Here is a 72,089-nt window from a genome sequence, read left to right as displayed (position 1 = left end):
GAAAATGAATGATTGTTCCTGAAGAGTCTGTCGTGTAGAAATAACATCAGATTGAGGAGTGAGCCTTAAAGTGATGACGTTAATTGCAAAAAAGTTTTTAAATATTTGTAACGTCTTTTTTTTGCCCCCTGTGTGCAGCGGTGAGCTACGTCCCCGAGAAGATCGTGGTGCGCCCTGGGGAGAACGTCACGGTGTACTGCGTGTTGAACGACCACAGCATCAACGCCAGCACGGCCGTGTGGAAGCTCGACCTCCAGCAGCCGCTTCATCCGAGCCAGTACCACTCAGTCAACCCATGGGTATGATGCGACCCCCCCCCCCCCCCCCCTTGCAGGGCTTTGTGCAATTCTGGGAACATTTCCAAAAAGGAAGTCGAATAACTCCCAAGATCATTCAAAGTACAATACATAGAAATACACTTTTCTTTTTTTTTTTAACCTACTCTAGGTCAGCCAGATCACAGTGCGGCCTTCAGACACTCGGATGTACGTGTTGCTGAGTTGTACGCCAGAGTGGAGAAACCCTTACAGCCAGATCTATGTCGAAGGTGAGCTTTATCACAACAATAAAATGGAGATTAAATACTTCGCAGTTGATCGCTACTAGTATTAGTTGTCCCAGTGGCTATGTCTGGATCTGTAAACCGTTTGTGTTAAAGTTGTTGTTTCCTCCCTTCAGTGGACAAAGACAGGAAAGACATTGGCGGCATGTAACCACACAACAATGCGAACCAGAGCAGCACAGACGCTACCTCAGGTCAGGGTTGTTTTCATTCGTCCCTCATCTTTCATGTGTCCCCGTCTGTGTGTTTCAGGGGCTTTCATCAATATAACGTGCAAAACCAACGGTGACCTCGACGCGATGGACTGCAGCTGGGAGAACACGGAGAGGACTAAACTCGAACTGAAGTTCAAGTAAAGCAGCGTTTCTCACGCTTTCGCATGTATCCCTTTGTATGTTTGGAAATATTTGTTAGACAATGTGCTGAGAGCCTGGGTGTCACCGACCACAGTGTACCAGAGAACACATGTGCTGGACACACCCAGGAAATGCTTGGATCCAATCCTGTCTGCACATTCGCAATACCAGGAAGTTTCTTTGAACGGCCAAAACAGTGTGATCATTTATTTTGGGTGTGTGTGGTCTCTCTGACTGGAATAGGAATTCCCTAATTTTAAAAAAACATAAAGCAAGCCATTCGAGGACAGTGAGAGCTGATAGATTAATGTACACCGATCAGGCATAACATTATGACCACCTTCCTAATATTGTGTAGGTCTCCCTTGTGCCTCCAAATCAGTTCTGACTCATCGGAGAATGGACATGGGCCTTCTGAGGGTGTCCTTTGGGTTGAGGGGAGGGGCCCCTGTGTCTCATCCCACAGATGCTTGATCAGTTTGGGATCTAGTGCTCTACCGCTCATCCAAATCCAGTTGTTTTAGCTTTGACCTTAGCACTGTGAGACCCTGTATGTCGTCAGCTGATTAGGGAAGAAGCAAGAGAGGGAGTGAGGGTCCTTTGTTCACAGCTTTTTCCATCCCACCGTATTAAGTTTCTTTGTGCTTTCCCCTCACGGCAGGTGGGCCGACCTGCCATGCGACCTGATGCAGGAGAGGGAGAGAGCGGGTGAGGACGTGGGGAAGATGGGGCCCGCCTGCACGCAGGTCAGGCCCAACCAGAAAACCTGCAACATCTACCCTCTGAACATGAACTGCTACAAACTGTGGCTGGAGCTCCCATCCAGACTGGGCCGCATCAGCTCCAAACCCGTCTACTTGTCGCCTGTAGATCACGGTAGGTGTCCAAAACTTATATTTACCCATCCTTATATCAGTCTATGAAGCTGAAATGAAAGCCATGTTTGTTTGGGAAAGCGAAAAGGATATTTACAGGGGCCCTTACAGTATTTAGCTGAATATTAAGCGTAGCAACTAGAATGTAGTGAGGCTAAATTAAACTCTGTCGTCCTCTTCATCTTCCTCGCAGTAAAACCCCACCCGCCCACTAATGTGAAGGCAGTGACCCAGAGCAGTGGGGTCCTGAAAGTCACTTGGAAGCCTCCGCCTCTGCCAGTCCAAGGAGTCCAGTGTCAGTTTCAGTACTACTTGCCGTCCTCCGTGAGAGCCCAGCCGGAGTGGAAGGTGAGTTTGACTGTGAGGCTCTGTAACCAAACTCTGGATTCAGACGAGCACTGCCACCTCTTCTCAGCGAGTGTACGCCGATCAGCCACAACATTATGACCACTGACAGGAGAAATAAATAACATTAACCATGATCTTGTGATAATACAATGATCTGCTGGGAAACTTTTGGACCTGGCATTCATTCATGTGGATGTCACTTAGACATGTAGCACCCACCTAGACCAGACCTTAATCCTCCCTTACTACCAAGAACAACAAACAATTCAGAAATAAGGCTCAAGTTTCTTTAAATGATAGAGGGAGCTCTGACATGACCCAGCTGTACATGAGCTTTATGAGACTCTGTTCCAGTCCCCTGAATAATACCACTGCAAATTGAAAACATGTTGTTATCAAATGCATCCGCTTCTCCAGGTTCACTCAAAATGACAAGCGGAGAAGTAATTTTCTCTATTTCCTCTGGCAAAGATTTTTTCCATTAGTGGCATCTGTTTTTTTTTTCCTAAATGAACTCTAAAAATGTAATTTCCGCAGGTCCAGAGCTCGGTGCGCGTACCCTGGGCGGAGGTTGCGGTGCCAGACATGTGCCGGGTGTACGCGGTTCAGGTGCGCTGCATGCACACCAACGGCACCGGCTTCTGGAGCGAATGGAGCGACTCCATCTACTCCACGCCGCAAAACAGCAGAGGTAAGATACTAGTCATTTACAGCACCGCTTACCCCTTTTAATAAAGTAACGACAACCTCGGCGCAGCTTGATTCCTGATGGAACCTTTCAGGTCGCATCTGACCCTGAGTGAGTTTTGCTCTAATGGAAAATGGCGCACACACAAATACCATCGTCTCCATCAGAAACACAAAAAAAAATAAGCTTGTCATGTGATCTAATGCTTGATGATTGGTCTCCTCCTCAGTGCCTGAGCGTGGCCCTGATTTCTGGAGAGTACGTCGAGATGATCCACACAGAAACCAGTCCAATATCACTCTGCTGCTTGAGGTAAATAAAACATTCCACCCCCAGTCCGAAACAAATGAATTATTTTCTCAACTTTGGTTAATATTTTCTCAAATCTACAATGGCCAGCTGTTAGAAAGTAAGGCTAAAGGCTTGCTCTGCGAGAAGCGAGAAATTTGTTCTTTCTCCTAGGGCTGCCAGAACAAGAACAAAGTTCATTCTGGCCAGGTAATGTATACTTCACGAGAAACTCAAGTGCCAAACTCCTCATAGGAAGTCCTCATAGGGCCCTCCCATGTGGCATTGTGGGAGATGCAGGAAACGCACGACGAGAGTAACTTTTCTTATTATTTTCAGATGTCGGCCAGTCGTTTTGATAATTCGGCATGCACCCACACAGAGTTTGCAGATCTCTGCCCAGGAGAGATTAGCAGATATCAGCGAGTATTAGCTTCTGGGAGCTCGCAGAGTGGCCGCTAGCATCTCCGCTTTTACGCATTAACCACGGCCACTTCCAATTTCTGACCAATCACAAAATAGTTTCCGAGAAAACAGGAGAAAAAAGTCCTCGAGAACAAGCTCCCAAATGAGGGCTGCGTGAACAAATTTCTCGCTTCTTGCAGAGTATGTAACAGCCTTAGGAGTAGCACATTGTTGGTTTCATAATTAGTTCATTGATAATGAAGTCGTTTTATTATTTAAGGCTTATTGTTAAAAATGCCATCAATACTTTGTCCTCCAGCATCTTCCAGTGTCAGGGAGCTCCTACTGCGTGGATGGATTCATAGTGGAACACCAAACCTCCGGCGGCTCTGTGACGAGGCAGCCGATCGAGCTGGCGTCCTCCTACAGCTTTGAGTGGAACCAGGAGCGTCAGACGGTGACCGTGGAGGCCTACAACAGCCTGGGGAGCTCGGCCAGCAACATGAACATGACGCTGGAGAGACAACCTAAACGTGAGTCAGCGGAGAATCTAACAGGAAGAAGGAATAAGAATACGAATTCTCTTTATTGCCACATATGTTTGAAGTGAGCATTAATTAATAAGGTGTGTTACTGTAACACATGAGGCTTAAACATTTCAGTCACTGAATTAATTGTTATCACTGTGGCTCAGGTCCATTTCAGCGGATGATTATTGTCCCTCATTATTATATTAGTAGGTATTGCAAAATTAATCCAAAAACAGACGATCGGTTTAGGTGTCAGATTTAAGACACTGAAACTTTGCTGCTCTGCTATCTTTGACATCAGGAGGAATTTCAAGACATTCACTAGGAACAACTAGGAAATTAGGAGTTAAAAACAAAACGTAACAGTGATTAATATACAACTGCACACCTTAAGCAACCAGAAGAGAGGTTATATATGTAAAAGCTTAACCGTTTATGAGACGAGGAACCATATTTGGTAACTTCTGGACGCCTTTTAATTTGCGTCTCGGTGCCGCTCAGTGAGGTTTAGAAGCATGTGGTTTTCACCCAGCCAATCAGAGAAGATCAAGGCAATGTTCTCAGGTCAAATGAGGTCTGCAAGGTCCACCTCTGCATGAACGCTGAGCATGACTGCTGCTTTATTAGCTACCACGAAGAAGAGAAGTTATCTAATGTGATAATGTTGACAAGTGTCTGATTCAGCACTTATGTTCTAATGGTCTAAATACATGTTTACATGTGTTTACCACTTAAGGACAAGGAACCATATATGGTAATTCCACTGACCTTGATTTTCTACATGAAAATTAAATGTTTTGAAAAATGTTGCATAAAAAAAAGTCTTCTTATTCTCTACAATAACACTCTATGGTTGAAATTGAGAATTTCCAAGTATTTCAATGAGCGCTTTGTAATGGGTTAAACTGAGATCTAAGTGGTTTTTATTGCACTTTGGGAAAATAAAAGTCCACGTCTCTGTGAGGTCAAGCTCAGTGGAGAACAGTCCACGAGACCCTCGTCTCTGTGCTGCTCACGTCTGAAGTGTGCACATTTACTGGAAAGAACGCAGCAAGGTGGTAAGTGTTGTTCACTTGAATGGGAATTTCCAAAAAAAATAAAAAATGTTCATCTTCAGGACATTGGTGAGCCAACTCACTAGATATAAAGCCTTTTTATCCTTGAAAACATCCTGCTTTTACTCTTTAAACATGTTTTTTTGCCTCTAAGAGCAGTTTGTCCTGCTGTACTACACGTGTGCAACCAATAAGTAGCCATCCATTAAAGCATGCACTCAAAATTTGCATCTCTGTAGAGGCCATAAAAGCCCTGATTTAGGCCGGGCAACCGTTACCTTTAGTGTAGTAAACACTAATGGGAACGCGCAAAACAGCGGTAAGGTTCATTATTTAATAACACTACTGCGTGTGGGTAACATTTCTATGTCTCGATGCCATTACTCATGACTCAGAGACTAATAGCCGGCGGAATAACAACCATCTCCATCATTCATATCATGTGTTTTTATCAGTTTTCCAAGCATGCTCTTTGTTAGGCGTTTTCCCATTAGTGTTAAAGAGCAGGTATTTTCAGTCTGAGTGGCAGCTAAACAACAACTGTTCACAGCGAGGGGAATCATTTAACAGCCCATTCACAGATCTCCCGCTGAGAGTTCAAAACTGGGCAAACAGAAGAGTGGATACTGGACTTAAATGCATCAGGCGAAAACAGTGTCTCAAAACAAATGCGTCAGTGTTTGTACTTGTGTGACTGTCTTTCTAATACGTTTACTATAGAAGATGATGATGGGCACATTTCTTATTTACAAGTTGTTTTTGGTGCTAACAAGTGGCCTAGAATAAACAGGTTTAATGCAGGTTTGAGTCATTGCTTTATGTGGGTTTCTAACGGCTTTCAAATTCATGTAATAACAGATAAGATAGGACTTAGGGAACAAAATACAAAAAAAAATAGAATACGTTGAGCTAACCAATTACTATTACTACTATTACTAATGACTACAGTTGGTGAAAAAACATCTAATGTTAATGGAAGGTTGAGGTAGTAGGAGGCTGAATATACATAATGATAATAAACGGTGTGTTATTGTGTGGACAACTCGAAGGAAAGAACCCAGATGCGAGACTCAAGGAGTTCAGGCTCAAGGACAGGACTTTAATGAAAACAAAGCTCGAGCGGAGTTCCAAATAGACACAAAAAGATCAGGAGGAGCTGGTTCGGTGAAAAAAGTCTGGAGCGTGGGCTGCACAAGGAGCAGACAAAGAGAAGCAGGTTATTCGGATTGGGCACGAAGGAAATGGGCTAATAGGCTAGTGTCAGTAGCACGGGGGTAAACTGAAGAACTGGCGATGAGTGGGAGAGTGGAAAGTCATCAAGTAGGGTTCAGGCTTGATGAGATGGCAGCCCAGCCCCGGCATAACGGCCAGCAGCTGCTCAACTCTGCACACCTGAGGCAAAAAAAAGAAACCAAACACGCACAAAAGCAAACCAATAGAGGACAACAAGTCGCTTCTTAACGCAGTGTGCAACACTCCCAGGCCAGTGGATGCAACACTCACCACCGAAAGCCAACCTTATACGGAAAATGTAGCTTGAACAGACTTTCATTCAAGCGCAGATACAAACATATCTGACATTATGTGCAGAACTCTCATTACTGCCTCGTTCACTCTGCACTATATTTTCAAATCTGTTGCCTTTTAATGTGATGAAACTAATCCAATAACAGGTTTGATTAATGAGGCCCACCTGGGACGCCGCCAAAGGCCACTTCAGTTTAATCTGGGTTGTGACAAAAAGGTCAAATCAGATGAAATCCTGTCCAGTCCTTTTTTGGGGGGGGTGGGGATGGGGGGTCAATGAGAACCTGCAGCCGTTATAGAGGAAGAGAAACCACATGAGCCTCTTCTAAAGGGTGATTTGTTTACATATACATATGTGGCACAGCACCAGCCTGAATTTCTCCCCAGCTGGCAGTTGAGAGGTGGCTGCACTGCAAACAGCGGCTTTTCAGATATCAAGATATTGGCTTGAATGGAGATGTTCCAGGTGTTCTGTTCCAGACACAATCACTTGAACCGGGTAGAAATATTTGAATGGTCATCAAAGTCACCCTTTGCATGCCTAATTGAACCACACGAGCAAAAGCGACCTGGCGGGATTGTATTCATTCAGTTCTCCTCTGCTCTGCAGGCCGCTGCATCCGTTCTTTCCGTGCGATGGTCATCAACAGCACCTGCGCGTCCCTGTCATGGAGCCTGTCGGACAACAGCTCCGTGCCTCTGTTCATGGTGGTCCAGTGGTCGTCACAGAGGCAGCAGGACTCAGAGGACTTTGACCTGAGTGGGGAAATGTGGGAAAGACTTCCCTATACCGATTCCCCCGTCTATCTGAGAGGTGATACATCCTCTTGATGTTGCGTTACTTCTGAGTTTAACTGTTAACTTCATGTTTCTAGAAAAGTGAACTAACCTGGAACCTTTTGATTTATCATGTCAGGTGATTTCTTTGGCTCCGAGGAGTACGGCTTCCACCTGTACCCCATATTCGTTGAGGGAGAAGGGGAGCCAGCCTACACTTTAGGTATGCTCACTGGTTGTATCAGTGTACACCGATCAGCCACATCATTAAGACTACTGACAGGAGAAGTAAATAAATTCATCCAAAATCCAAATTTATCCAAAACTGATCAACTATCTGTGGGATGATCCACAGAGGTCCCTCCCCACAACCCATAGGACCCAACGGCCCTCACTCACAGCATTCTGTTCCCAGACACCACAGGACACCCTAAGAAGGCCCATGTCCATTCTCTGATCTAAACCTAACTGTTTTGGAGACACAAGGGAGACCTACACAATTTTAGGAGTCATAATGTTATGCCTGATCGGTGTATGTAACATTAAAGTGTTTGTGGATGACACAGAGCCAACGTTTTTACTATGTTAATCGTGGCCTGACGTGTATTTTCCAATCATTACAGCCACCAGAGGAGATCCTGCAGTCTACATGATGCCGATGATCTTCTCCTTCCTCACCATCATCCTGTTCATCACCCTGGTCCTCACTCAAAACCAGTAAGAGCTCAGTGAATGAATTATGTTGAAGCTGCAGCTGAATAATAACCACGTAAAAGACACTCGTTTTTCAAGCTGACACCTGCCAGAAATGATAAATGATAGTAGCCTCTGTGGTGGGTAGGGGTGTGACATTTAAGATGTTGTGGGGATATTACACGAGGTAGAGGAGGGGAACAGAGGTGCTTAGGCAGTATTTGGAAAACTAATATGTCTTGTTATTTCCAGGATGAAAAGGTTTGTGTGGAAGGATGTTCCCAACCCAAACAATTGTTCGTGGGCTAAAGGACTAGACTTAAAAAAGGTAATAAAAAAAAGTCTGTGAATGAGTTTGCTTGGAGTCAAAACTGTTTTTTAATATGTTGCTCAAAATGTGGATCTACATACATTGAGCACTGTTTTTCGAACACGCTGATGGATTAAACATCTTAAACCTTGCAAGTTGCAAGTCCATCAGTAGTCCAGCAGTCTGTTACTGTACCCTATCTGAAAAAAAATAATAACTTCAACCATTATTCCTTTCTCCAGATGGACACCTTCGACCAGCTGTTCAGACCCCCGGAAGGTCTGCAAGCCTGGCCACTGCTGCTGCCCTCTGAGAACATCTCCAAAGTCATCATAGTGGACAAAGCTCTGACCACAGCCCTGATCCAAAACCCACTTGTCCCCCTGAACGCTGACCTTGACACTCCCTTAGCTATGTCCCTACGTCCAGGGAGAGCTGAGCAGGTTATGGACAGTGAGACATTCCTGGGTGTTGTTCCTTCTATTGCCATTAATCAGGATGCTTCAACCAATTCAAGCGCCGCAATAGATGAACTGCAGCCGGTGGATCCCTTGCTGGACCTTCGTCCAGGTAGCACTGACAACTCTGCACAGTCGTCCGTCACGTACGCCACCGTACTGCGCTTTGATCCGAAGCAGGACCAGCAAAACTTTCATCTCCACTTTAAGGACGGCAGCGGCAGCGGCAACAGCTCCAGCGATGAGGGCAATTTCTCTGCCAACAACTCTGACATTTCCGTGTCTCTCCACGGCGGCCTGTGGGAGCTGGACAGCTGCTGCAGCAGCAGGGAGATGGATGACCCGAGACACTCCGGTTCCTACAACTCCGTGGAGGAGCTTTCTGAAACGTCGGAGCAAGAGGACGAAGCGGAGGCGAGACAGGAGAAGGTGTTGCATTATCTGCGAATGGAATATCCTGCAGGGGATGAGGAGAGCGAGGAAGAGGAGCAGAGCGAAGAGGAGACAAAATCTGAGCTTCTTAAAAAGGCTGCTTTTAACAGAGAGGACTGTTCTGCGGAGTCAAACCCTTTGCTCGGCTATGAGGACTCGAGTGAGCCCGGCGAGCTGCACTCATCGCCGGCATGCACCTTCACCTCGCTGTACCTGCCTCAGTTAAGTACTGCTCCATACACGAGGCAGCTCATGGTTCAAAACCAAGACGGCAAACCCCAGCCGTGATTAAAATGCGCACCATTTCGTGAGCTGTGTCATGATTCAGCATTTACCAAAGCCGATTTGCATCTGTTCCTTCAGACATAGTGAGGTGTGGAGCTGGAAAACGCAAGAATACCTCAACTAACATAAGTGGTTGCAAATTGATGTTCATCAGCGCTGCTATTGTGTTTTGTGGAACGAGACATCAGGAGGGCACAAGCCTAATGAATAGGCATTTATTTATTTCTTTACTGGGCACTGAAGCCCAGATCCTACTGTGCCACACTGCCATTTTGCAGTATATGTCACTGATGCAGGAGCTTTTCCTGAGAAGAATGAGCGTGGAGAAATCAGCAGACTGTATTGCCTTTCAGAAAGGGAGAAATACAGGTGGCGTGCTTTTTGTGGCTTCTAACATCCTGCAGCACAAAGTAAAACATACGCAGCATATTCCACAAGTGGTCATACCTCAGATGCTTCAGGTCGCAAAAACATGTCCACATTCACTCATTTGCTACCATCATGATGTGGAAAACAAGTCATTTCTGCTACGTTTAAGTAGAAGCTGAAGGAGGCTTAAAGAAAATAAAGAAATGCACTTAAAGCAAGAGAGAGAGAGAGAGAAAGAGAGAAGATGCATAATTGTGCAATTTGGGCTTTCTCAAAGCATCTTTGACAGTGAAGGCAACACTTGGATGTGACTTCAAAGCTATTGGTGCGTTTAAATGAAAACCAGCTGATGGCAAGAACATCTGTAGACGGTGAGTAACAGCAGGTGATCTTTGTCCCCAGGCAGCTTGCACATTCACATCTGCATGAACTAACTCACCCGCCAACCTCAAGTCTTTTTTATTTTTTGTGCTGTAATGTATTTGAGACTTCGTTACAGTATGTGAGAAATGTGATATTTTTGTCCGTTCTTGGTCATTTAAAATCGACAACATCTGTATTCTGAAAATAAAAAGAATGTATATTTGAATCCAGGCGATGCCTGAAATTAAAACTAATGAAAATCTAGAAACCTGACTGATTTAGATTATTCTATATGGAGGTCTTTTGTCTATTTTTCATGGCAAAAATAAAGTATTTATTGTGTGGGCTTGTGTTTTTTTTCTTTCCACGGGGTGCTACAGCGTTAGTAAAGTGTCATATGGATTAAGAAGAAACAAGTAAACACCTTCTGCTCCTTTTACGTGTTAGCTATCAGGTTTATATAGTCTTTTTTGGTGAAGAGTTCAACAGCCATCCCCAGCAGGATGCAGCCTGACACAGGCACGCACACAAAAACACTTTAGGAACATTCATTCATTCATTAATTTTTTCTTCTGTAACCGCTTGTTCCTGTGGAGGGTCTTGGGGTCTGCTGGAGTCCATCCCAGCTATCATCGGGCGAGAGGCGGGGTACACCCTGAGCAGGTTGCCTATCTATTACAGGGGTAACACAGAGAGACAGACAACCATTCACACTCACACCTACGGCCAATTTAGAATCACCAGTTATCCTAACAAGCATGTTTTTGGATGGTGGGAGGAGGCCAGAGTACCCGGAGAGAACCCACGCAGACCCAGGGAGAACATGCAAACACCACACATAAAGGCCCCTGGATTCAAATCCGGGACCTTCTCAGTTTAGGAACAACTATAAAAAAAACATGAAGAACAGCACAAGGTGTTGACCTGGCCACCAAATTCACTAGATCCCAAACTGATCAAGTATCTGTGGGATGATCCACAGAGGCCCATCCTCTCAACCCATAGGACCTAAAGGCCCCCACTGACAACATTGCATTTCCAGACACCACAGGACACCCTCAGAAGGCCCATGTCCATTCTCTGATGAGTTTTGGAGGCACAAGGGAGACCTACACAATATTAGGAAGGTGGTCATAATGTTACGCCTGATCGGTGTATGTTAAATCTTTCTAAACAGTAATGTTCTGTCCCATTGTGGCTGCAGCAAGTAAATACACCAAAATATCATGAGGCTCTATTTCATATGTTGCTTAAGTCAAATATAAAATTAGCAGATAAAAACACTGAGCTCTATCATATGCTGTTAAGAACATTTGATCTCTGTGGTAGATTAGAGATCGCACAGCAGTGGTTTATCCAACACCCAGTTATTGTGTTTTGTGTAAGTAAACTCAGTTCCACTAGAGGTCCCTAACTGACATTTACACTAAACTGAACATGTCACCTCACAGCAAGTGTGAAACATGACAAAAGAATAAAGCAATATACGTGTAATATCCTATAAATTCTGCAGAATCCTATAAAAATTCCAACTCTCCTTAGCAATTAGTGATAAAGAAAATAAATTAAGTTCTCACAAAAATGTGGATCCTGTGGCTGTGACCATAGTAAATACAGAATATTAACCTTTGCTTCTCAGAGCAGTGACACTGAAGTGAACTGCAACTAACCTATAGACAAGTTCATTTAAAGTGGAATCCATTATCTTTAAGATCAGCCTAAATATGATCGTTAAAAATTGAACCATGGCCGTGTTGTATGTTGAGTGTATGTGGATTTTTTCACCACAAGGAGGCAGAAAAGCATCATTAATGGAGCTCAGTCTGCTGTTTTTTTCCTTCAGTGATGCCAGGGAAACTGTATCCTTAAAGGCCCTCTGTGCTTCCTCTCTTTTGCTTTCCATAGAAGGGCATGATGGAGAGGAGGTTTGGCAAAGAGGAGGTTTGAAAGCACTGAGGCTTGACGCCATGTCAGGTTCAGATATGGTAATACACAGATGGAAAACACCGCAGAGGGGAGGGGAGGGCAGGGGAGGCCAGGGGAAGTCATTTGCTGAGATGCTGTAAGGTGACTTCAAATAGCCCAGGAGTCACGAGCGCGAGTGTTTTAAATTAAGCTGTTGAGACAATCGCATCCCGCTCCTGATCAAAATGATCCGAAATCAAATGCAAGCTTCCAGAGTGATGCCATGTCTAGTCAAGTGACCCAGATTCCCCAGAAACCACCGGCAGCAGCAGACGTCAGTACCTGCTTCCTGATCTGCAAACCTGCAGCTTAACAAGGGGGCGGTGAGATAAAGCAGCCTGCACATGTGAAAGTTCTTTTCCGCTCTCCTGATCTCTCAGCTGTGACACATTAACCTCACTATGATCTAAAACAATCGACAACACATTCCAACAAGTGACTGACCCTGAGAAGATACACGACTGAACCATTTTAATAGACTGAATCAGACGTTTGCTCTGTACATTATAACTTGAGGTGAGGTGATTAGGACTTTGACAGTGCGGTGGCGTAAACAAATTAAGCGTCTGTAGAACGTGGTAATCTTGTTCTTAAGATTGAGATTTGGTTCATTAGTGGAGAAAGACTCTTGGGGGAAAAAAATAATAATTATGCATATTAACTTCTGACAAGCTTTTGAATATTTCTGGCATATGTTATTCTGTTTAAAGCCATGACATTTTTCATGTGCAGAAGATTGAACACTGTTCAGCCACAACATTATGACTACTGACAGTAGAAGTACATAACATCTTGTGACAATTCAATGTTCTGCTGGGAAACTTTTGGACCTGGCATTCATTCATGTGGATGTTACTTAGACATGTAGCACCCACCTAGACCCAGACCAGACACCCCCACCCCATAGCAATGACACTCCTTGATGGCAGCAGACATCCCCAACTCAGAAAAAAACAACATGAAAAACAGCACAAGGTGTTGACCTGGCCTCCAAATTCACTAGATCAATTGACCAAGTATCTGTGGGATGATCCACAGAGGCCCCTCTCCTCAACTCCTACGATTGATCGGTATACATTAATCCGTCAGCCCTCACTGTCCTCAAATGACTTACTTTTTTTTTTTAAGATTAGGGAATTCCTATTCCAGTCAGTGAGACCACATCTTGATCAGAGTATATAATCCCAGTTGTCATAGGGCGAGAGGCGGGGTACACCCTGGACAGGTCGCCAGCCTAGGTGTATATAATTTAGGCTTAAAATATTTCAAGTGAAGAATGCACAACTATCCATGTGAGGCTGCAAAACAACAATTCAAATGCGACTTATTTTCTTGTCCCACACAAACGTTTCCACATCTGTGTCCTTCTCCTCCAAATATCTGTCTGGTGGTACAAATTTCTTCGAAAAACAAACCCACGTGTCTTGACTGATTTGTCTCCAAGCTGGAGCTTTCATTTGGAAGTGACAGATCGACCTTTGAGTTTTGGCGTTAGGCACAAGGTGGAAAACAAAAAAAAAAAAGAATGAGGGAACAACTGGAATGATTAAAAACCAAAGAATAATCTGTGAGATGAGAAGGAGAAAAGAAAATGTGCTACAGGCAATATTTGAAAGGGACCACAATTGTTTTTGAATATTTTATGATTTATTTAATGGGTCTGCTGCAAGTCTTCAGACCAGACAAATTATTGTTATGCGGTAATGCGAAGCAGACTTTTAAAACAAATCTGTGCAGCCGTAATAGTGACAAATTATTTTAATGTTCAGCATAATGCGTCTCTAAACATAAGCAGGTTTGAACAAGCTGCGTGATGATGGTGTACTGCTCAAAGACAGGCTGCCAGTGATCCCAGCATTCTTTTGAAGTTCAGAAATCACCGTGGACACAAACTAAGGCTGTTAAGAGAAAGTTTGCTTGAATCAAGAGCTCGCTTCTGAGCGGATTACAGGAGCAGGCAGGAGAAAAAAAAGGAGTAAGGAGTCAAGTAAGGTCAAAAAGAAGCTGGAAATACAGACAGGTCATGGAACAGTGGCGCACAAAGGCAGACAACACAAGAAGAATCTGGTAAAGACTGAATGAACCGGTGGTATAAATACTGAGAGGACTGATTGGGGAAGTGGATACAGGTGTGGGTGAGGTGATTAACTGGCAAGAGAACAAGGCAGGTATGAACGGCTAGGTCAGGAATACCAAGAGAGTTAGTGAATGGAAAACAGTCTGTGTGCAACAAATGAAAAAAATCATAGCGACAGAAACATAAGTCCAGTATCCGATTTTTTTTTTAGCTCCGTTTTTGGTCTCCTCCAACCTGAGAGAACATTTTTTACCCCGAAGTAACTAAATGTCTGCATCAGCTAGTTGCAAACTTTTAATTTCCATGAAGCAGATTTCTGCTGCAGCATTTGGAAGTTAGGCTTACGAAAGGGAGGGAGAACTCTAACAAGGTGAAGGTCAAGGTGTATTTATTTGTCTCCCTTGGGAGAAATTTGTCTTGGGCAGAGGGGTCTGCTGCACAGACAACACATTCCACTCATGCATCCAGAATGAATAAAAAGAAACGCACAATTACATGATGAATAAAAATACACAATCAACAGGATGAGGTAAAAAGTGCATCCCAGCATCTCAGTGCAAATTCTGCATCGCCTGACCTCAGACTCTCTTTTCTGGCTATCCTGAGCAATCTGCTCCTTAATGAGCTTGTATCTTGTATCTGTTGTTTTTACATAGAGGAACTCTGAACATGTTTTACTCAACTCAGGAAGGATGTACAGAGTGCAGTAGACGAGATGTATATCAGATAGGATACTGTCTGCAAGTCTGAGGGTTGTTTGTTCAAACAGAACAGATCAAGGGGAGTTACAGGTGCTGCTACACCAGTGATTTTGAGTTTTTATCAGATTTAGTATTTGACTTTTTGATTAAACAGTCAAGTTGCCGAACCAGCTGGTAGTGCCGTACCGACTCAATAGTCTAAACCAGGGGTTCCCAAACTTTTCCATGCCAAGGCCCCCCAAACAGCATTAGCTTCTGGCTGAGGACCCCCTTTGCAAATCCACAGACAATGCTACAGAATATGTAAAGAAACATCAACTTTCAGAATGTTTTTTCTTACTTTTATTCACTATTCAATAACTATTACATTTCTTTAGCATAAGTACTGCCTCATATTTTCTGATTTCAGTTGGCCAGGGGTTCTTAAAACCTGTCCATTTTGCACTAGCTACACGCTAGCTTGAGGGACAAAGCAGCTTGGTAAATGGCGCAAACCGCCAGGTCTACACAGATTTGCGATTTTTTCCTGATCTTCCCTCCAATTGTCTGAGGCCCCCCTAGCGCCCCCTGGCGGCCCCCACTTTGAAAACCACTGGTCTAAACAGTAAAGAGTAACAAAACCAAAGCAAAAAGTCGAACGAAGGTACAACACACGTTAGAGTAGAGCAACTCTGCAGAGATGAATGATAATTCTCTGTTGGTTTGCCACCGCAAGTGACACATTTCATATTACACATCCTCATCTGACCGGCTGATATCATGCAAATATTCCTAACCGCTTATTGCTTCATTGGCTAAATCCTACAAACACGTTTGCACGGACCAGACGTGATGCGCTTTTCAGTGGTTAGCTGTGGTCGTCTGTCGCTGTAACAAAACTCCCACCAGTGCTGAAATAAAAACGCAAAATGTAATTAAGAAGTGTAATTTGCATTAATCTTTTTGACTCTGCAAAACACAGTGGTTAAAGTCGGACAGAACTGTGGCAAAAGACTGGACCATTTAATGTCTACCATGTGACCATTTTAGTCTCATTCACTGTGGTTATTTCATATAAAGTTTACCTTGTTTAAGACGTTACACTGTGTTCTCATCAGTGAACGGACAAGCTGACCACACAAGTGAGGGAGCCTCTGCATGTCCTGACATCACTGTTCATGCTCCGGCTGCTGCCATCAACCGTGTTAATGTGAATCAGGGGAAAGATTTAGCAGCTTGACATTGTAAATCCCTCATTGATCGCCTGGCATTAATTTGTGCAGCAATCGTGTGGGGCTTTGGCTACTGATGTTTATCCACGTCGGCTTTGAAGGCCTTAACATCTGGGGTAAAGGTCAGCTCGCGGCGAGTTCACTGCAAAACTCCGCAAACCGCGAAGGAAACGAGGAAAATCTGTTTTTCGGAGCTGCATGCGCGCGCTGCTTCGGCTGCTCGCTTTCAGTAAACATGAGGTTAAAAAAAAAAAATTAAAAAGAATCTCCGCTTGGTTGCCAGGCACCGCAGCGCAGCGAGGAGTTGGATAGATTTGGGTTCTCTGGGAATGTAAAGCTTCTCTCGCCCTGTAATCTGTAATCTTAGCTCAGCTGCGGCTCGGTTGTAGGGGAAATCGATGTCATAGACGTTCATGAGGAGAGACAAAGACAGAGAGTGAAGGAAAATCAGTGCGGCTTTGAGGATAGAATGTGGACGCAGGTGGAACGGAACAGAACAAACAGAGCGAGAGAGGGAGTGAGATCTTTGGGAGGGCAAAAAAAAAAAAAAAAAAAAAGGATGTCGACAGGAGCTGTGCTGACCTCTGGGACCTTTTCCTGGGGCCCTTTCTGTGCTGGAGGCCCCAGAGAGGATTTGAGAGGACATGCATACTGCTCTCTCAATCTTAGGGCTGTAAATATATGAGCTGTTTGACGCCTGCTGCATGATTTAAGTCACCGGACAGCTGGCAATATTTCATTTTAAAGCAAGATATTTTTCCAGTGATTTGACTGCTATTGTTTATGTTTGGTCTGTCAGAGTTTTGATTACTAGCTACAATAATTTCATCAGTGTATAGGCCTGATCCAGGACCATAATGGGATGCATTATGCAAGTAAATCAAATTTCAGCATTACTTTGCACAGTCTTATTTTTCTTCCCCGTCTAAGAAAATAGATAATCCGTACATTAAGGTTTAACTTGCAAAATTTTACCTGTCGCAAATTGTAGAAGTTGCACTACATCTAAAATGAGCGTCAAGACTCGGAATATAACTGTATGAAAGTAGTGGATCGGTCTTAATAGGTAGTTGCTGTTACAGTTTTATTTTGTGTGCCCAAATGCATGACACGGGATGCAGGTCAAGCTTAAAAAATAAATAAAATTAAGCTTTAGAAATGTTTCATAAAAACAGAGAACAGATGAGACAAAAATGTCAAGTCTCGTCCTCGATGAGCTCATGTTTTCTTGCATGTTGTCTTCCTGTTTTATTTTGTGGAATTTACTCTCTCTTTTCGTTTCAGGTGTCTTGACTTCCTGCCCTCCTGTTCTCCCGTGTGCTGGCTGCAGCTGCCCCACCCTGTTTATTTGCTGTGTCCTTCCCTTGTGTATTTAAGTCGTGTCCTTGGTGTTTGTCTTTGCCAGTTCGTCTTGTCACTTACCTGTCGTGCTTTTGAGTCCAGCTGCAACTGAGTCGTGATAGAAAAGAGCAAAAAGTAGAATAACGGACATCAAATGACAGCCAAAGTGCAAACCAAGAAAACTTGATTACAGATACACTCGATGAGGCAGAACAAGACACGGGTTAGATTAAGAGGGGTGCAGCACACAAACACAATGGAGGATACAAAAGTATAAATGTATACTGTCCCATTGATCTTGAGTTTAGTTCAGTTTTATTTGTATAGCGCCAATCACAGTACAAATTGTCTTAAGACGCTTTACAAAATCCGGTCTGTAACCAGGCCTGAAACCCCCAAAGCGAGCATGTAAACTGTGGGCATGGTTGATAATTTATAAAAAGTTAGTCCATGCACCAAATGTTTGGTTTCTGATTCTTAACTCTTACAAGGTCTAATTTAAACTAGTTGCTGTGTCTTGCAAATACTCAACTTTGTGGAGGTGCTATATTACTCCAGTAGTGTTTCTCTCTCATTTCCTTTCATTTCCTTTTTTTTTTTTCTACAAAGATACAAAGATACATCCCTCTTACAAACGGAGCCAAATAAACTTGCCAAGAGCCATCTGAGTTGAATTAATCAGCCCATATTCCTGATTTACTGTGAGCTCAGTAATAAAAGACGAGTAACATTGACTCACTCAACTTTCTGCGTTGTGTTTTCTCACTGATTTCAGAACAGGACAACAAGGTCACTCTAATCTGACGGGCAAACAAACCCCCACGCTGTCGGTATCGAAGGACGCCATCACAGAGCTCATCCTTGTTCATTCTGAGTCTTTTCTCTGCTTGTTTGTAGGAGAGAGAAAAACCATTAACCTACATATTTACAGGGCACACAGTGATATTTCAGCCACAACCATTAGACCCAGTCATTTGCACGGCCAGAACCCATTAGTCCACTTTGTTTGTGGGAGGAAACGTGAGGTGCACATGAGTCTTTGAAAGCGACCCGGGGCAGCCTCTTCACCCCCGCTCGTCTGCTGTAAGTGGGTCGAACGAACGACCAGTCAGTACGTGTGTCACAAAGCATGCTTGTCTCTGGCTAACAGGGTGAAAGAGGCTCCGCTGAATGGCCCCCTTTTCACTCTGACACTCAGTTAAGGCCTAATTGGGTTTGGGGTCCACTACATGCATGTGACAAGGCAACACCCCAGGCTTCTGTGCACTTGCCCCCCCTCGCACTAGAAATATTCCTTTGATCTACAAACAACCAAAGTAGGGTTTCAGACGATTTTCTCTTTGAACATGGGCAGCAATTTCAGACAATTACTTTTGACAGTTCATTCGTTAAGTGCATATATGGATCCATAAAACTATGAGTATGGATCCATTTGTCTTTGCGGTGTGTTAGTCTGTGTGTGTGTGGGACATTAGTATGAGCTGTGTCAGCAGCAAAAGACCATCTCTTTATGGTGTGCTGCAGTGTGTTACCGCAATGCATTACTGCAAAACCCCATCAGTTAGATGCTGCCTAAAGACCCATACAGTCATTTTACACCAATATCATTGAACTGTATACTGTAGGTATAATCTACTTTTGCAAGAGCCGCCTTCTTAAAATTAAGAAGGTGCATCGTGCCTTGTGCAACAGATACAGTCAGTGGGAGAGACGGCGAAGTGATGCAGTGTTGTATGAAGTGTTCAGGAGTCTGATGGCCTCAGGGTGGAAACTGGTTCTTGAGCCTCGTTCTCCTTGACTTCACAGCTGTGGAGTATTGGTTAGAGGTGCAGCTCGGGACCAGAGGGTCCCAGGTTCACCTCCCCCCGTGTCCATGGCTGCGGTGCCTTGAGCAAGCACCTAATCCCCAACTTGCTCCCCGGGTGTGGTCTGTTTAGAGGCTGCAGCATACTGCACCAACTGTACACACTACTGTGGGAACGAATGGATTGGTTAAACAGCAGGAACATCATTTCCTCTCGGGGATCAATATAATATAAATTATATAAATTATATTATTTATTATTGCTCTCCTGTAGCGTCTCCGTCCCGATGGCAGGAGTGTGAAGATATTTTGTTGTCAGCGTGTACGCTCCCTGGTGATGTTGTGGCTGCCATTAGTCACGTTGGTCGCATCAGTGGCAACCGATTCAAGTGGCAACTGGCTCTGAAAGTGAGTCAGCTTCATTGAAGCTCCATGCCTAGTCTGAATTAAAAAGAAAAACAGTTTTTGTCTCTCGATAGCTAATTTCCATTTAGGGCAAGTCTTGATGACTGTATGGGAGTGAATTTTCATCATCTCAATTTAAGTCAAGTATATTTAAGGGAATGGTTACTCTGAGTGACGGGTGGGTGCCATCTCTGGTTGCTAGCTACCTGCCTCTACGTAACTTGTCTCTTTGACGGGCAGTGTCATCCACATAGCAGTTTAGGAACTGCTCTTCTAAGAGTGAACTCATGGAGGGTTCATCAATCTGTACAAGACTCAAAAAACATGAAGCACAGCACAAGGATTCACTAGATCCCAAACTGATCAAGTATCTGTGGGATGATCCACAGAGGCCCCTCCCCTCGACCCATAGGACCCAAAGGCCCCCACTAACAACATCCTGTTGCCAGACACCACACCCTCAGAAGGCCCATGTCCATTCTCTGATGATTCACAACTGTTTTGGAGGGACAAGGGAAACCTGCACAATATTAGGAAGGTGGTCATAATGTTGTGCCTGATCGGGTACATTAAATGGTCCAGTCTCATACAAAAGGAGAATTATACAGACACCGCCTGGTATTTATAACATTAAACCTTTCCCTTTCACCATAATGGGACTGAAATGGTTGTAGCACTGGTGAGCTTCATTCCTGTTTTCATCAATTTGTGTTATAAGTGTTCACAGATTTGCCCAGCTTCAAACAGAAGTCCCCCACCCACCCAATATGAGCTGGTCAAGGTTATTTCGCCATTGTTTTTGGTGGTTGCTCTGGGACTTGGTGTACTGTGAAGAGTCTTGAGACATTATTCATTGTTTTTGATGTGTTAAAATAAAATTCAATTGAATAGTTTTGGGTTTTTTTTTTAGCTGCAAGGCTGACAGATACTTATGCTTCATACAATATATACCCATAGTCCAAGGCCACTCATTTGGGTGTAAGGAAAATATTCTAGGGTTTATTTTGTTTATTTCCTTCTGACACGCCCCAAATGTGTTCTCTTGAATTTAAGTTATTTATCCAGTCACCCCCCCCCCCCCCATCCCGAACATTTACGAGTACTTGGAACCTCTGACAGTTTGTTAGGATGTTCCCAGACAGTGGAATGTGCACGGCCATCCCACGAGCTGCTCGCTACCGTTGAGTGTTTCTGCTGCAGAGGTCTCCGGGCTCTATGGGACACCGAGGGAAACAAACAAAGGGGCAGAATTAGGCCGCGGTGTTCCCACCGAGTGACGTAATCCAGCGCGGGTCAAGGTCAGCGGCGGAGACCGGCATTTAGGGAATTGTTGTTTAAGTTTCTAATGGCTACCCTAAGATACTGTGGTGAAGCAACTCGTGAAATAACATAGTCGGGGGATGAAGCCATCTGTTTTGTGTTAGTGTGTGAGTGTGTGTGCATGTGTGAGTGTGTGTTAGTTCCCTGGTCACAGCATATTGTGCAGGTTGTTGTTATTAATGGCAGTTTGGGTTCACTTCTGTCAGATTTTCATCCATCGGACATGGTCATGCATCCAGTAAAAGTATGGAAATAGTTAAAAAAAAATAAAACTTTTGTATGAACCTGACATTCATGAGGTTGCTCCAAGTCTGAACAGATTATTGATTATGTAATCCCCTGTCACAGAGCCAGGACGCCTCGATTCTTATTCCGCATCAGATCTCTCGTGTGATCGATATGACTTTGAGGTCCTCCGACTGTCAGATCAAGCACATCTTTCCCAGAGTACAGTTTAGAGGAAACCAAGAGAATAATTCAGGGAACAAACATAATCAGACATTCTGGACTTGCACTTTCATTTTACAGCTTTAAAATGAATCTTTAGGACTGGAGTCATTCTGAGACACACACACAACAGGTTCATCAATGTACAGTTTCTCTAAAGACAGATCCATTCAAAAGGCTGTCTCATTTTGATATTTATTTATTTTCAAGATGCTAGCAGGGGTAACTTATTTTATCCTCGAAATAAGCACTGTTATATAATAAGATTTGGATCAGAGTCATTCAAACTTAGACATCCCACCAATACATACTCTCTTAGCCGGATATCTGAGTCTATTTATATCTAAAATACATTCTGGATAGACCGATGCTTTATTTATTGCATGAGTAATTCGGTAAACACCTTTGCGCTGACCGGTAATCAAACCCCGGGCCAGTGCGATGCTCACCACTATAACAGCTCTGTCATCAACACATCTCAAAGCAAAGCAGGAGCCAGTGTGTGCGGTTTCCGTCGTTCATTTTAAAGAGCTGGTCAATAGATACGGTTCGTTCGCGAAGGTCACAACTCCAATTTTCTTACTGAAAGAAGGTTGTTTGTTAAGTGATATATAATTACGATCATTAAACACATGTGCGATGAGGTGTTTCTTTTCTGTTGTTTAAAATCTACTTAACTAACTAAAGGCAAATACCCAAACATATACAAACAGAATGATCTCCTGTGCAAAACTGATTTGAAAAGAAATGTCATAACTGAATAAGTTATGGATCCTCTTGCAATTGTATGTTCTGGGCTGTGTCTAAATGTAATGTCATACTACACATGTGCATCTTTACTTTTCCTTTGCTTAATATGAGTTCTTTGTGAATCTTAAACCAGGTGTATTGATGCAAATATTTTGTGATTTTTTTTAATGTCGGGAACTTAATGCTACTCATCTGAGTCTGATTTTATATGGAAATATCGGTGTATGAGTTGTAACCAAATACAATGCAAAACACTAACAAACCCGGGATAGTAAGTGTATGCACATTACAGAACAAAGGTGGAATTTGGCAAACAAATACTAAACAAGCATGATTAAAATGAAATAGTTCATGGGGACAAACGGTGTGGTTCTCACCCACTTTGTCACATTTCTGCACCTATTTTAAAGAAAACGAGGTACAACAAAGTTCCCTGCAGGAGGAAATCGACCAAGGACATTTCCATCAATGCGGTTAGTCTATTCATCCGTGCAGCGTGAGTGTTCACAGGCCTGGAACACACAACGTCCACCCTTAAAGGTGTTTTCACTTATTGTGCCTGATTGGACCTCTAACTGGGACTGTGTGAGCGTGCAGCTGTGTTTGATTAACATTTGTTTTTTGTTAAGTTGAGAGAGTTACTATATCATACTAATCTTTGCAAGTCCTTTTTGAGAAAATACCTGTGTGAGAGTGTAAGACATTTAAGTGATAACTCCTGCGATTCCTCCCTATTCTGTTTTCTGTGCTCCATGCCTTATATAGTCTCGTTCCTGCTTCGTGTCGCTGACCGAAGAGAAAATTGGGATTCCTGGATCAATTCACAAAATCCACATTAAATTGCATGTCATCTGCTTCAATAAATTTCAACTTAGTGAGCTCATACTCCCTCGTTTGGCCAGGCTTCTTCATCCCTCTCAGTCCTAAAACCACAAAATGAACACTAGAGTAGGACTCATTCTATAACAGCATACCTTTTCTCAGTTACACAGAATGTTACAGTCCTCCGTTTGAACTGTAATCACAGCAGTTTGATGCTAATTTTTTCCACAGGCTGAATCCTAAACCATTCTCTTCATCACCGCTGTGAAGATATTAGCTCAAAAGAAGACACTTGAGGATGGAGCAGTCCTGATCTGCGGTTTCTTCCCACACCATCACTGAGGCCGAGTCGGGGAGGCCGGCCCCGGGGTGTTTTTCTCTCCAGTCTTGGAAGACTCAAAGAATTTTGAATGTTTTCTGTCATGACATTGAGGGGTACTTGAGAACATTAGTGGTCTGTGTGGTTTTGAGTCTGTGGCTCATTAGAACCATTATCCCTAACCTGATTGGATGGCTGACAGAACGGCAGTAAGACAGCAGTAAGCGGATATGTTTTCGCCGGATATAATGAGACTGGGTGTCTGAAAGTGAGCGTTAGACGGCGCGTTCACATCATGAGCTCATAGGGGTTTTGTTTTTAGTGTATTTAACACCATCCCACTGGATACTGATATTAACAGGCTGAACATCGTGTATTGTTAAAATACAGGAATATTTTGAGGCAACTTAACGTGTACAAATGCTTCAACAAGCACGTGCACAGGTCTGCTTTTCAGGCATTTATCTATATAGTATTTCAACATTTGGGAAATCTTCTGATTTGCATTATTGTCTAAAAGTAAGATGAGAAGATCAACCACTTGAAACTGTATTTAGCTCTGTTTAGCATAAAATGTGGAAACAGTGAACAGCTAGCGTGGCTAACAAATCTGCCAACCAGCAGGAAACATATTTCTGCACACAAAAAGAGAAGTTTCAGAGGGATGAAGTGGTAATCATATTTATTTTGATGTGTGCAGTGATTCTTGCATTACAGCATAGGGTTTTATTTCCCCCTTTGTGCTCGCTCTTTATGCTAAGCTATGCTAATTGCCTGTTGGCTCTGACACTGCGCTAATGACTGTGGTATCAAAAAACTTATCTCAATCTCAGCAAAAACACAAACTGCTATTTATGCCACATGTGTTCCGAGTCCTCCACCCTTTTATAAGCACTTTCCTTCTTCCCCCCAACCTCACTGCACATTTACAGCCTTCCCACATTATCTGTGCGCTCTCCAAAAAAACTGCCACCCACTGTGGAGGAAAGCACGCTCAAGTGGATATAAAAACACCCCGTCAGGGCTCAAGACAGAAAACACAGGTTGAAGCAGTAGGAAATTTACGCAATCGGTCGATTTAACTGCAAGCTAAAAGTTGCCGCTCGGCAGTCTGCTCGGCATCAGTGAGCCTCGCGGCTTCTTGTGGTTGTTGGTTGTAAAAATGAAGGTTTTTGCTGACACAGGCATCAAAACCAGCCGCAAACACTTCGCCTGCTTCAATTAGCAGGGGTGAGCATTACAAAATAAAACCACTGTCTCCTGGACGGTAAAAATCAATGGTGGTCACTGACACCAGCAAGAATTAAAACACAGTAGTCAAGTTTCTCTGCATGCACAGGGAACGGCTGTGTCTGGCTGCATAACACAAAGGAATTGCAATTTGCTGTCATTTTTCTTATTAATTCATAATTTATTTGTCATAACCAGTGGTTTTAAGAAATTTTGATGGTCCACTGACTTATATGTAACACACAAAATGGCCTAAAATTTGCAGATGAGCAAATGAGAGCAATTTCTCTGATTGATGCACTTTGCTGCAGAGTCAGTGGTCCAGCTAGTGGCAACGCAAAATACACAAAACACAGATGCTTACAGACTGATACTGGCCAACAGTCGACTAATGGCTTGGAGTGTTAAGCGAGGTTTATACCTCTGTGGGACATAGGCGGTGCGAGCCATTTATATTTGTGCGCTCGTCAGTCTGGCTCGCTTTGCAAAAATGTTACGCAAATAGTCTGGATCATTGGATGCATTGCAAGTTGTTTTTTTAAATGGATGATAAGCTGTTCAGTGGCTGAGTTCCATTTGCTTATCCAGACAGGCTCCACTTTCGACTAACCTACAAACCGTATGAGCCTTGACAGCAGGGTGCCCTGGGTCTCATCCACCCGGAGGGCACCCTCACACTTGTCCTCTCACACGCTGCGCGATTGTCACCTCAATCTGTTGACACCACCGGCTTTCAGATCAGCATTAAACTGTACGTGTGTATTGCCTCCCCGCCATCCTCCTAATCCCCACTCAGCCCGGTGTGAATTTACTCATCCAGCAGACAAATAGCCTCAGAGGTCGTTGTTAGATTACTTGATACTGTCTGTCCTCTTTAGCTCAGATAAACCATAACACTTCTAAGCTGTAACTAGGGGGGCGGAGAACATGGATGCTGCAGACTTTATAGATCCTTGTGCACTGAAAATGCTCACGAACCATACTGAAAAGCACTTTGAGAAGTCAAATGTTGTACACCAATGAGGCATAATACCATGGCCACCATCCTAATATTGTGTAGGTCTCCCTTGTGCCTCCAAAGCAGTTGTGACTCATCAGAGAATGGACATGGGCCTTCTGAGGATGTCCTGTGGTGTCTGGGAACAGAATGTTGTTAGTGGGGGCCTTTGGGTTGAGGGGAGGGACCTCTGTGGATCATCCCACAGATACTTGATCAGTTTCAGTTCTAGTGAATTTGGAGGCCAGGTCAACACCTTGTGCTGTTTTTCATGTTTTTTTTTTTAGTTGTTCCTAAAGTGTTTTTGTGCCTGTGTCAGGTTGCATCCATCAATAAGTGTCATTGCTATGGGGTGGGGGTGCCTGGTCTGGTCTAGGTGGGTGCTACATGTCTACTAACACCCACACCAATGAATACCAGGTCCAAAAGTTTCCCAGCAGAACACTGAATTGTCACAAGATGGCCAATGTTATTTACTTCTCCTGTCAGTGGTCATAATGTTAAGCCTGATTGATGTGAGACCCTGTGAAGATGTGATCACATCAAGAGGTGTGTGAAGTCCACCACTTTGGTCCACGACTGCAATTTTTGGCTGTGCAGTTATAAACGAAGCTTTACTCTTATGTGTTTAATATCACATGGCCTGCTGCCTGAAGATGCTCTATCGTCATTTAGTTACTCCTAAGGACTAGTGTTTTATTTGTTTTGATCACAGAGCATTCTGTCGTCCGTGTAGTTGTTTTGGGGAAGTAGCCGTTGAGTGCTTTGAGTGCTAATGGACCTGCATTGATGAACCTTTGTGGGAGTACTGGGCCAAATATTGATCAGCAATCTACATGGAACCACTCAGAGAAGTTGACATTAAGAGGTCAGGAGAGAAAAACAGCTGCTGATCGGGAAAAGCTCTGGTTTTAATTTTCTTGGAAGCATTTTCCTCGTGGGAAATATCTGATACACTGCAAGAGTTTCTCAAACTAATCCCAAAGGATCAGGAATTTGAACTAAATAGGATGTTTTCAGGAGTAAAAATCATAGCGGTCCTTCTCTTTCTTAATTAAAAGGCAGGCGACAACAAACACAGGAAAACAAAAACATTTAAAATATCTTTAATCATTATAAGCTTATATAATTTACATACTGCATAATATAATCCTCCACAGCAACAAATGTAATCAGTTAATTTTCACTTTACAAAGAAAACGAAAATGTGTTTTTTCCTTTTGACACATCGCATAACAAAATAATAAAAAGGCATCATACCGTGAAAATAAAAACCATTCCACTCACTCAAGCAAGATAGTGATTCAGCTGATCCAGTGAACTGCAGTCGGCCTCTGTGGCTTTTATCTTCCAATCCTCTATGCTTTGTTTTGCCTAAGTTAAATCTTGGACCTGGTTCAGAGCCCAGTGTGCACTCAGTGGGGTTTGTTCCAGTTCACTTCCATTTCATTCAACAGTTTGAGATGTGGACAAAACACGCACAAACATGAGAATGAAATACAAATGAGATTCAAGAAGGGGGAATTGCTGCCAGGTACCAAGAGACCCACGTCAGACCCGGGATAAATTGTGCTTGTGTTTGTGTAAGGGGAAGGAAGAAAAACAGCAGGACACCGGGAGTGGAAGCTTCCTTTTAGCAACACGCTGTGCGCTGTTGGTCCCCGTTCTCTGGCTCCAGGGAGACACAACCCGTCTGGTTTTTTGTTTTTTAGCTCCTCTTAAATGCCCAAAACTTGCCGGCTCTAAAGGCTCTTGACGGCATATCGGATGGCTAATAGAGACGGTGACTGAGCTGTGAGCTCACGCTGAACAGAGGAAAAAGGAAAATCAGTGACAGAAGGGATTTACTAAGCTGGAGTAATCAGCTGAGACTGACACAGAGTGGGTGGCTTTGTGAATTTTATGCAAAAGTTCAAAGGGAACATTTACACCGATCAGGCATAACATTATGACCACCTTCCTAATATTGTGTAGGTCTCCCTTGTGCCTCCAAAACAGTTGTGACTCATCAGAGAATGGACATGGGCCTTCTGAGGGTGTCCTGTGGTGCCTGGCAACAGGATGTTGTTAGTGGGGGTGGCTTTGGGTCCTATGCGTTGAGGGGAGGGGCCTCTGTGGATCATCACACAGATACTTGATCAGTTTGGGATCTAGGAAATGTGGAGGCCAGGTCAACACCTTGTGCTGTTGTGTGTCTGTGTCAGGCTGTGCTATGGGGTGGAGGGGTCTGGTCTGGGCACAAGTAACATCCACACAAATGCCAGGTCCAAATGTTTCCCAGCACAACAATGAATTGTCACAAGATGGTCAATCTTATTTACTTCTCTTGTCAGTGGTCATAATGTTGTGGCTCATCTGTGTATTAGTGCAGGTCTTAGAGAGGACGGCGTCACATTTATGACTCAATAAGGAAAGATGTGCACATTGAGCTCATGACTTGTTAACCTTGGTCAGCATTCAGTCATAAAAAGTCACATCATGTGTGATGATATGCATAAGTGACTTAATATGGTTAGTAGTTTGATAATAAACAGACTTCTCCAAAGTCTCTTGAAATGATTAGGCAAATGAGAAACCACTCACAGATTACAGCAAATCTCTAAAGCATTAGTAAAAGAAAACGTACAGGCGACCTTATTATGATTATTATGTTTTCAGCTTTTACCACATATTACAGCCGGCCTTATTCAAAGTCACCAGCTGTCTCGTTTCCTCTCACCTGCCATTATCTGACTAAACATCCACTAAACATTGTTCTACGTAGACACCGGAGCCGGAGCCTGCTCGGGCCCTGCTGCCATGGCAACCGCACTGGTCTATGTAAGCACGCTGTTTGTCTTGTGCCCAGAATAGCCGGAGGGCGCAGGCACCTGAAGCCAACGCAAACACATCACGCACCGGGCATCTGATAAATCTTGGGCGCGTAGAGAGGATGGAGCGGAAGGATTTTAAAGGGAGGGGTGGTGGGGGGAGGGCTGTTTACTTTCATACCCTCTAAAAAAATATATATGTAAAGTGACGGGTTATTTCTTTCCGCTTTGAATGAAAAAGAAGGGGGTATTTTCCACAACCATTTAGGGACATTTCCACTCTTGCCCGTGCAACCATCCATTATTATCCCTCTTTCTAAAACAATCAGACCACAAGCAGCTCCTCCTGGCACCTAGACTGTCAGCACTCGTTAAATCTCTGCCAGTGAGCCGTTTAGAGCTGTGCTCATATTCCAGTTTTAGACTGGACGTCCCCAGTGAAAATACATTAAACCATTACAGGCTGCAGTATATCTTCAGAAAGACGCGTGATAGCTGATGTAATGCGTTTTACAGGTTTGTTTCCTTCGCTGAGATGTATTTTTTTCCATATGTCTCAGCTAATTTGGAGAGAAAACCCCAAAGCAGGGTAGAGTTTTTTTGTTTTTTTTCGGCATGTATTATCGCTTTACGGCCAACACATATGTTAAAAGAGGAAGGAGGTTTCAAATGACATCATGTCTATACTGTGGTTGGAATATATATTCACCATGGCTGAGGTAACTGTAAAGAGATGGATAGATGCTCTACTTGTAGTGAGAAAGAGTCAAGAGCCCGGCATGGGTGGGTGGGTGGATGGGGGGGATTGCTCCTTGCTTGTCCAAGAGTTCAAGGTTTTAGCCCGGTTTTCCTCGTTTGTCTCCAGGACTGGCGTATGGTCGCTGTTTCTGTGGTGCCGGCCTTTATGGTGCTGTCTCCAGTGAGAGGGCATTGTGTGCACATGATGTGTGTGTTGGCACGGAGCGAAGGTTTCCATCAAACCAGTGGTGGTGGAAAGAAGGGTGAAAATAAAGGCAGGAGGAGGAGGAGGAGGAGAGAGGAAACACTTCAGTGACTCAACGCACACATAGAGATGTTGACTCTAACATCCGAGACGTGGAAAAGAGAAAGACGTGGCAGGAGGTGGATTGAAGTGAGCCGGGCTGTGTTGACCCGGAATCAACAAGTAATAACAACTAATAGTTAACACTGACTGCAGTGGCAAGTGACTGTTTAATGAACTTGGCAATTTGGGAAACAGAACACGTCCGGCTAAACCAGCATTTTACCTGAAGTACAGCTTTAGCTTCACCGCCGAGATTCACCAGTTACAGTTTGTGTTTAAAATCCCTGTTCGCATCTCAAACATCCACCGTATAATGCGTTCCCACCGCGCGACGGCCCAGCCCTAGATGCCATCGGAGATAAGTTCGGCTCTGTTGGGAGGTTTGTGCTACAGCATCTCCGTCCAGTGATGTAGCCTTGCATTGGCTAAACACATCTGCTCACCCTCGCCTTCAAGGCCTTTTAATGTCAAAGGTTAAATTGTCTGAATACACGTAGATGAAGTGTGTGCGCTTACAGAAAGCTTGCACAGCAGTGTAGCAGTAACAAGGGCTTAGTAAATGGTCAGTTGGTTTTCTTACAAGGCCTTTAGGATCCTGGGGCCGGCATGAATTTCATTTGACTGACATGTTTCATTGTGGAGCTCAACAATGCTCATATTTACCTTTTATGCAGATCTCTTAGCATAAACACTATGCACAGATTATGTAATGCGTTCTCCTCCCTTTACCAGATGTGCCGCGCTCTCCCTGCACCACTGACATGACTTACTGCGGTCTGGTAGGAGGTGTAGTAACGCTGTGATGAATGAGCCAAAAAATGTTTGAAAACCTCCGGGAGTCATCTATTCTTATCTGAACCTGACAGGCCAGCTGTGCTGGGGAAAGCAGTCGGCATCTTCCCCTCTCTCTGTTACGCTCCCGCGAACACAACAAACACACACAGCATTTTCTTGTCAGTAGTGTCGTCAGCTATTGAAGAACAGACATTATTATTAGATTTGCTGAGAGGAGGCTGCTTACGTAAGCCCGGCAGACAGGCTTAGAGAAATATTGCTTTTTTTCTCTGATTGTGTACGGCCTTCTTTCACGCATTTCTCACAAATCAACCAATAAAGCTTTCAGCTTTCAGCTTTGCAGGGCATGCAATATCCACCCGGCCAGCATAACACATTTACCAGTCAACACCCGAGAGCACACAGAACTGTTTGGTTTAGCCATTTGTACACGCGAAGCCAGGAACGAGGCAAAAAAATAAAATAAAAATAACAAAAGATTTTCAGAACAACAGTGCAGTCATCTCATTGGGAAAAAACACAGGCATATGTAGTCAAGGTTTACACCGATCAGGCACAACATCTGCTTTAGAGAAAAACTAACACAGGTTATCATAACTGTTCAGACTGAATTAGAAAAATATTCAGCCATACTCAAGAACCAGACTACAACCAGTCACAACTAGTACCTGATGCACAGAGTAGCTGTTTTGTCATTCAGTAAATACACGATATTGCAGATGGCCGGTTAAGCACTGAAGGTATTAGATCCACAAACACACTAACAATTATTTTAAGGAGTGAAGCTTTTTACTGACCTCAGTGCTTTGTTTTCTACGTCATTCATCTCATCTACCGTTGCTCGAGGGAGTCTTTGGGGAGAAACACGCTTTAAATACTTTTTTTTCATCAATGCGCTATCAAGTAATGCTGTCTATAACCATTGGAGGAGACATACTGTCCATAAATATGTGTCTATACATTACATTTTATTTCTGACTTTAATAAAGGGGCATTTGGTCTTATTGTACGGTAGGCTTCATTAGAGCAGGGTTGTGGACCCTGGTGGTTATTTCCAACCTAAGAGTCAATGAGCCTGGACCCCAAAGTCAAGGTCAAAGAGTGTGCATGAAAACTAAATCCAATATGCAAACATCTTGGTTATAATTATTTTGGTTATTGTATTGTTTTTTTTGTCAAAGATTTGCTTAGAAATGATAGATATGTCACTTTCTTGTAATGAGATGGGTCAAAACATAAAGAGAGGTTGGCAATCACTGTCATAGAGGGTCCACAAAATGTTCAATAGGATGTTTAAAGTAAACTGACGGTAACTGAGTCCCAAAGTAACCTTGGGTTTAGAAGCATAGAGTAAACGTGGGAGTCTCTTTTTCCGTTTTTTGAAAGTTTGAAAGTCAAACAATCTGAAGTCATGTTTCAGCTGTCTGGCAGATTGTCTCACTGTGCTTTTAAGGGGAAAATAAGACTAAATAAAATAAAATAAGACCAGGGAATGCCAAAAAATACCCTGAGAAAAACTATGACACAGGATTTTAAAATGCATTCTTCTACGTTTGTAGTGAGGCAGCCCCTGTTTGGCTAAATGTGGTCAAAATCCTGCAGTGTGCATCCATCTCAATGCTGACATCAATGTTTTTAATAGTACGTTAGTGCAGTCACACGAGGGAACAACAGAGCAAACATGTCATCGTCTTTGAAACACAGTGTCTTTCACCAAGAGGAGCCTTGTTTTGTGCCGTGGTTCAGGCTTCACGTAGCCTTCGGTGATGTGGTCGTTGATGTTGCAGAAGGGGCGTCCAATGGTGTCTTTAATCCCGCCTCCGTTGTCTTTCTTACAAAAATGTCACATCTTCTTGCGACTGCACCCAGCGCCAGTGGGCGTCGTACTCCAGGTGCATTTTGCCGTTCATTTTGCACGTGTCCAAGTCAATCTTTCCGTTTTTGTAAGGTTTGAGTTTGGGGCTCTGGCTGGTTCCCAGTTTCTCACTGAGGTTGGAACGAGTCGGGCTGCCTGTTTGTGTGGTTGGTTTCTCTAGGATGCCATTAGCCTTAGTGACTTGTGTCTGGTTATTGTCCTTAGCATCTTGCTTGGGGCCCTCTGACTTTGTTTTGGGAGAGCTGACAGGAACTGCTGGTTTCCCAGTTAAAGTCCCACCAACCCCTGTCCCGGTGACAGCACTGCTAACCCCATTCCCATACGCACCTCTCACCTCTGTCCCATTTCCAGGCCCATTTCCATTCTCATTTCCAGCCCGAACCCCAATCCCAGGCCCGGTACTAGACCTCACCCCTACTCCTGCTCCCGTCCCAAGCACTGTGGCAACAGAACCTCCTGCTGTGGTCCGACCCCCGGCTGTAGCTTCTGAGGCTAGTGGTGTGGTGGTGCAGATGACGGACTCTGAGCTGGAGGGGCAGTACTCGTCCATGTCGTCTGCCAGGGTGTCCAGGTAGCTGCCAATGGAGATGTTGTCTAGCTTGTCATTGGGGTCCTGCAGACTGCTCCAGGAGCCTCTCCAAGAGGTGTCAGGTCCCTCGCCCAGGCTGTACTGGCTGCTGGTGAGGCTGCTGCAGTGGCTGGTCAGCGTGCTTCTCTCCTCCAGAAGCCATTTCACCGCCTCAATGCCCTCGTGGACCGCCAGCAGCTGTTGCAGGATCTTCACGTCTACCGATCGTAAGTGAACCTGTGGACACACAAAAAGGGATATTCTGCAATTACAGAGGCATGGTTATTCTCACCGTGCCCATGTTTTGATAGTGTGCAATGGGGAACCTGGGGAACCACTGCAGATGTTTATTTAAAGCCGTCAGCTTTGGCTCCTGAGACAAGTGCAAACACCATTATAATACAGTACTATTAAACTACTGCAGATTACCATAATTGGGAGAAACATAAAACAGACGCTGGCAGGTTGAGCCTACAATACTAAAAATGGGAAACAAATAAAGTAAGGTAGAGAGGAAAAGGCTTACAGAAGGAAATACCATATGGCCAAAACTGACTCTGCAGGAGAAGTTGTTGAGAGATGGAAATACGATACGGTGGAAAGTACGACACATTAGAGGAGAAGAAAATCAAGAATGAGCTTTAAATTCCTCTGTGGTCTTTAAACTGTCTTTTAAATTACCCGAAAATGATTCGAACTATTTGAAAATGTATTTAGTCACAATGACATCTGGCAGAAATAAATGAAGTAACAATTACATCAGGAATTACAGCCACTGATAATGTTCTTAGGTGATGCCTGATGCCTGCGTGGGAGACTAAAAAAGCTTAATGGTGAACGAGGGGAAAAAAGACGACTGCGGTCACGGAAAATTCCCCCGCAGAATACATTTGCAGAGGTCTACAGTGAAGTGCCAGGACGAGAGGTGATATATTGCACCGCGATTCAAAGTGAGGCCTCATGACATCCACTCGTCTCTGCAGATAACTTCTTTCTCTCAAAGCAATTGATTTCTCAGTGTCCCCCAGTTTCCTGTGCACACAGTTTTTTTGTCTCTATTACTTTCTTTTAATCAGACTCTCTTAGGCTATATATAAACATATTTGTGTAATTTATTTAAAAAAATGTCAGGCTAACGCACTATTAGACTTATTGTGTGATTCAGTCACATTTATGATTATAACTTAAATTAAAACATGAGAATGTGGATGGTCATGCATTCAAAATGTAACCACAACTTGCAAGATGCATTTAAAATGTGAAAAGATAAACTATTCAGTGCACAAAGTACTAGTGTACATGTTGCTATTCATTCAAATTTCAAAAGTAGATTCTTAATTTGTAAAGGAAATTGTAACCGTAGCTGCCGGATAGATGTAGTGAAGTGAAAAGAGCAGCATTTCCATTTGAACTGAAAGAAAAAAAGAAATCAGGAAGAAATGCTATGGCAGTTGCAACCACTGGATTTAATTAGTTTATACAAAATTAACACTGTTGAGATATGAGGCTGCGTGTAAGGGCTATTTAAATTAAAAAAAACTACAGATCCAGCCTTTTTCTATTGATAGGTCAATGTTCATAAACCTTAAGGCCCTTCAAGACCTTTGCCCTCTGACCTTTTGAAGTCATTGTGTGCCTCGACAATTTCCTTTAAATCAATAAAATAGTGGAGAGGAATTAATTGATTCATCCTCCAGGCCCTGCGTAGCGTTAGAACTGATGGGATTGTCTATACAGCTCTGTCATTGTTCATCACCGACGCTCAAGACACCTAAAGAAAAAGAAAAAATTAATCCCCCTCCCTGTCAGTGTATGTAGGAGTGAACGGTTTCAAACGTCAGTTCTATGTGTAAGTGGTAGCCGACCTTTAGAAAAAACAGTATTTCAGGACACCGCCGCATTCTGAAAGGTAAAACTTCAGCTTTGGCACATTTAGTCCTCTTCAATTCAGTGGGTTTCCCTTCATCTTTCTCAGTTCGTTCCCAGCTGTATTTAAGCAAGCCATAATTTAGGAAGCTAATGGAAATCAGAGGTTTTCCAACAGGGAAACTAAGATACGAGAACATAATGATGCCCACTTTTCCCTAACCTTCCTCTCTGTTCTTTCCACTTTCCAAAGTGGGTACTTTCCTTCCTTCGAGCCTCTAAAAATTCTTCAAACAATAACATCAAAGGAGGAAAAGAGTCCCTTTGATTGGTCACTGACTCATGACCACATTCAGGCCGTGGCCTTTGTTAAAGGGTCAGAAGAGGCTTCATTTCAAAGTGTCAAAGGTCAAAAAGAATCACTTTAGATAGGACAACATCTTGATTTTGGCTCCTGTTAGTCAAAGCACGCCGTCTTTTTTTTGTCAGTTGTCATCACAGCTGATGACATTTAGAGCTCCACGAGCTCAAACACAGTTACTTAGCCTAAAAGGATCATTTAAGGTACTGCGGGACACAGACGCCGTAGCCTACGCACGTAGCCTACGCACGTAGCCTACGCCATTTATACTTGAGTGATTCTCAGTCTAGCTCGATCTGTAAAAACGCCACCCAACCACTGGTCGGCTCCATTTTCAACAATGGCGAAACTGCGTCATACAAATTTAACCCCTCAGTTAACCTTTCCTCGATGCGTTCCACCGTTATTGATCCAAAACAATCAATTCGAAAACTGCGGAGATACAGAAGCAGCCGGAAATACTGACGCGGCAACACGCTACTAACAAGCGGACCAATCACAGCTCTTGCAGTCTGTGTCGCCGCGGCGGGTAGTTGCATTTCTGGGGAGGTGCACATCAGGCTACGGTGTTAGGGTGTGCATAGGGTCTGGGCTGTTGATGTAGCTACGGCGTCAAATAATATATAAACCACCTATTAGCCTGAGTGCCTTGACAGACTTAAATGGGTAGTTTGTGTGACTTGTAGAACACTGCATTGACTTGCAAAGGCTTACTGAAACCTAAACCATTACCACAACCATGAAACCATGCCCCAAACTTTACCCTGTGTCTAATTCTAATTATAACTCAAATCCAAAAATACGTAAGTGATTAAATGTGTGGAGGAAAGGGATTTTTTTGGGAGAAAATTCCCCAAAGTGTGGCAGCTGAGCAGGAATGACCGCTCATGGGACAGGATGTGAGGTTACAGTAGAAGTTCTTTATCGAATGAGCTGCGTGGTCAGTGTGGTGCAAATCTGCTTACGCCAAAGTTTGATCGTACGTCAAATTACACTGGCGGCAGCAATGATAAACGAATGAGGTAACATTGAGTCATTAGATATCACTCAAGGTATTTTAGAAGAGGAAAACCCAGCACTGCCCGTCCGTCCACCTCTGCTGTAAATTAAACACGCGTCACGTAATTGCAGGGAGGAGCGCCGCATGAGTAAGAGCAGATACGGGGTGGAGTTCAGGTTTGAGGTTTCTGGCTGGCAGGAGACCGACTGCCTAATGAGGGCGGCAAAAAAAAGCGGTTCCATGCCTGTCAGCGCTGAGGTGGCACGATGCTAACGAAGCTCTGCGCTCCACCAGCCTGTGAACACTGCTGCTGCTGATCTGTGCCCGTCAGTGAACGTACACTAGATCCACTGGATTAACGGCTGCTGTCACGTCTCACAGTTTTAGTTATTCGCCTGTTAGCGTTGTCCCCTTAAGATACAACCAGACATGTGGTAAATGTGCACAACAAACGAATGCACCTTCTTAAAAAGTGTCTGCCATCTAAACTCCTGCATGCCTCCTTTAATTGTGGTCTTGTAAAATGTATCATCTATCGCAAAATGATCTGTAAAACACTGAATACCTATTGAGCTGCGTAACCAATTGAAAAAACAACAACAAAAGAAATAATTAAAAACATCTCCTTTGTCGTCTCTGTGCCAGTGCACTCGTGCCAACTGTGCCTTCCACTGTGTGCGTGCTGCTGTTCCTGGAGGGATTTCTTTCATCTCCGTTAATTTAAAGGATTGATTACAGCTTTTAATTATGAGACAAAGTCAAACATGCTCATTACGGAAAAGACTCTGTGGAGTGAAAAAGGGTCAAACGGGCGCCAAAAGGTTTTTACCGTAACTTCAGACAGGATAAGAGCGAGGCATCGAGGTCGAGGACCTTGAGGACCAAAACATCATTAATCGTCTTTTTGCATTTTATTTATTTATTTATTTATTGAGGCATCAGCACAAACAGATTTCAGCTTTCCTACTTGGGCATGACGCCTAGCGTCAACTGGATGATCCACAGGATTCTGGAAAGCTCATAGGCCTGCCTTTTAAACCGTTCAGGCATAACATTATGACCTATATTGTGTAGGACATGGGCCTTCTGAGGGTGTCCTGTGGTGTCTGGTAACAGAATGTTGTTAGTGGGGGTCTTTGGGTCCTATGGGTTGAGGGGAGGAGCCTCTGTGGATCAGGCTTGTTCCAGTGCATCCCACAGATACTTGATCACTTTGGGATCTAGTGAATTTGCCAGGTGAACACCTTCACATTTTTTGAGATGTGCTGCCATCAAGGAGTGTCATTGCTATGGGGTGTGGGTGCCTGGTCTGGTCTCGGTGGGTGCTACGTGTCTAAGTAACATCCACATAAATGCCAGGTCCAAAGGTTTCCCAGCAGAACATTGTATTGTCACAAGATGCTCAATGTTATTTCCTTCTCCTGTCAGTGGTTTTAATATTGTGGCTGATCGGTGTATATCTGGCAATGTGTGTGTGTGTTCTCTGTCACTTCCTATTTAAAGTAATTCTGCTGATGAAGAGAACTTTCACTCGGTTTCGGGTGTTTTTAAACTCATCTGTCATGCTCCCAAAATGATTTGGTTTTTTTTTCCATTTACCTTGAACAAATCACTTTGGGATCTGGTGCTTATATCATTCGCTTAAATTCACGTGTGCACATGCTTGTAGCACATGTCACACCAGTGTAGCAGCTGAGCGCAAACATTCAGCATCAATGATGCCAACACCCACGGGAGAAGGCGACTGATGCCAACACTTGAGCGATCTCCTCTGCCTGAGGGTATTCAACTGTCGGTGTGTTTCCTTCACTGACTTTGACTGACCTACTTTTATCTTTTTTTTTTTTAAGTAGAGGGATAAGAAGAGAAGACCATGCCAGGACTCCCAAACAGTCCTGAAATACCTTCAAGCTTCAGACCTTAAAGCCAGAACATGTTCTGATCGTTGGAAAGTTTATTATTATTATTATTATTATTATGGATACTCTGCAGGACTTTCTGTCAGATTGCAGTTTATCTTGGATACCGTCCTGGACAATTCTTCTTTAAAACTGTGGATTTTGTGGCAAAGGAAATTGTGGCACAGTGAATTGGATCCCTTTTTTGGACCGATACTGTCCTTGCATGGTTACACAAGACACACAAACTATGAATACCGACATATTTTAGGTAAAACGTCTCAATATTGATTGCTCATTGGCTCTGTTTACGGATATTTCTTCGTCTCCTGTTTCAATGAAAACCCTCAATCTTAAATGATTAAGCTGCTCTGCAAGTTTTGGGACATCGTTACAGAATCATTACGTTCACTTCTGTTATTTAAGACATCATTCTTATCTGCGCTAATAATATTCTTGGCTCGGTTGCAACCTGTCGTCAGCTGTTTCCCCGTGTTCCTCCCGTCCATCTGTCTTCAATCTGTCTTTGTTGTAGCAATAACTTCAAGGGTTACTTTGGTTAACGCAGTGTTATTATAACCATAAATAGTCATCCGAATACAAGCCAGCTTGGACAAAAGCAGAAACACGAGCCTCTGGGTCTTTTAAAGATGTGTTTAGATTATAATATTTCAGTTTATTCTTCATTCATTCGCAGCGTTATTCATCAGGGTGCTCCAGAGGACAGACATCCAGACTTCAGTGTGTGATAACCACATATGCACAGTGTGATTTGTGATGCCAAACAGCTTCCTAATGTCTCAGAGCTACTTAGCAGACAGCTGAATCCTTAGTCAGATGGTTATCTCATACACCAGCTCTCTATTATATCACCTGGTGTCCCCGTCTGCTGTTTCACCTTCCCCATCAAACTCACTCCCTCTGCAGACATGCAGCGTCCTTGCGGTGACCCCCCCTCCTCCCCACCAGTCTCCATTTGACAACAGAAGGTCGCCGCTGGCTCTCCGTGAACCTCCAGCAGCTCCATCTGTCTGCATTCACCTCTAAATACTGTGGAAAATATCCACTTGTTCTTGTTATTGTGTTTCCATTGTGTTACCGCAAAACCAGACATGTGCTGGATGGCAACATGGCAGGGTTTCACTGCACAAACCACAGGTCGATGCAAAAACAAAAAAAAAAAAAAAAAGAAGAAAAATAAGTAGCAGCTTTAAGCTTGGCACTAGAAGCCCATTCTCGTCAGCTGAGAGTTCCCTTTTCCATTTATTTTCGTGCATGGCGTACTGTGCATAAAAAGTACAGTTACAATCAACAGTAGAAGACAGATGGGTAGTCAAACACAGTGAGTAAAACGTGGTGGAGGAATAAAGGTGCTGCAGGTCATTTAGCAATGATTTAATTAGCACAAAACCCTGCGCTGACTGTGACAACTGTGAGGAGATAGGCAGTAGTCGGGTAGAGAAAAAAGACTGACATTAAATAGACATGATTTCGATTCCCTACAGCTCAGCTCTGCACTCAAAGCTGACTTTGCACTGACATTAATCTGCCTAGAGGTGGAAGACAGGGAAAAGAGAAAGGAGACTAGGACAAAAAGAAAAAAAAAAAAAGAAGAGAATGACATCCCTCAAACCATAAAGCAACATTCGTCCTTTGATAGCTTTATATACAGACGCTGATCATGACTAAAATACCAAACAGATAATACATAAAGGGCCTTTGGTGTGTGTTTTTCCGTATGTGTGTGTGTGTGGCTGACTGCCAGTCTTCACTGGCTGCAAAGGAGCGTCTCTGTCCAGTAAATCTGTTTAGATCAGTGGTGAGTGTGTCTCCGATTAGGGCGGCTGGGGACGAACTCAGAAGGCAGAGGCTTTAAAACGGCTCCCACCCACGGACCCAAACTGATATCATTAATGACGGCGTTTATCTGCCTTCAGCTCGCTGTTCTGCAAAATGTTCATATCGAGCCGTACACGCCGAGAAAGTCCGTATGCGTACAGTAATTAGGCTGAAGCCAGGTGTCAGAAAGCTAATGAGCTCAACACGAGAGGCTTTTTGCATTTATTAGATTTTCGTTTTAGTCATTTGTCAAGCAAAGCTGCCAAATATCCGCTAGTTAGCTTCACTAATGAAAGGATTCAATTCTGCATTTCAGTTTTATTTCAAGTATAAAACATTTAGAAGACAACCTGGGAAATTTAATTTCCGCCAACGTCACGTGTTCATATTAAACATATATGATGCATATAAAAGTAATCCCTTTTTGTTGTTCAGCTCTTGTGTCGAGCTCATCATTTATTTCTATTGGGTACCTGCTTCAGGCTCAGAGATGTGGACGCATTTTTTACCAAACAGAACAGAAAGAGGGTGAGTTTGACACAATAACCTGGGGAGGTGAGCTAACGTTGCCCGTTTTCTGGCGGGAGCTGAACTGCAAAGATACGACAGGGGAATCCTAGAATAAAAATATAGAGCTGGAAGTTCATTTTCATTCATTTTCTGTAACCGCTTGTCCTCTGGAGGGTCGCGGGTGTTCTGGAGCCTATCCCATCTGTCACTGGCCGAGAGGCGGGGTACACCCTGGACAGGTCTCCAGTCTATCTCAGGGCTAACACAGAGAGACAGACAACCATTCACACTCACACCTACGACCAATTTAGAATCACCAATTAACCTAACACAGGGAGAACATGCAAACTCCACACATAAAGGCCCCAGTCGGCCTGGATTCGAACCCAGGGCCTTCTCGCTGTGAGGCATCAGTGCTAGCCACCACACCAGTGTTGATTAAAATAGCAATTTGTTGCAGGCTCAGATCAAAATTAGACGTTTGTAACACAATGTGTTTGTAACGTACCGTCGAACATACCCCGTGAGTAATATCAGAAATGACATGCTGTTAGTCCTGATATTTAACAAGAGGCAGAGCTACACTGACAATATGGTACACACACACACACACACACACATCTGTGGTTGCAGATACTGCAAAGAGTAACAGATGAACAAGTAACATGAGGTGAAAACATAAAAAAAAAAAAAAATAGGAGTGTATCAGCTTCCTCCTTCACTCCCTGCCTGTTAATGTGGATCAATGAGCTTCTCAGCATGGCAGAAAGTGTTGAGAGAGAAAAAAAAAAACACTACACACTCCAGGGACTCTGCTAGACTCCGTGCACAACTGTGTGTACATGAGAGCTCTTTCCTTTTAGCTTCACTCTGCGCGTGCATTACTGCACATCTTACTAAGCAGATTTGGGATGAAAGTGCAATGCTCACATCTTTTCTCCTCTGCACTCTCATTATACTACGGCACTCTCCCAGATGAAAGAAACAACCACACACACAACACAAAACAGAAGAGGAGCAATCCGGCTCTGTGCTGAAAGTTTCACTCCCCTCCAGCTACAAGGTGGCTCTCTATTGCTATCACGTCTCTCTCCCCCCGTCTTCCCTCCTCCTTCGCAGCGGACCTGATTAACGACCGAAACTCTTAACAAATCAGTCTCCTTCCCTGCTCTCGACAGATTTATGGAAACTCTGGGTGCTTGGTGAATCCAAACCGGGCACGTTGGTCAAATACGCACTTGGGAGCCTGCCAGTAGTGTCGGGAGAAGTGTGCACTAAAGGTTAGCTTATCATCTCCAACCTAGAACAGTTGATTTGGAGTTTAATTCTAATTTGATGGTGCACACTGTAAGTGACATGCATGCCACTGTTGGTGTGAACAGATGCTAAACTCTCACACATGCAGAGTTAACTAAAATTTAAGTCGTATGCATATATATAAACCGAAAAATTTCTCTATACGTGTCAAACAAACATCCACCTTCCTCTTCTCTCCACTGACCTTGCGGTTGCTGGTATTGCTCTCCTGCTTGTTTATTGTTATCAGGCTGTGAGGTGCAGACACTGAATAAAGATGACATGCAATACGCAGTGCGTGGAAAAGTGCAATGTTCCAGTCGGACCATTATTATAGTTGTCACATAACTAAAGATTAGATATGAATCCGACCTAGGACCACATATGAAAGTGGCCGAGATGTGATATGAAAGAAGTCCAATTTGATTTATTTACACTTGCTTGAAAAGAAAAACTGATCTGACTGGTGTTTACCCTCTTTAACTCCCACAACTACACAAAAAATAGGCCCAGTATGCATTAATCACAGATGTTTAGCAGCAGTGTGAGCTGTGCATAAAATTCAAAGTGGGGTGCTTTTTCAGGTAGCATCACGGAAACCTGTCATCTCATAGACAGTCAAATGACAAAGCTGCTTGTCAAAGCTGAAACTGATGGAACTTATCTGTATCAGACATAAACACTAGCACCATAGACCGTATGTAAATATAGACAACGTGTCCCCACTTCCTTGCATTGGCCAAACTGATGCTATTTTCCCGGGGATACGGGCAGCGCCATCTTGGGACTTTGGAGCCAGAGTCTGATCAGTACGGTCCGAGAGTGGAACCACACGGAGGCGCGATATCGATGATCCGACCACCCTTCCGTCAGCCTCACTCACGTTTTTGTTTAATTAATACTACGCTTTGCTCTGCCGCCACCAGTTACAAGTGGATTATCCACTGTACTTGCATGTATATTCATTCATTCATTCATTCATTCATCTTCTATACCCGTTTAGTCCTCTTAAGGGTCACGGGGGTCTGCTGGAGCCTATCCCAGCTGTCATCGGGCGAGAGGCAGGGGTACACCCTGGACAGGTTGCCAGTCCATCGCAGGGCTATGCATGTATATTAACCACCTCAAATAACAGAAACCATCCTTGAAACCAAGTCCCATCCACTAACATGGAGGGGGCGGAGCTTATGACCTATACGGCTTCACTTTTGAGAAGCGGTTCCACCGTCCATCTTTATACAGCCTATGACTAATACAATTCTGTCTGTGACTACATATGCAGATGATGCATTGTACTTTTCAGCTTGCCAAAACAACATTTACATGTGCAATGAGTCTAATTAAAACTACACCAAAGTGGCAGAAGATTCCAACCTCACAGGCCCACATTCCTGACGAGGATAATAACAGCTGATAATGTTTCCCCAGGAAGTGTTCATTTACAGCATGGGGTGGCACTATTTCCTCCTTAAGGAGTCGGCAAGCTCACATACGGCCACCACCATGAGTTTGCAGTGAGTAAAGTAAGCTTCTATTTCTAAGCTGCGTCCAAGCTGATAATGTGTTTTGGATGTTTGAATGTAACCATTTGGAGCAGCTCTCTCTCTCTCTCTATCCCTCAGAAGACAGCTTGCTTTGTTTGGGAGTTGGGCCGTGGTGGTGCATGTGCTCCGTGTCACAGCCACAGACTGGGTGCACGCCTGCATCCGCCACAGGAATGTATGACATACATGATCACAGAGGGGGGAAGAAAAAAAAAAAAAAAAAAAAACCCAACTGTAGCACTGGCGCGTCGTTGCTTTAGACCTCCGCTGTTTAGAGAAAGGTGGGGTCCGTGTAAACAAGAAGACAGCGAGGTATTTGTTTTGAAAGAAGAATATTTCCTGTTGATTTGCACCATTAAACAAAGACTGGGCTCGGCTGGACAAGAGAACAAACGGGATAATCATTTAATTTGTGAAAGGCAGTCTTTAAGTATAATATATCGCTAATATATCGCAACAATACAAAGTGTGTAGAGAAATGAAGGATGATAAAAAAAACTTATTTGTGTGATTGGTTTGAGCAGAGTGTTAACCAAAAGACAACAGAAGGAAAGTGCATTCGCCACAAGACTACAGGCCTGCGGTGGTCAACTCATATCCTAGCAACGTGCAGCTGTTGGCATGGTGAGGATGCTTTTTAGGCACAATCAAAGACATGCTTAATCACGAGAAAACGTAGATGCTCATCAGGTTTTAAAATGATCTGTCTCTTTGTACAAACCTTTACCGATCTCTGCGAGAAGCTGCAATTAATTACCAAATCTTGCAGCTCTGGAATGAAACTGTGCTTTGAGAGTAAGGGGACATCATTAGACACCTCTGAACCAAACAGTTCTGTGGATCCTCTGAGATTAACTTCCCACAAGAACTACAAACCTTCAAGGGATTTTTTTGTTTTTCCTGTTTGCTTTGAAACCGCCACTAGGAACAGTGAAGTGATGCAACGACCAGCTTGCTGCTGGTATAGCAATGCATCCTTATCTCTGTGTTTACTTCCATGTCTTTAAGGATGACGTTATAAGAGCACTGCACGGCTAACGTTTTATTAATGTTCACGTGGTTATTTGAAAATGCCAGGTGTCGCATCCAAGCGTTCAAGCAATCGGCTTGGTTCCTTTACTGCTGGAGACGAAGGAGCGACAAAGAAATATGCTTTACACTGAGTTGTAATCTTTCTCATTTCCTGCACACACACACAAAAAAAAATGAGGGTACTTTCCCCAACAGCTATGGGACCAAACGCAACTAATGTTAAGATGGAAACACCTTTACAGAAAACCCTAAAGCATCTACGGGCAAGTACAACGCTTAAATGTGACAGTACGAGGTTTAGAAATAACTAAAAAGCTGCGGTTACCGGAGGCCCTAACAATTAGCAGGGGCCCAAAAAGTGTTTGGAAAACTAGGCAGCCCTGAAGAAACGTCCAGTGGTAAGGTCACAAGGAGCAGAGCTGCAGGAGGAATATGAAAAAAACAAACCTTGGCAACTCTGTGAAGATTTTCTGACCTTTATGGCAAGAATACGGACATTTAATTTCACGGAGTTCCGTTGTGGTCTCCGAATGCACAGTAGGAGCAGGAAGGAGAGACAGAGGATGTCCCTTTGGAGAATTGAACATGGCCATATATTCACCACTGTCAGCATGTTAAATGCCTTTCAGACTTTAACACATTCGGCACTGAATGCTGAGATGTTGTTGAGCTTTAAGAAGTATGTGGCAGTCATTTTAACGTGAACTTGGATAAATTATACTAATAATTAACTAGGATTTCCCTCATTAATACATATTTATGTCTTGTGTTCTGCACCTATGCATCATTTTCACATTCGAGACATGATGGACCGATCTGTTCATCAAATATTCACAAGTGACACAACAGCAGCCTTCCAGTGGAGCAGAGCCGGATCAAATTCTCAACCTTTATTAAGGTGCATCAATACGACAGCTGTGCATCCAAAAAAAAACAAAAAAACAACCCAAACAGTCGACCCACACGCGCCGGAGCACTCTTACCATCTCCATCTTCAATTTCCTGATCTTCTCATCCAAACTCTTCCTGCCCGTCTCCTTGCTGGTGTCGTGCGCGGTGGTCAGCTTGGCGTCTCCTCCCCGCAGAGAGGACGCCTCCTCCCGCATCCACCTGAGCAAACCCTCGGGCGTTTTCCGGCCAATTTTCATCTCTATGTCTTTCAGATCTGGGATGGACTCGCTGGCGGTGCCCTCATCCATCGTGCCCGTGAGTTTAAACCGAACAAAATAATAATTAAAAAAGAAAAAAAAAGATAAATAAATAACGATTACGTCCGTCTGGTTTCTTTGAGACTGTTGCCCGTCAAGCTGCGAGAGTCGCTTCCTTTAGGATTGTATGGCATCCTATGCGACTCCTCCTGAGTTGGACTGCGCCAAGAGAGGGAAAAAAAAAAACACTTTGACAGTGTCAACACAAAAGTGTGCGGTTATTCCAACAGAATGATGCCTAGAAAAAAAAAAAAAAAAACCCCTACTGGTGTTTTAACTGTCTCGTCATCTTGCGTAAAACTATCAATCCGCTACTCTATACGTCATAAACCGGTGGCGATCAAGTCAAAGCATATATAACGCAATCTGCTGTTCATGTCCCGTGGCTTTGGTGACTGGGTCCCCTACAGCGGAGAGGACAGTCTGTCCAGCGTCCTGCGTCTGCTCTCTGCAGCTGAGCTTTGGTGAGGCTGACTACTGTCTGCCTCGCTGGAGATCCCGACGCTCATCCACACTGCGCAGATTCCACCTGCATGATGACAGCCACCAGCAACCGCAGAGTGGGAGAGAGGAGGAGAGCCCACACCGTCAAGCGGCACGCGGCGACACTGACCAGCTTCCGGGTCCACGTCTGACTTTCAAAATACAATCACCTTTAAAGGAACCCCTGAGGGTTTGGGCGGACTACCAAAATAAAATAACAGCAGCAGAGAACATCACAGTGTTGCCGCACTTATAATGTAAAGAAACATTTAAAGTAAAAGCACATATATTATTATAAAGAAATCTGTAGTTTAAGTGTAAATATTAAAAGTACTTGTTCTGCAGGAAAAAAAAAGTCTCCTAATAGAACATTTTAGATTAGATAGTTATTACTAATACATCCAATGACCTATTGATACGCTGATCAGGCATAACATTATGACCACCTTATTAATATTGTGTAGGTCTCCCTTGTGCCTCCAAAACAGTTGAGACTCATCAGAGAACGGACATGGGCCTTCTGAGGGTGTCCTGTGGTGTCTGGCAGCAGAATGTTGTTTGTGGATCAGGCTTGTTCCAGTGCATCCCACAGATAGGTGATCTGTTTGGAATCTAGTGAATTTGGAGGCCAGGTCAACACCTTGTGCTGTTCTTCATGTTTTTTTTAGTTGTTCCTAAACAGTTTTTGTGTGTGTGTGTGCCTGTGTCAGGCTGCATCCTGCTTGGCATGACTGCTGCCATCAAGGAGTGTCATTACTTTCGGGTGGGGGTGCCTGGTCTGGTCTAGGTGGGTGCTACATGTCTAAGTAACATCCACATGAATGAATGCCAGGTCCAAAAGTTTCCCAGCAGAACATTTGAATTATTGCAAGATGGTCGATGTTATTCACTTCTCCTCTCAGTAGTTTTAATGCTGTGTACATTTACCTATGAATTAAATAAGGTTTTGAGCTTGGCCATACAAAGTGTTTTAATCAACTGAGGCATAGGGCAACTGAGGAAAGGATGACATATTGTTTGAATGTGAGATCAAAATATTACAGAAACTGGCGCGGCCAGTAAAAACAGTCTTTGCATTAGTGACCAGGGGACAAAAACATAGTACCGATGTCCTGAAGTATCATAAACATGCAGTATATAGGTGTACTGAATATTTCAGAGTCACAGTGAAATTAAGATGAAGAGTCTAATTAGCGTAATTAGGTATGGTGAGTGTGAGTGTGAATGCTTGTCTGTCTCTCTGTGTTAGCCCTGTGATAGACTGGAGACCTGTCTAGGGTGTACCCCACCTCTTGCCCAATAACAGCTGGGATAGGCTCCAGCAGACCTGGAGAACCTTCACAGGAACAAGCAGTTACAGAAGAAGAAGAAGAAGGTACGGCAGACGTAGGTGTTACTAAAGACGGTCTCCAAAACACTTTCACACTCACGCCCCGTGTCACTAAATGACAACTTTCTCACGTCCTACGTAAACACTGTCCAGACGGATTTGTTTTCCTCGACACACCTAAACCTCCTCATGGGAAACTAAACCTGAGATAATAAGTCGGGTTTAGGGTTGTGGTTATGAGACTAGCGGACTGGCAGTAAATCTATAAATTGATGTTATTTAACAAATTTGAAACAGACACAACACAAATCATCAATATCAAATCATTTCATCCTTCAGTGACTTACTGTAAATGCTGCATAGTTATTGTACACCAATCAGGCGTAACATTATGACCACCTTCCTAATATTGTGTAGGTCTCCCTTGTGCCTCCAAAACAGTTGTGACTCATCAGAGAATGGACATGGGCCTTCTGAGGGTGTCCTGTGGTGTCTGGCAACAGAATGTTGTTAGTGGGGGCCTTTGGGTCCTATGGGTTGAGGAGAGGGGTCTCTGTGGATCATCCCACAGACACTTGATCAGTTTGGGATCTAGTGAATCTGGAGGCCATGTTGTTTTTCAGTTGTTCCTAAACCTTTTTTGTGCATGTGCCTGGTCTGGTCTAGGTGGGTGCGACATGTCTAAGGAACATCCACACCAATGAATACCAGGTCCGAAAGTTTCCCAGCAGAACCCTGAATTGTCACAAGACGGTCAATGTTATTTACTTCTCCTTTCAGTGGTCTTAGTGTTGTGGCTGATCGGTGTATATGTCCGTCAGACACATAGACAGCACAGACACACCACAAAGACGCATTCGGTGGTGTAATCTGCAGCAAGGAACGGCCTCTGGAGAGCTAAAGAGATGCTTTTAACTGGAAACACTGACTCGGGCTGCCAGGGAGAAGCTGACTAACAATGGAAATACAGTCATCAATGAAGCGACTTAGAGAGGCGCACTAATTGAATGTACATGTTTGGCTCAGGGGAATAAAGGGGGGGTGGGGGGGTGGGGGGGTGGAGGGAGTCTCTGCTTAAGGGGAGGGGGTGGAAATGTGCAAAAAATAACAATGGCTTTAAAGCTGGGTACAAAAGTGGGAGTGGATTAGGGTTGTCTCTTTTCTTCTGACATGACTAAGACTTAATATTGTCATAGTGAGGGTGTAACAAAATACAGAGGAGTGCTCGGTTTAGAGAGAGGTGATGGGAAGGTGTAAAGTCCGGATTAATAAGGCTTTCCTATGATCCTCTGTATTCGCTGTCACGTCTCATGAGGGGTGCCAAAAATCCCATCTACACTCCGGTCAGGGTTAGCGTTAGAACTCAGAAGCTTGATTGCTGCAGGTTTACCATATTAACACGCATTTCAGTTCTAAATAAGGAGGACAGAAAACCATTCAAACACGATACTGCACAAGAAGTAGCGGATTAACTTTTCTTTTGCTAGATTTATTATTACTGCTCTTGCACTCATAATCAGAATTAATTAACCGACTTCATTTTAAAACCTGGATATGGCGTATATTATGAATAGGGAGCCAGTTAAACCACTGACAAAGACCTGGCCACATTATCTGATTAGGCCGTATTATATTTTTCTTAATAAGAAACTAGGTTTTAGTGCGGGGACGAGGCCCAGATGAAAACAACGTCGGCTTGAAGTGTCTAAAAAAGGGCGATCTATCAACAGAAAATCTGCCCAAGCCGTTTTGGATGTACATTTTAGATGGGGCCTAAATTAACCTTGTCAGCTCCCATGTACTGCAAGTTTTGCAAAGTTTGATCTTATATATCAGTATCATGAGCTGAATGAGTTTAAATTTAAAAAATGGGGATGCTCTTTGTCAGGTGCATATGTCTGTTGTGTTTATTGTTTCACGCCGACTGCGCTTTGTACCAGAAATTAAGACAGACAGACGCAAATACAACTAAGTAGGTTAACAAGGGGTTAGATTGAAAGCAAAAGAACCCCTACCAGCATGTGGGGCACATATCCTAATCCCACTTCAGAGGGGAGTAAACTGTGAAGGCCGTGGGGATTATTGTGGGGTGGTGGGTCAACCTTCCTGTTGTAATACCTTTGCTTTGGCTCTTAGCTGCTGGAACGTAAAATATGTGAAATGTTGTGAATTTTTGTCTTTTTGGCTTAAACGGTGCACACAAGCATCTGTAACCATTACGTTGCCATGCAATTAGCCTGGTATCCACGCTGGCTGCCATGGCAACGGTTGTTGAGGGCAAGAAATTTTCTTATTTCTGCACACCCACATTGTACAAATGGAAAAGGGCTGCCAGCGCGTGTACAGTACCAGCGCTACATTATGCAACCCATTCTGGCGGCGGCAGTATCTACTGTAACAGCGGTTCAGAGGCAGCAGCGGTTCAAACGTGACTGAGGTATTTGTGTGTGGGTTTGCATGCTCTCTCTGTGTATTTGCGTGGGTTTGCCCCAGGTGATCGGGTTTCTAGTTACACTAAAACCTGCACGTTTAGTATTAGGCATACCGCTCCCATTGACCTGTCTGTCCCTGCTGCTTCTTTCCTTTTCAGAACGGCCGTGTTGCTTTTAGAAGTCCAGCATATCTCACTTGCAAAATCCACATGAATACAGTGCTACTGCGTTCACTCTTTGTTTTCTAGAAGCTGTTGCCGCGCATAATTATGACTATTCTAAGACATAGAATAATACCACTATACCACCAAAGATGTAAATTTTCCTCAAATCTTGGAGGCAGAACCACATATTTTCATTGGCCAAAGCGTCTCATTAAGCAGTAGTAAAATATGACACAACAAGAGCAAATATAAATATAGTGAAGACCCTATGCTGCAGAAAACACGCTAAAGAAGACTTAGATTAGGTCTTGTCATCATAATATGCGTGACCAAGTTTAAGGACTTTCAGTTGACCAAGCTACACCGATCGGCCACAACATTAAAACCACTGACAGAAGGAAATTGACCATCTTGTGACAATTCAGTGTTCTACTGGGAAACTTTTGGACCTGGCATTCATCCCTGTGGATGTTACTTAGACATGTAGCACCCACCTAGACCAGACCAGGCACCCCCACCCCATAGCAATGACACTCCTCGATGGCAGCAGACATCCCTGACACAGGCACACGCACAAAAACACTTTAGGAACAACTAAAAAAAACATGAAGAACAGCGTTGAACAGTGTTGACCTGGCCTCCAAATTCACTAGATCCCAAACTGATCAAGTATCTGTGGGACGCACTGGAACACCAAGTAACACCAAGCTGTCTCCCACCAAAATTGTTTGCCAATGTACTCAGCTTCTCCTGAGTCATCTCTCAGTCTCTATTATTGTTCATGTTTTATCTAAATTGCTGTGTCACTGTACGTTTATTGTTGTTTATTGCTGCTATCATCTCTCTTATTGCTCAAATTTTTGTCACTTCTTTCTTTGTCGTCAGTCCTGGCTTGCACCTCATCTGTCGATCATTAAAATGCTTCTTTCTGAGCTGTCTGATCATTGTAACGAGGAACTAGTTGAGAAAGAGTCAAGCTCACAACTCAGGCGGTGGCTTGAAATAGAATAGAGGCAAAGGCAAAGTCCACAAAAATCATGAGGAACAGAACAGAAAAGAAAAGCACACTAGGAAGAGATTAGAACATTTCTGACATGGAGCACAAAGTCGAACCGGCAAAGGGAGAAGCTAATCACGGAGACTAAATACAAGGGGAGCAACGAGGCACAGGTGAGACACATCAGGGTGGGGCTAACAATCAGGAGCCGCACGGGGGAAGTGAAGACATTTGAAGTCATAGAGACTTTACAAAATAAAGAAATACCCAACACACAGAGATACAGTAAATCGCGACCAGGCACCTCAGAGCTGGATGTGACATTCATCTTAAGTGGAGTTTCGCACTTGTTTGACAACCATCACTGTTGAGGGGGCTTTCAGCATGAAATGCCCTTTTGTTGCGCTGTTAGGCCTGGTTTATTGTAACACAAGTTTACCCTCTGGTGGAAGAGTTCGGGCTTGTAAGCGTAATCATCCCGAAACAAAACCATGTGTGTACCATTTGTTAATCTGATTTTCGAAGCGAGTATTATGGCACGCAGTCAGTCAGCGCAAAAGGCTTCACAGTGAATGTTTTGTTTTGTTCAACCGTAGAGAGAGAGAGAGAGAGATTTGCATATCTCCTTGCGTTGGTTATCTGTCGGCGGCTCAGCGTTTCAGCAGCTTATCAAAAAGCTGCATGTTTTCTTTGGGTAATTGTCTCGTTTTGTCATGCACTGATTATACTGGGTAAATTAAAAAAATATATTGTGCTTTGCAGGTCATACTTTACTGCATAAAGAACTGAAATAAAAGAGGTGAAAAAAAAAAAAAAACAGGGATTGTGTTTCATTATTTCCCCTGTCAAACTAATCCTGATGGGTCACATTCTTCTGTTGGTTGCTGCTGTAGCACAAGGGTAGAGAGGGGGGCTAAAAACATCTGAAACATTCTCAAAAACAACGGTTCAAAATTAATTTTTACAAAACCCACAATGCAGATAAAATGGACCCCGGTCAGAATGTCAGTGTTTCTGTTGTAAACCCTAAAACTGATCACTTCTCAGTATCATCCAGCAGAATTTTTATACAGATAAACAAGCTGGGAGTGTTAAGAATGAGAATCCAATGGGCAAATAGTTTCAGACAATAATGTTTAGACATACATAATTATTCACTGTTTCCCATTAACACTCCCTAGTCACTCCCAAGCCTAACCTGTCCAACCTGTCTGCACTCGGAGGACAAGAGTGAATTGCGTAAGAGTGTACCGAGGAGAACGGTGCCTTTTCTTGTCCAGTAACTTCAGCTAAAGTACACACGGGCAGAATTTTTTCTTTTCTTGAGGTGTAGGAAGGGGAGGCCATGGAGACTGACACTACAGAGGAAATTGAGTCTCTCATGGAGGACATGGACTACTTCCCTGGCCACTTCCATCTGGAGCTTAATCTTAACTGCGATCCCGTTGGACCTGTGAAGCTGCGACATCGGGACACTTGTCTAAAACAGGAAAGTCTGCGAGCGGACCTCGAGGCCGAGGTTGGGTACCTACAGTACGCCGTCCGAAATCTTCAGGGCCTGCTGGCTTTTCACCTTGAACAGCTGGACACGGCCGAAGAAATATTCAGGTGGTCATACGCTGTTATTGTTTTTTAAGGCAGAATATTCACTGAGCAAACAGAACAACGGATAATTTATTTTATATATTGGTTTCTTTAGAGGTACTAGCTAGTAACAGATCGATAGATCACACATAGGCTGCTGAAATTTGTCTTTTACGCACGATTCCCCCAAACAACACTTAATTTATTATCTGCAGTGTTTTAAATATGGGACAATAAAATCAACACCTTGATCCTATGAGACACAAGTAATGGCTGATACTAATACTTTCTTGTTTGTATTACCTTTAGAAGGTGCATACTGTATTGCTTTTAACTTTAATGATTCTTAGCATAAACTGATGAAGTATTGTGTCAAGGTTTCTGATAAACTAGGACCCAAACGCGGGACACAAAGGGAAGGCAGGAGTTAGAAATAACACCACTTTAACAAAAACTTAAAGGCTTAGGGAACAAAAGGTGCAGCATGAAAGACACTGTGTCCAAAAAAACAACTCCAAAAAAAGATAAGGACCAAAATCAAGACAAAGAGTTAAGGAATACAAGGAAGCGAGAGTGTAGGACAAACAGAGACAACATCACAAGGGTAGCAGAACAGACAGCTTGACAGAGAACAGTGGGAAAGGCAAGAATATACAAGTGGGCAGAGGGGTTAATGAGACAAGGGTGAAATTAATGAGGGCAGAGGACACAAGGAGAAACCATTAATTCATCTCGATTAATCACATTTTAATCGCATATCAATGTTTGCCCCAAAAAGCAACGCAATTATATAACTTAAATGCTTATCTTTCATAGGCTATCTGTTTCTCTGTGATGAAGTTACTGGACACAGAACTATCTAACTAACTATGTATTTCTAGTTTCGCTTTTTTATCTAAACCATGAATCTAACTCTGTAATTCCTTTTTTGAAGCCAGGGCACGTAAGGTATTTCTTGCTGACACCAATGTCCAAGCTAAGGGCAGTAAAAATGCTAGCTGCTCTATAAGGCTGTATGTAGTCTGAGCTAAATGCTAAAATGCTCCTGATGGAAATGCTAATGTGCTAATGTTTTGGTGTGATATCAACAGTGTTATTGTACAGTCCTATTAAACTAAACTCAAAGTGTCAAGTTATTGTTAAAGATACAGTAAAAGTAAATGTAGCGAAGCTGTGCGCATGGCTAAAGACGTCTTGAGTTGTGTATACAATAGTTTGGCCAGAGTGGCAATCTGCAGCACACTAGTAAGGATGTTTAAATTACTTCAAATGCTCAAGTGTTTTTTTTTTGTTTGTTTTTTTTTCTCTTCAATTCAGGAGCATTTGTAAAGAGGACCCTGGAAACCTCAACGCCTGGGCCAACCTGGGCTACGTGTACGGCAAGCTGGGGAGGGAGCTGGAGGAGGAGGAGTGTGCGGACAGAGTGTCCCATCTCATGGGCTTGCACGGTGGAGAGGCCTCCCTGGAGGAGAGCAGAATACTGGCCGCACGCTGCCTGGCCGAGCAGGCCTACGTGTATCCGTATGACGTGGAGCTGGACGGCGACGATGACCTGAGAGAGAGGCTAATGGCAGCACTGACACTTTACAACAGAGCACTGGTGTATGGAGATGGCCTGGTGAGATGTGGATATGAAAAACTAAAATCTTTACTGATTAGTGAACATCAAACTCATCCCACAGTCAAGTCAGGCCAAATATATGTTATTATTTGTGTTCACTGTTGCACCAGATCACAAATTTAGTACTGTAAGAGCTGTTAGCTTAGCATTTAAAATTCTAGCGGAGTGAAAAACATTGTTCATGCATCTAAAACGGCCGTTGTTTTTCAGATACCAATGGAAGAAAAGCGAAGTTGGTATTTTAAAATGGCAACCATCTATGTAAGGTAAAGGCCGAACCTCAATAGATACGGGAGACATCTCTTTGCATGGTGGGAAAATGCTCAAGTTCCTTTCTCCCTGCAGGCTGGACGACATCATAAGGACCAAAGCGGATTCTGAATACTCCAGACTCTCTCACTACAACAAGGGACTGAAGCTTCTCAAGGAAACACTGGCATCTGAGAAAATGCAGCACAAAGGTAAACCAGTGTGTCTCCGGGTGATTTTATCTGCTCCTTTGCACATACAATACCAGAAAGCACGGTTTTTCTGGTATTACTTGATTTTGGCAGCGGTGCAAGATGTATCCAACACATGCGATACAAAAAAGTACTAGTCTTGTATTCAAAATATTAACTGGGCAAAAGTATTATCAGCAAAACTTATTCCTCACCATTATATATTTAGACGATGGTTATGAATGTGGTACTCTAAATACACCATTTGATGTTGTAGTGAGTGGTGGAGCAGACGTAGATCAGAATCTGGATTTTAGGTGTGTATTGTTAGGAACTATGTGTTGAGAATGATCCCTTCAAATAGCTGGATAAAATAATTGCATCCAGTATGTTGAAAGAAGAAGCTGGTGAAAGTCATTCTGATCTCTCCTGTCAGCTCTAGCCTGGTGTTACATCGGCATCATGTTGGAAAGGAAGGACGAGTTTTCCTCGGTGCCAATGTCGGTGCACGACTGTGGCTACTCTGCCTCTGATCCTCTGTCCTGCTTTGGAACCGTGAGTTAACCCTCACATCGACCTCTCTGGCCAAATATCAGGCTAGCCGGGAACTACTTAGGTTTCTGAACTGTATATATGTGTTGTTTGATGGCTACTGAGACCTGTTTGAGTTTATACTAAAGATGATCCAAATGAATAATCCATAGTGTTAGATTTAATGGGGATTTAAGGGAGGCCTTGCACACAGAGAATAAAAATAAAAAATAAAATGTAATCCTCATCATCAACACGATAATAATGACTGCCATCTGCAGAGTACCTCCTAACAGCTGGTTTAGAATCAGCACTTCTTCGTTCACTGATTTCTGACATGGACTGTAATATGAATATAGAATATAAATATGAATAAAAATATAAATATGACTATGGAATATACAGTTAAATGTACCGTATTGCACAAATATTGAATGCCGTAGCTGATACATGCAAGAAGGTAAACAATACCAGAACTGCATGTCATCATTTTTTTAAAAAAAAACACACTTTTTTGCATCAAGGATGTCAAAAGTATTGCATGTGAGATTTACCTTGACATGTTTTCAGCGGTAGATAGATAGATATACTTTATCTTTGTGCCGTCACCAAGAAATGTAGGAAGGTAGTCATCAGTATTATCTGGCTTTTCCTTATCATTGCTGCAGGAGCTGGTTGCACTTAGAAGTTCCTACTTAATCTAAGGTGTTAAAGGCCTGTTAGTCCTATTTCACAGAATAATTTGTACAGTAGTTACCTCCTTTTCTTGTGCCACAGTAACAGAATTATCTTTGTCCTCAGGCCATAAACATGGCCAGTGATGATGCATTCACCCTGAACCTTCTGGCCAGGGTCTTTGTTCTTCTGGGCAAACATGAGATGGCAACGGGGATCTGCAACATGGCCCTGAACGTGCTGCCAGATCCAGAGCTCAACTGGCAGGCTTACTGCACCCGTGCCAAGGTACCGCACCCGTGACACTTTCCAGTCAAACGCTTGTTGGCGTATCCCACCCTCTTAGAATAGATGGATAGACTTGACGATCATGGGCAACTAGATAAGCATGTGTTCCTTTTTAGATCAATATGGTCCTGTATGTCAGAGACCTGGAGAAGGCAAAGCATCATAATGGTGGAATCCCAGACCGACAGAAGCTAAATGAGGCTAGAAAAGACTTGGACAAGGTGCTCAGTGTACGTCCATGTCTGCGGACTCATCTAGAAATGGCACAGGTAACGGCATAAAGTATAATGCAGATGATTTCTGGGTTTTTTTGGTTTTTTTATAGCATCAGATTTATAGTGTGTCTCCACTTTTAGGTTTACTACTACATGGGAGTAGACGCGTTCCAGGAGAGCCTTCTGGTGAATGAGAGTGCAGTGAACAGCGCCCTGGTGAGTCTGTCTCACGCCCTACAGTTTGAACTGGGCGACACCTTGCCGGACCTGCATGTTCTCAGAGGGCGCTGCCTCCTAATGAAAGGCGAGGAGCAGAACGCTGCAGAATGTTTCAAACGGGCCGTGGAGTTAGAAAGACCGGGGAGAACAGACACCACAGCGCTGCACTGCCTCCTACAGGCTCTCCTGGCTCTGTACATGCAGGAAGGCCCCGACCCCGACTCTGCCGTCACCCAGCTGGAGCTGTGGGTGCACAAGGCAGAAGAGAGATACCCCCAGGACCTGGTAAAGGCCGAGCTGAGGTGCCTTTACAGAACACACACGACAGAGGTCACAGAGTTATCCAGGGCTCTGATTAAGACGGGGCGGCTGAAACTAGTGAGGACGCTCCTGGAGATAGTGGTGCCTAACCAACTGGCAAAGAGGAAACAAGTGGCTCGATCATTCTCATATACTTGAAGCAAAGATGTGACTTTAACCGGTGTACGGGCACGTGAATGAAGCAGACCAAACACACAGTGATTAATGTAACGTCTTCACACCATTTCACAGATTTAAATGAAACCATGCTGTAACAGGGTATACTTCCTAAGCCTTTTGGCTATTATCTTCTTGATGGTTAATTTAGGATACTGCTATTCAGACTTGCAGTTTGCACAGTGAAAAGTATTTCCTCAGCTGCTTTTAGTACGAGCCAAAAGGGTTCCACACTACCTCTCTCTGAATGGATGCTATACCACTGATGACCAGTAGGTGGAGGTGTAGACCAAAAAAAAGAAAAGAAAAAGACGTTGCCTGGTTTTTGAAATTTTCTGTTTGGTGCAAAGAAAATGATTAAATCACAAGTGTGACTCTGTGCATGAGGCATATACAGCTGTTGTGAATTAAAGACTGTTGTGCATCACTCACTCTTGATATACAGACAGATGACAAACAGTGGCAATTCTTGGTTCTGGGGGCGTCCAAGGGAAAGACGCACATACTACTACAAAAATTATGGAATCACCAGTCTTGAAGGATGTTCATTCAGCTGTTTAATTTTGTAGAACAAAAGCAGATCACAGACATGACACAAAACTAAAGTCATTTCAAATGGCAACTTTCTGGCTTTAAGAAACACTAAAAGAAATCAGAGGGAAAAAAAATATGAAATCATGAAAAACAAATAAAAGAACACTTCAACACACCACTAGTACTTTGTGGCACCACCTCTGGTTTTTATAACAGCTTGCAAGTCGAACAAAATCTAAATCTGATACATATTTTTAGTAAAACAATAAAAATAATTTCATTCATTAGTGTGAACTGACCCTTGTAGTAGCCACGGAAAAGAGAGGATGCTAAGAATTTCAAAAGGGAGAAAATTAAAAAAAATAAATCAGCATTTTCATGACTGCACAGGTGAACGATGAACACCTTAAATTAAATAAGATCATTAAAAACCCAACACCGTTTGTATTTAATGCAGCTGTATTTTAATATATTGTGCTATATGATCCAGATAATGAAAGGTTAACATAATGCAATGATTTGATTTGATTAAGGCTGAAGTCATGAACAATCAAATCATGTGTGATAAATGAAAAAGTGACATTTACAATAGTACGACAAAACTATGTTTTATATTATCACAAATATAATTCACTTAATAAGAAACTAATAGAAGACAACCACCCTCATTTGCTTTGTCCCAATTCCACTACTGTTTAATTTAACTTCAACTTCAGATAAAGGTGACATAGTTTTCTTTAGTCAAAAAAAATATATACAACTCAACTACTATGGACAGTTCATTTTGGGGCATCCTGAACAGCCAACTATTTTTCCCAGGAAACCTTCCAGGAATAATTAGGAAAAGTACTGGTCATATCCACCAGACAAGCTGACACGGGTGCTCTCATGACTGTGAATAGTCGTCACCTCATCAAGAAAAAAAAAGAAAAAAGACAAAAACCTTCTGAACACCCAACAATGTCGCCGTTTCTGGTGAAGTAGGACCCACCCAACTGTGGGACACAGAGAGAGGCAGAGCCAGGGAGAAAACCTTTCTAACCAAAAATGAAGGTGCTGCACGAAAAGAAACACAACTACAAAAACAGGTGAGGCCCGAAAACAAAACAGGAAACTCAGTAAGAGTAGAAACACAAGGAAATTAACGGTCAGACAAACAGAGGTACATCACAGACAGCATTACAGAGGACAAAGAGAAAGGCAGGGTTATATATACACCCTCGCACACACACAAGGGCTGATGGAATAACAAGAGACAGGTGAGACCAATGAGGGTGGAGCACATAAGGAGAAACATTCAACTTTAAGAAGTCAGTATAAAAAGACTGGTTCATTCTGCTGTATTTATATATATTTGTCATTTTAAAAATGTGTATTAACAAGAAACATATAACTATAAATATGGGTAAAATGCTACGAGAAGAAGAAGTTATCACTGTACTATTTTAACAGTGTTTTTCGGTTGGGATTACTACACTGTGCTGAAGAGCAGAAATATATAGTATAAGTGAATGAGAGTGGTTTGAATGTCTACCATGATGAACAGAAGAAATTAAGCTTTTCATTTTCATTTCTTTTATACCACTGTCCACTTCTGTCCATGGCCACCGCCACATCACACTCCTTGTCAGTGTGTCTCCCTGAGGCCCAGTTCTTGTACCACACAAGCTTGTCACTGACCCAGAACCACAAATCCAGAGGGCAGCTGTAACGCAGTCCCAGCCAGACGTAGGAAGTGTTGGCCATCTCGGGGCTCTTCTGGACCCAGATCTGTACCCTCTTCTGCTCATCCAGTTCAGTGATGGAGACCAGGTCATGGTGGTTCGCCCTGCAGTACTCTAAGGCGTTTTCCCAGGTCTTCTCTTTGTTGATCAGGACCAGTTTGTCTGGACACAAACAAACATGGGGTGTTGTGTTAAATTTGAGAACATCCGCCTCCAAAAAGGATTTTGGAAAACGTGTTATTTTGTGGGTAATTTAAGTTTCAGTTTTGCTTGTGACATCATAAGAAATAACATAAATTTCACCATTAAAGAAAGCAGTCACTGTGAAATCACGTGTTTTAGGAATAATTATAATCACCATGAAAGGATGACTCATCATAATAGCAGAAGAAGGGTTTACGATTGTGACAAACATCACGTCCCCATTTTCCTGATTCCTTTAACGTGGCACAAGAATGGTCACCGGTGTCTTGTTCGGGAACACTTTCCCAGTTTCTGTAACCATAATTACTCCCATCTGACCAGCTCCAGATGTCTCTGAACAAGCCGATCCACACAGATTCATTCACAGTTTTCATCAGACTCTGGATCTCTGGGTCTTTAATCTGTTCGAGCCCACTGACCAGGTCGGTGTAATTTTCTCTGCAAAAGCTCTGGGCCTCTTGCCACATTTTCTTCATCAGAATTAAATGGAAGTTTTTGCCGGTTTCATTTTGTTCTGTGGAATGAGCGGACAAACATTTTTCAGTAAAAACAATGGGGTTTGATAAAAAAAAAAAAACAAAGAAAGAAATAAAAGAATAGCATTGCAGTCTCACCACTGTAGCAGATAAATGCATGCTTTTGAGTACAAGGATGAGTATAACCCCAGAGTGGGTCAGTGCTGTTCATCGTCACACAGTTCTCTTCTGGCTTATTTTCAAACCACTGTAGCTCAGTAACCCCTGGCAGAGACCAGTGCCACTTCCTGGTGTATCCTGTCTGCTTCTGCAGACCAATCCAGGCTTCTGTATGATCATCTTCAGATGTAAACAATCTCTCCATGGACCTCCTGTTGGGCACTGTGGCCAGCTCTGTATAGTGGTTTTTACAGTGGGCCTGGGCATTATTCCAGGTTTCAAACTTATTAATAAAGTGGTACTCATAAAGTTGACACGTGAAGAAGGAACACTGCCCTAAAAAAACAAACATATATGGAATGTTATTATTCAAACTGCATTACGAGTGCCCGGGTCGTAAAAGGGACACGCCACGTCCCTTCATTTAAATGGAGCCTTGAATGCATAGATAATTTGGGAGATAATCTGTCACATTGAATAAATTACCTAAAGGTGTAGCCGCATTAATTAAAGCTGCAGCTCTGTTTGACATCAAAAAGGTCAAATAGGTTTGTATTGTTATTATTATTTATCATTTCTACCATATATAGCAGGTGTGGTACATAGTGACATCTCCATGGAGCTACATGAAGACATACACCGATCAGGCATAACATTATGACTGCCCACCTAATATTGTGTAGGTCTCCCTTGTGCCTCCAAAACAGTTGTGGCTCATCAAAGAATGGACATGGGCCTTCTGAGGGTGTCCTGTGGTGTCTGGAAACAAAATGTTGGGTCCTGTGAGCCCACAAATACTTTTGGGAATTTGGAGGCCAGGTCAACACCTTGTGCTGTTCTTCATGTTTTTTCGAGCTGTTCCTAAACCGTCAGTGCTAACCACCACGCCACTGTGCCGCCCGACAATCAATTCATAAATTACCTAATTCTCTGATAAATGAAAAAGCCAAATCCAATAATTTAAAACAAGACCTAAATAAAGAAGAAGCGCTGCAGACACCTGTATGGAGAGGTGGGAATAAAACATTTTAAAAGAAATTAAACACAAAAGAATCTGAACTCACATTAGTTTCCTCCTCCTCTCTGTGCTGTCGTCTCCTCTGGATGTGCTGGTGGGGACTGCGCTCGACAAAAAAACCTGCACTCAGAGTTCACATAAAGGTTTTCAGGTCGATATTTGAATATTACAACATGTGTCATGAAAGAGGCCTTTGTAAATGGTTTCTTTGGAAGTCAAACAAATGTTTCCAAAATATGCAAATATTTATTATAATTATATTTAGAGTAATTAAAATCTTGAACGTACATCATCTGTTGCGTGCCAGACAAAAATGCAAAACAATAAGCCTCTCTGTACCAATCACCAAGCCAGAGATTTGAAACTTTTACCTCCACCTGATAAAGAGTCAGTAATTATCCAAATTGGGAACATGTTCTACAAAATGCTCATCTGCAGCTCTATCAGATTTGATCCAACAGAAGGAAAGTCTTTGACCAGTTTAAAACCTCTGATATTCTCGTGTCCTGTTCATGGTTCATCACTTCACAGTAAAGTGATGGTGTGGTGCTGAGGGGTCAGCCACAATCTACGCACTTTCAGCGAGTCACTCTGTTGGATCATGACAACAGGCTGCACCTTAGGGCCCAGCCCATGTGCAGCATGCATGGGTGAAAAATGGTGCTTAACACTGCAGAGAGTAACTCCTGTTCAGCTACAGCCAAGAGACGATAGCCCAGTGAGAGTCGCTGCTGAAGCTTCACACTGACTTTGGCTTAACTTCAACAAAAATTATTTCTGTGGAGTTTGTCACATTAGGACTTAGCAACTTTGGCATGGACAGGAGAAACAATTACAGCTCCATGTAACACTAAAATGCACTTAAGAGCTCAAGAGTGCAGTCTTGAGTCTGTCAGTACGGTCTTGTGAAATGCAGGAAACTCTCTTTGTGCAAAAGTTCAGGTTCTGCAGCATTATTCTGACCAGTGCCACTCCTCGCAGAAGGCTTGAGCTTTCTGAGGGACAACAAGGACAACGAGACTTCCAGATTAATCAGGTAAGATTTTTTTATTTTTTATTTTTTTTCCATTCACTGGTAAGAAATTTGATATCCAAATTGACAAGAAAGGCTGAAAGAGGATGCTGTTGACCATGAAATCTTTTTAAATGCAAATTAATTTGGCACAAAAACAGACCTTACTGTTGCAGCGTACCCTTTCAGCTTCACAGTGTTTAATGGAGAGCTCAGTGGCACCAGGAATGAAAAATACAGCGAGTTATCAGATTGCATCGAATGACTGAAATCTGCAAATTATTGTTTGTTTTGTTTTTTTCGATGCATGTACAAGACATTTCCAACCAGGCTTTCCATCTCTAGCCACATTCACTCTCTTAGCTCAATGAGTGAGTATCGCTCCGCCATGTTTTCCTCCTCTACAAATCTTCACACTCAGGGCTAAAGAATTTAAGGTTTGCTCATTTGTTACAAACTCTTTAAGGCACAGGATTCAAACATATGGTCCATGGGCCAAAAGTGGCCCACCAGAGGGTCTAATCCAGCCCGCAGCATGAATTTGCAAAGTACGAAAATTACATAGAAGACTGCAATTTTTCAATGAAAATAACTGTTATCCCTAATTTGTCCACTGTTTTAGTGAGAGAAGTGGACAGAACACAACACTGAGACCCAGGAGTGAACTTTTTTTTTTGAGGAATAGTTTATTAAATGTAAACATTTTCCTAATTTACTTCTTGCACTAAAACAAATGGAAAAAATCTGGAGTTGTCGTTACTGATAGGTTATTAAGCCATTATCTCACTGGTTCGGCCCACTTGAGATCAAACTGGGCTGTATGTGTTCGGAATACTGGGCTGGATTCCGAACTAAAATGAGTTTGACACCCCTATTTTAAGGGGTTTGGGACTAAGTGGGAAATTAACTAAAATTTTCCATCCATATAAAGAAATGCATTTAAATCAGGGGTGCCCACACTTTTTTGGCTTGCGAGCTACTTTTACACTTGACCAAGTCAAAGTGATACATATATACTAAGTCATAGATCGTGTTAAAAGCTCTATCCATCTTTGTTTTTATTTTTAAAAATAAAAATAGGGCTGTCTCTTTGAGAAAGACGGTGGTCTTAAAATGTTGATGGTGTACCACTGATGACCAGTAGGTGGAGGTGTAGACCAAAAAAAGATGTTGCCTGGTTTTTGAAATTTTGTTTGTTGCAAAGAAAATTATTAAATCACAAGTTATGAATTGCAGTGTGACTCTGTACATGAGGCATATACAGTGGTTGTGAATAAAAGACTGTTGTACATCACTCACTCTTAATATACAGAAAGATGACAAAGAGTGGCAGTTCTTGGCTGTGGGGGCGTCCACGGGAAAGACGTACATACTAGTTCAATAAACAAGTGTCCAAACCAAACTTAGGCAGTCCAACAAGTGCAGGACTTCTGTTTTAAAGAAATTGTGCATACGTTTTTCCTTGCAGAACATTTACTTGAAATTGAGTAACTGAAATCTCAGTGCTTGACTGTGGAGAGATGCATTTTAGTGACGGTACCTAAAAACACTCTTTCAACAGTGATAACGACAATAAATATGTGGAGACGTGTCACTGCCATGTTTCATACAATCACTTTTAAAACCACTTCAGTAGACTGAAATTGTTCAGATTCAGTAAAGACACAGGTAAAGACACAAAGTAAAGACTCAGTACCTGTGTCTTTACTTTATTGTTCAGATTCAGTAAAGACACAGGTACTGAGGTGCTCTTTTCAGAGTGACACATTTAGGCTCGGTGCCACCTCTGACACCTCATACAGGGCTATCGGTCCTGGTGCATTTTAAAAAGCGGACAACTTTAGGACAAAATGAATGACCATGAAGAGTTTGATGTAGATCTGGTAGAAAATATTCCCATGGAATATTTCTGAAAACTGATTACGATTATGAAAATTCCTGAGATGGGGCACAGGCTCCAGCCCCCTGCAACCCTCCAAGTAGTTCTAAAGAATGTATGGATGAATTGTTCTGAAGCATTTTTTTGTTGATGATCATCACAAAATTTAATTCCCTTTACCTAAAATAACAAATAAATAAATAAATAAAAAAGAACGAAATCTAAATTTGATAGACATACATTTTTAGTAAAAAAAAACATAATAATAAAATAAAATAAATAAAAGTAACTTCATTCGTGTGAACTGATCCTTTCAGTAGCCCCAGAAAAGAGAGTCTGCAAAATATTTCAAAAGGGAGAAAAAAAAAATAATAAATTAGCATTTTCATGACTGCACAGGTGAACGAAGAACACCTTACACCTCAGACACATTAAATAAGATCATTAAAAACCCAACACCGTTTGTATTTAATGCAGCTGTATTTTAATGTATTGTGCTACATGATCCAGATAATGAAAGGTTAACATGATGCAATGATTTGATTCGATTACGGCTGAAGTCATGAACAATTAAATCATGTGTGATAAATGAAAAAGTGACATTTACAATAGTACAACAAAAATATGTTTTATATTATCACAAAGATAATTCACTTAATAAGAAACTAATAGAAGACAACCACCATCAACTGCTTTGTCCCATTTCCACTACTGTTTAATTTAACTTCAACTTCAGATAAAGGCGACACAGTTTTGTTTAGTCTGTTCTAACAAAAAAAATTAAGGTGCTGCAGGAAAGGAAACACAACTACAAAAACAGGCGAGGACCAAAAACAAAACAAGAACTCAGAAACAGTAGAAACTAGGGGTGTGCATCTCTCCAATATAAGACGATTCGATACGTATCTAGATACATGGGGTACGAAACGATTCAGGAAGGATACATTTTAAAAACAACCGATTCGATTCGATTCGGTAGGATTTGATCCGATCCGATCCGATACGATTCGGTACGATTCAGTGCAATATGATGTAATCCGATGAGTCTGTGCAAATTCTCATTTGTCCAGGTCAAAGGCATCTCTAGGCAATTGAATCAGGTCAACTGGACTTGGTTTTTGTCTGTGAAGACGTTTCGCTCCTTATCCAAGTGGCTTCATCAGTTCGAGAGACTAGCAGACAAGTCTGACTAGCCCGCAGACACAGACAAAAACCAAGTCCAGTTGACCTGATTCAATTGCCTAGAGAGTAATCCGATATAGTTCCTTGTTTAAAGTAGACATTTTACATTATGAATGATCCTAAATCAATCCTAAAAATGTGATATTGTTTACCTTCATAGTGATAAGTTTAATAGATTTTGCGGGAAAGAGAGAGAGAGAAAGAGAATAAGCAAGCGGGGCTTCCAGCTGTATTGCTGATATACCGTAAATTCCGGACTATAAGCCGCTACTTTTGTCACTTGCTTTGGACCCTGCGGTTTCTACAACGAATTATGGATTCTTACAGCTAACGGTCACCAGGGGCGCACTATCATGGAAGCGCAGGAGCGAGACAGACAGCTCGCGCCAGGTAACGAGAGCAAAACAAACCAAGTGAGTCCAAATGCAGTACGAGAGCTGCTTTTAAGTTAAAGGCGATCGATCTGGCTGACTTTTCTGGTATAGTAGGCTGGTTATTTTGATACAGTAAACGGCCGTGTTAATGCATCTTTACTGCTGTGTTGGCTGTTTTCGAAAAAGATGCTGGTTATTTAGTTGAGCAGCGGGTTACTGCACGTTTGCTGCCGTGTTACAGGCAAGCACTTTTAAAAACGAATTAAATTTAGCCATTTAACGTTATTGCCTCGTCAAGCGTTGTAAGCTTTGTTTTTTGTTATACTGCACTACTACGGTACTATGACTGCAGGAAGTGCGCTAGGAGCGCACCGTTGTATTATTTGTGCACTGCACGAATGCTGTTTGTAATGTCAAAGATGTGAAAGTTTGATCATTGATTGATTGAAAGATTTATTGTGTTTCTCAAATGTAAATAAATGGGACGCTTTGCGTTTCCAAACAGTCATTTCTGTCCCGAAAATACCCTCCGTGGTAGAAGAAACCCTTACGGTAATTAAACATTAAAACACCAGGGGCTTGGGTGCGGCTTATAGTCGGGTGCGCCTTATAGTCTGGAAATTACGGTAATAACTCGATTCATAACTTTGTAATCGGGCCATCGACCGGTTCGTGGTACATTTAGATCGGTCCAGGGGCTTGTGTATCGATGCACTCACATCTTTTAAATCAAAACCGATTTCCGATTCATATCGGTAATTTGTTACATCCCTAGTAGAAACACAAGGAAATTAACGGTCACACAAACAGAGGTAACATCACAGATGGCGTTACAGAGGACAAAGAGAAAGGCAGGGTTATATATACACCCTCACACACACACAAGGGCTGATGGAATAACAAGAGACAGGTGAGACCAATGAGGGTGGGGCACACAAGGAAAACCAGTCCGACAATCAAAGTTGGGAAAACACAGGAAGTAAAACAAGACGAGAAACACCAAGGGAGGAAAACCAAACAGGGTCACAGAAAACATTCAAAATTCAAAACCATTATAAACACATAGAGTAAATCATTTCCAGTATAAGGTTTCCTGCAATTAAGAACAACACCCATGAAGAAATCACCACAAAGTTATCGATGGCAATATAGATGTAAGCCTGTAGAATGTATAATAATGTGTAAATATTAGGGATGTAACAAATTACCGATATGAATCGGAAATCGGTTTTGATTTAAAAGATGTGAGTGCATCGATACACAAGCCCCTGGACCGATCTAAATGTACCACGAACCGGTCGATGGCCCGATTACAAAGTTATGAATCGAGTTATTACCGTAATTTCCAGACTATAAGGCGCACCCGACTATAAGCCGCACCCAAGCCCCTGGTGTTTTAATGTTTAATTACCGTAAGGGTTTCTTCTACCACGGAGGGTATTTTCGGGACAGAAATGACTGTTTGGAAACGCAAAGCGTCCCATTTATTTACATTTGAGAAACACAATAAATCTTTCAATCAATCAATGATCAAACTTTCACATCTTTGACATTACAAACAGCATTCGTGCAGTGCACAAATAATACAACGGTGCGCTCCTAGCGCACTTCCTGCAGTCATAGTACCGTAGTAGTGCAGTATAACAAAAAACAAAGCTTACAACGCTTGACGAGGCAATAACGTTAAATGGCTAAATTTAATTCGTTTTTAAAAGTGCTTGCCTGTAACACGGCAGCAAACGTGCAGTAACCCGCTGCTCAACTAAATAACCAGCATCTTTTTCGAAAACAGCCAACACAGCAGTAAAGATGCATTAACACGGCCGTTTACTGTATCAAAATAACCAGCCTACTATACCAGAAAAGTCAGCCAGATCGATCGCCTTTAACTTAAAAGCAGCTCTCGTACTGCATTTGGACTCACTTGGTTTGTTTTGCTCTCGTTACCTGGCGCGAGCTGTCTGTCTCGCTCCTGCGCTTCCATGATAGTGCGCCCCTGGTGACCGTTAGCTGTAAGAATCCATAATTCGTTGTAGAAACCGCAGGGTCCAAAGCAAGTGACAAAAGTAGCGGCTTATAGTCCGGAATTTACGGTATATCAGCAATACAGCTGGAAGCCCCGCTTGCTTATTCTCTTTCTCTCTCTCTCTTTCCCGCAAAATCTATTAAACTTATCACTATGAAGGTAAACAATATCACATTTTTAGGATTGATTTAGGATCATTCATAATGTAAAATGTCTACTTTAAACAAGGAACTATATCGGATTACTCTCTAGGCAATTGAATCAGGTCAACTGGACTTGGTTTTTGTCTGTGTCTGCGGGCTAGTCAGACTTGTCTGCTAGTCTCTCGAACTGATGAAGCCACTTGGATAAGGAGCGAAACGTCTTCACAGACAAAAACCAAGTCCAGTTGACCTGATTCAATTGCCTAGAGATGCCTTTGACCTGGACAAATGAGAATTTGCACAGACTCATCGGATTACATCATATTGCACTGAATCGTACCGAATCGTATCGGATCGGATCGGATCAAATCCTACCGAATCGAATCGAATCGGTTGTTTTTAAAATGTATCCTTCCTGAATCGTTTCGTACCCCATGTATCTAGATACGTATCGAATCGTCTTATATTGGAGAGATGCACACCCCTAGTAAATATACTTCTAATATATATTGTTTCTGTAATTTTTACACTTCAATTCAATTTTAAGAAATCATTATAAAAAGACTGGTTCATTCTGCTGTATTTATATATTTGTCATTTTAAAAATGTGTATTAACAAGAAAAATATAACTCTAAATATGGGTAAAATGCTATTAGAAGAAGAAGTTATCATTGTACTATTGTACAGTACTTTTCAGTTGGGATTACTACACTGTGCTGAAGAGCAGAAAAATATATAGTATAAGTGAATGAGAGTGGTTTGAATGTCTACCATGATGAACAGAAGAAATTAAGCTTTTCATTTTCATTTCTTTTATACCATCGTCCACATCTGTCCATGGCCACCGCCACATCACACTCCTTGTCAGTGTGTTCCCCTGAGGCCCAGTTCTCGTACCACACAAGCTTGTCACTGACCCAGAACCATAAATCCAGAGGGCAGCTGTAACGCAGTCCCAGCCAGACGTGGGAAGTGTTGGCCATCTTGGCTCTCTGATGGACCCAGATCTGCTCATCCGGTTCAGTGATGGAGACCAGGTCACGGTGGTTCGCCCTGCAGTACTCTAAGGCGTCTTCCCAGGTCTTCTTTTCTTCGATCAGGACCATTTTGTCTGGACACAAACAAACACAAGGTGTTGTGTTAAATTTGAGAACATCCGCCTTCAAAAAGGATTTTGGAAAACGTGTTATTTTGAAGGTAATTTAAGTTGCAGTTTTGCTTGTGACATCATAAGAAATAATATTAATTTCACCATTAAAGAAAGCAGTCACTGTGAAATCACGTGTTTTAGGAATAATTATAATCACCATGCAAGAATGAGCCGATAGACTCATCATAATAGCAGAAGAAGGATTTACGTTCGTTACAATCATCACGTCCCCATTTTCCTGATTCCTCTAACATGACAAAAGAACAGTCCTTGGTGTCTTCTTCTGCAACATTTTTCCAGTTTCTGTAACCATAATTATGCTCATCTGACCACCTCCAGGTGTCTCTGAACAAGCCGATCCACACGGGCTCATCCACAGTTTCCATCAGACTCTGGATCTCTGGGTCTTTAATCTGTTCGAGCCCACTGACCAGGTCGGTGTAATTTTCTCTGCAAACGCTCTGGGCCTCTTGCCACGTTTTCTTCTTCTTAATGAAATGGAAGTATTTGTCGCATTTCTTTTGTTCTGTGGAATGAGCAGACAAACATTTTTCAGTAAAAACAATGGGGTGAGATAACAAAAACACAAAGGAATAAAAGAATAGCATTGCAGTCTCACCACTGTAGCAGACAAATGCATGCTCTTGAGTACAAGGATGAGTATGACCCCAGAGTGGGTCAGTGCTGTCCATCGTCATACAGTTCTCTTCTGGCTCATCTTCACACCACTGTCGCTCAATATCATTAAGCTCAAGCCCTGGCAGAGACCAGTGCCACCTCCTGGTGTATTCTGGATTCTTGTGCAGACCAATCCAGGCTTCTTTGTGATTATGTTTAGATTGAAGCAATCTCTGCATGGAGCTCATGTTGGGCACTGTAGCCAGGTCTGTATAGCAATCTTTACAGTAGGTCTGGGCTTCATCCCAGGTTTTAGGCTCACTAATAAAGTGGTACTCATAAAGTTGACACGTGAAGAAGGAACACTGCCCTAAAAAAACAAACATATATGGAATGTTATTATTCAAACTGCATTACGAGTGCCCGGGTCGTAAAAGGGACACGCCACGTCCCTTCATTTAAATGAAGCCTTGAATGCAGTGATAAACAACAGAAGCAATGAGGTGAAGGACTGGTAGCGTGATGCACTTACCCATCAGAATGAGCAGAAACAGACTACACTGCATCTTTGCCACTTGATGAAGCGTTGATTTTGAGACTGTTATTTTAACAGTTTGGTTTCTGTTGAATGAAACGCATTTTGAGATAGAACAAGGTTGTGCAAGGTTTGTCCAGTTTTAAGGAAAGCGATCACACAACCATAAGGAAAACTACGGTCAAGCCAGAACTATCGGTGCAAAATTACTGCAACGCAGGAGCCAATGGCTTTTCTTGGATCGTGCATATGGTTTGAGCTGAAAACGTGTCGACTGAAAAAAAAAAAAATTATTTTAGATAATTTGGGAGATAATCTGTCACATTGAATAAATTACCTAAAGGTGTAGCCGCATTAATTAAAGCTGCAGCTCTGTTTGACATCAAAAAGGTCAAATAGGTTTGTATTGTTATTATTATTTATCATTTCTACCATATATAGCAGGTGTGGTACATAGTGACATCTCCATGGAGCTCCATGAAGACATACACCGATCAGGCATAACATTATGACCACCTTCCTAATATTGTGCAGGTCTCTCTTGTGCCTCCAAAACAGTTGTGACTCATCAAAGAATCGACATGGGCCTTCTGAGGGTGTCCTGTGGTGTCTGGAAACAAAATGTTGGGTCCTGTGAGCCCACAAATACTTTTGGGAATTCGGAGGCCAGGTCAACACCTTGTGCTATTCTTCATGTTTTTTTCAAGTTGTTCCTAAACCGTCAGTGCTAACCACCACGCCACTGTGCCGGCCAACAATCAGGTAATAAATGACCTAATTCTCTGATAAATGAAAAAGCCAAATCCAATCATTTAAAACAAGACCTAAATAAAGAAGAAGCGCTGCAGATGCCTGTATGCAGAGGTGGGAATAAAACGTTTTAAAAGAAATTAAACACAAAAGGATCTGAACTCACATTAGTTTCCTCCTTCTCTCTGTGCTGTCGTCTCCTCTGGATGTGCTGGTGGGGACTGCGCTCGACAAAAACCTGCACCCAGAGTTCACACAAAGGTTTTCAGGTCGATATTTGAATATTAAAACATGTGTCATGAAAGAGGCCTTTGTAAATGGTTTTTCGGAAGTCAAACAAAGGTTTCCAAAATATGCAAATATATTTTTTATTATTATTATACTTAGATAAATTAAAACCTTGAACATAAGCTTTACTGAAAGTGCTTTCAGCAAAGCCGGTAAAATCTTTTGTCATGCCAGACAAAAATGCAAAACAATAAGCCTCTCTGTATCCATCACCAAGCCAGAGATTTGAAACTTTTACCTCCACCTGATAAAAACTGAGTCAGTAATTATCCAAATTCAGAACATGTTCTACAAAATGCTCATCTGCAGCTCTATCAGATTTGATCCAACAGAAGGAAAATCTCTGACCAGTTTAAAACCCCTGATATTGTTGTGTCCTGTTCATGGCTCCTCACTTCACAGTGAAGTGATGGTGTGGAGCCGAGGGGTCAGCCACAATCTACGCACTTTCAGCGAGTCACTGTGTTGGATCATGACAACGGGCTGCACCTTTGGGCCCAGCCCATGTGCAGCATGCATGGGTGAAAAATGGTGCCGGCAAAACAGATTGCTTAACACTGCAGAGAGCAACTCCTGTTCAGCTACAGCCAAGAGATGATGGCCCAGTGAGAGTGTTGCTGAAGCCTCACATTGACTTTGACTTAACTTCCACAAAAATTTGTTCTGTGGAGTTTGTCACATTAGGACTTAGCAACTTTGGCATGGACAGGAGAAATAATTACAGCTCCATGTAACACTCAAAATGCACTTAAGAGCTCCAGAGTGCAGTCTTAAGTCTGTCAGTACGGTCTTGTGAAATGCAGGAAACTCTCTTTGTGCAAAAGTTCAGGTTCTGCAGCATTATTCTGACCAGTAATACATGTGATGCCACTCCTCGCAGAAGGCTTGAGCTTTCTGAGGGACAACAAGGACAACGAGACTTCCAGATTAATCAGGTAAGATTTATTTATTTTTTTTTTCCATTCACTGGTAAGAAATTGGATATCCAAATTGACAAAGGCTGAAAGAGGATGCTGTTGACCGTGAAATCTTTTTAAATGCAAATTCATTTGGCACAAAGACAGAGCTTACTGTTGCAGCGTACCCTTTCAGCTTCACAGTGTTTAATGGAGAGCTCAGTGGCACCAGGAACGAAAAATACAGCGAGTTATCAGATTGCATCGAATGGCTGAAATCTGCAAATTATTGGGTTTTTTTTAACG

At 42.8% G+C, this 72,089-nt stretch overlaps 3 protein-coding genes across 4 annotated transcripts in view; 2 read left to right on the top strand and 1 right to left on the bottom strand.

Annotated features, from left to right (window-relative positions):
- lepr (leptin receptor) overlaps positions 1–10,663 on the top strand; it is a 25,601-nt gene extending 14,938 nt beyond the window's left edge. For both annotated transcript variants that reach the window (XM_084547984.1, XM_084547983.1), the window contains 13 exons: positions 139–299; positions 448–547; positions 815–914; positions 1,580–1,794; positions 1,987–2,141; positions 2,679–2,832; positions 3,059–3,141; positions 3,842–4,055; positions 7,245–7,448; positions 7,551–7,634; positions 8,035–8,128; positions 8,357–8,432; positions 8,657–10,663. In XM_084547984.1, the coding sequence (XP_084404110.1) occupies positions 139–299; positions 448–547; positions 815–914; positions 1,580–1,794; positions 1,987–2,141; positions 2,679–2,832; positions 3,059–3,141; positions 3,842–4,055; positions 7,245–7,448; positions 7,551–7,634; positions 8,035–8,128; positions 8,357–8,432; positions 8,657–9,592 (2,576 nt within the window). In that variant the 3' untranslated portion in view covers positions 9,593–10,663. The remainder of the gene's footprint in view (positions 1–138; positions 300–447; positions 548–814; positions 915–1,579; positions 1,795–1,986; positions 2,142–2,678; positions 2,833–3,058; positions 3,142–3,841; positions 4,056–7,244; positions 7,449–7,550; positions 7,635–8,034; positions 8,129–8,356; positions 8,433–8,656) is intronic.
- A 16,189-nt stretch (positions 10,664–26,852) lies between these two features.
- Positions 26,853–45,349, bottom strand: lurap1 (leucine rich adaptor protein 1; the record flags this gene model as incomplete). Its single annotated transcript, XM_084548243.1, has 2 exons — positions 26,853–33,041; positions 45,134–45,349. 2 exons carry the CDS (start codon positions 45,347–45,349, stop codon positions 32,193–32,195), a joined length of 1,065 nt encoding a protein of 354 aa, XP_084404369.1. The 3' UTR covers positions 26,853–32,192.
- A 6,460-nt stretch (positions 45,350–51,809) lies between these two features.
- ttc22 (tetratricopeptide repeat domain 22) lies at positions 51,810–57,254 on the top strand. The gene is made up of 8 exons (XM_084547546.1): positions 51,810–52,372; positions 53,666–53,966; positions 54,180–54,235; positions 54,315–54,430; positions 54,846–54,964; positions 55,742–55,903; positions 56,020–56,172; positions 56,260–57,254. Exons 1-8 carry the CDS (start codon positions 52,110–52,112, stop codon positions 56,794–56,796), a joined length of 1,707 nt encoding a protein of 568 aa, XP_084403672.1. The 5' UTR covers positions 51,810–52,109; the 3' UTR covers positions 56,797–57,254.
- The last annotated feature ends 14,835 nt before the right edge of the window (positions 57,255–72,089 follow it).

Source organism: Chelon labrosus, assembly GCF_963514085.1.
Source record: "Chelon labrosus genome assembly, chromosome: 7".
Lineage (NCBI taxonomy): Eukaryota > Metazoa > Chordata > Actinopteri > Mugiliformes > Mugilidae > Chelon > Chelon labrosus.
The sequence above is the reverse complement of the archived record's forward strand: the minus strand, read 5'-3'. Positions and strand labels throughout refer to the sequence as shown.

Coding starts and splice junctions, on each gene's coding strand:
- ttc22 (XM_084547546.1), top strand. CDS start 52,110: ATGGAGACTGACACTACAGAGGAAATTGAGTCTCTCATGGAGGACATG. Junction 54,965..55,741: donor CTCTGTCCTGCTTTGGAACC/GTGAGTTAACCC, acceptor CTTTGTCCTCAG/GCCATAAACATGGCCAGTGA. Junction 56,173..56,259: donor CTCATCTAGAAATGGCACAG/GTAACGGCATAA, acceptor CTCCACTTTTAG/GTTTACTACTACATGGGAGT.